The following is a 71859-nucleotide window of genomic DNA, read 5'->3' on the forward strand; positions in this document are numbered from 1 at the left end:
CACTCGTAGTGCAGTATTATTCTCCCTATGGCATGATAGATTAGGTCACCTTAGTCTTAGAATGATGACGAACGTAATTACTAACTCACAAGGTTATGGCATAAGTGTGAATAATTTCCCAAATCATAAAGATTTGTATGCCCTGCATGTGCTACCAGAAAATTAATAATAATACCATCTACCTTGAAGGTATAAGATGAAATCCCTGAATTCCTGGATCGAATCCAGGGGGTACTTGTGGTCCTATTTAGCCATTTTCTGGCCTATTTTGGTACTTTACGGTATTAATAGATGTATCCTCGAAGCGGTTGCATTTATGTCAATTATCTACCTACAACCACGCCTTTGCAAAGTTGATCTCGCAGATCATGCAAATCAGGAATAATTTTCTAGATCATCATGTGAAATCTATCAGAATGGACAATGCTAGAGAATTTACTTCTAAAGCATTCAATAATTATTGCACTGGTATGGGAATTAAAGTTGAACATTCTGTACCGCATGTCCACACTCAGAATAGACTAGCCAAAGCGTTCATAAAGAGAATAAAGTTCATTGCATGTCCACACTGTAATTTGCCTACTACATATTGGGGACATGCAATCTTACATACAACAGCCGTCATTAATTATAAACCATTCTCCTACAACATTCATTCACCTATGCACCTAGTGCAATGGATAATTTCAAAAATTTCCCATTTATACAAACCTGAATGAATGGTTTATGTGTCGATACCGCCGCCACAATGAACCGCTATGGGACCTTTGTGGAAAGTTAAAATATATATCGGTTTTGAGACTGCATCCATAATCCGATATTTAGAACCAACTGGAAATCTGCATACAACCCTCTTCGCTGACTGTATTTTTTATGAAAATAATTTTCCATCATTAAGAGAGGAAATAAACCCTTGGATGAAAAATATCAGGAAATTATATAGCGGGCTCAAGGAATTGTGGCACATGATCTTCGCACTAGTGAAGCAAATGATAAAGTACAGAAAATTATCGATTTGCAAAAACTAGAAAACGATCTATCTAATTATTTTTGTGATTTGAAGAATGTGACTAAGTCACATGTGCCTGCACGAAATGCACCAGAGAGGATGAAAGTACTAAAAGAAGGTACTCCTTATCTTATCCTAGGAGCTTCAAAAAATAATAAAAGGACAAGAAAATTCGATTTCTCGAGTCTCAAATAGCCAGAGACGTCTGGCGAAAGTGGAAAATGAGAACTTACCATAACCGGTCATACAATGCCCCAAAGGAAAACGAAGGGGGGACAGTTGAGACCTGGTGATGGTATGGAACCTTAGGAAGTAGTCATACTGGATTTGAATCTTTCTAGGCAAGAAGACATCGGTGAAAATGCGCGCGCTAAAATTGAAATTGATGCTGGTAAACTAAAGTGCTTTGCTCTAATAGTAAGAAATAATGAAGAAACACCTGAAAGTGCACCTGAAAGAAATTATGAAAAGCAAGATATAGAAGCACCTGAAAGTACAACCTATGATGAAATAGCAATAAACTATATGAATTCAAGTGAATCTTGGAATAAAGCAACCACAATAGTCGACACATACTTTGCATATAAAATTGCCACAGTCATATATCGTGACCCTGAGCCTACATCGCTCACTAAATGTAGAATGAGGTCAGATTGGGAAGACTGACAGAAGACAATAACGACTCTGTTATCCCTGAACAAAAGAGAGATTTTTGGGTCAGTATGCCGCACACCTCGCCACATCAAACCAGTAGGATACAAATGGGTTTTTTTTCATAAGAGGAATGGAAGGAATGAAATTGTGAGGTACAAAGCACGACTAGTAGCACAATGTTTCACTCAACGACCAGACGTTGATTATGAATAAACATATTCTCCGGTGATGGGTGGCATTACCTTTTGATATTTAATCTCAATGGTACTGGAGTTGAAAACAAAATTGATGGATGTTCTAACCGCATATTTTTATGGGAGCCTTGATTCAGATATTTATATGAAGGTACTGAAGAAATACAATTTCCAAATCAGAATAGAAGAAATAGACATCTTTATAGCGTATAATTGAAGAAGTCGTTATATAGGTTGAAACAGAGAGAGATCGGGATGGATTTGTGCATATGAAGATGATCTGAATATCATCGGTACAGAAGAAGAAATAGAAGAAGCAAGCTTGTACTTGATGTATGAATTTGAAATGAAAGATTTGGGTAAAATCAAGTTTTTCTTAGGCCTATAGCTAGAGTATGTGACAGATGGAATTTTAGTACATCAGTTAAACTACATTCAGAATGTGTTAGAGCGGTTTGGTTTTTGAAAAAATAATTTCCCGCTAAAACCCCCATGGTCGAAAGATCATTAGAAGCATATCAAGATCCCTATAGACCTAGAGAAGAGAGGGAGAAAGTATTAGGACTGGAATTCCCAATACAACGTAGAGCCCACTAAAAGATATTGGAAGAGCTTGAAGGATATTCTTTGCTACTTGCAAGGTAGCAAAGATCTGAGTTTGTTCTACAGAAAGAATTAGAACCTAAGTTTGGTTGGATATGCAAATGTTTAGTACATGTCAGACCCGTATACAGTGAAATCACAGGCTGACTATGTTTTTCTATGTGGTGGAATCGCAATATCCTGGAAATCGTCGAAGCAAAATCTTGTATCTACTTCGACAAACCACTCGGAAATAATAGCTTTATATGAAGCCGCACGGAAATACACACGGCTTAGAAGAGTAATCAATCATATCCAGTAGTCATGTGGTTTGAACACTACTAACACCTCTACCATAATCTATGAACATAATGTTGCATGTGTTGTACAAATGCAATCAGGATATGTGAAAAGCAACTTAACGAAACATATCAACTCCAAATTCTTTTATGCTCATGAATTGCATAAGATGAACGAAATAAAGGTAATGCATATCAAGTCTTGTGAAAATCTTGTAGATTTATTCACTAAGTCTTTCCCTGCATCTACTTTTGAAAAGATGTGTTCATTGTATTGGGATGATAGGACTTAGAGAGTTGTACATTTCAGATGGAGAATTTTCACACAATATCGATATAAAGAATTAAATCTTAGTCAAGAAGATTAAGTGTCCAAAGTTAATCATGAAGATTATTTGAAGCATTTAGGGTGAATTGTACTCTTTTTCTCTTATTTGAGTTTTCCTAAAGTTTCTCATATTAAGGTTTTAATGAGGTAATTCGTGTGATCAAGTCACGAGCTATGTACTCTTTCTCTCAATTTCTTTCACTAGGTTTTTGGGGAATTTTGATGAGATATATGCATTTTACGAGATGTGACTAAGTGGGAGTGTTAGAAAATCTAGATTTTTATAACAGAATTTGAGCTCATCTTGATCTCTTAAGATTTAGTCTTTTTAAAATAAATCTTTATCTATTGAAGATTGATTTTATCTCTCAATAGTTTTTAGCGCTATATATATATATATATATATATATATATATATATATGATAGCACTATTTGTTATAAACACAGATAAATAAAGAATAAATAAGTTTTTTCTTATATTATATCTCCTTTTATATTATTTTTTGGAAAAATCACTGAACTATACCAATAATAACGGTTTCTCAACACACCCTCTACCCACCGAGAGCAACCCCATTTAAAGCCTAAGCATGACCGGCAGAATAGGGCACAGTCCTAACCAACCGCCAAGTGGCCTACAAGCTGGCCGAAAAAAGAAACGGAACCAGACCCAATTATGCCTCGACAGCGGCCCGCCCCTTCCAAGATCGAGGAGCGGCCGACGAAGCGGAAGGGAGGTGGCCAGGTGGGGGTGGCACGAGCACGACACAGATGCGACGCGCGCCGTGTGGGCGCAGGTTCCGTGCCAGCCTCCCGCTGCTTCCCAACAGAAATGGAGCAAGCTAGCTACCACAAGCACACGCTCCGAAGAAAGGCGGTGCACTGAACTCCGTGCGTCCTCTGTAACTTCGCGCGCTACAGGAAAATGTAACTATATATATCTTGATCATTTATATCTCTCACCCGATGCTTATGCATCTATTGATTTTCGTATTTAGATCTGTTTATTTCAGTTTATAGATTATATATTACGATCACAATCTATAAATTAAAATAAATATATTAGATGATAAAAACTACATTATATAATTCAGTCTTCAAATTATAATAATTCAACAATCCACCTTACAACAACTTCTACATATTATACAAATTTAGTTTTCATGATCTAATTTTTGTAATCCATAATCTATAACTTTTTTCAGAATCTAAAGCTGAAATAAACGGACCTTATATTATAATATTTTTAACTATTTTTTCAATATAAATCTGAATAGAAATAAATTGTCCTAAAGTCAAACTTGCATATGCTATTGTGGAAATTTCCTCAACCACGCTGCAGTGCTTTCAAAGTACTAGTTGTACTACACAGTTAGCGGTTAGCGCTGTGGTTCAGAGCAAGAAAAATGTATATCGGAAAATGTTTTCGCAGGACTCAGTTTGTTCAGGTTTTACGAATACATTACGGTAGAAATCGATAGTCAACAGTCGTGTTTTTTTCTTTTTCTGATAACAAAGCCATGTTATTGTAAGATCGCATCACAACCGCCATTTTGATCAGGCAATTCTACACTCTACCTTTTACCACCGACGGACGTTGAAAAATCTCTGTCCGACCGAACGTGTATCACAGCGGTAAGTTCTTTGGTGATGATGATTACTCTGAAGAAGATCCGAACTCGATAGGTTCGGGACTGCATCACCACACCGGTGCCGCTAATGATCTCTGTCGGTTGACAAGGTTACGGACGAACGATGCCCTGTTAGGGCATCTCGGTGGCGATGTGATGTGATCCGCCCCGACAGCGAAGTGGTAGATACTCCAAATCCAACAACCAGCAATCATGGAGCTGCGCCTGTTCCCTCACAGCTTCCCTCCCTCCATCAAAAGACGTCTCTCTCTCTCTCTCTCTCTCTCTCTCTCTCTCTCTCTCTCATGTAGCAGCAGCAAATCAAGATGATTTAGTGGATACGCAAGCTTCAACAGTTCAACTACACCCCGTTCTGAAATTTGGCCACCGTGCCGTTGCCATCAATAAGTGCTGTGAGCCCGGTGGCAGACACCGACCGTCGGTGCCATTTTGTGCAGTGTGAATGTGAGCTGCTATGGATTGTTGCAGAGGGCTCACGACAATGCAAGAGGATTTTTTCTCCTTGAATTTTTGGCCAATGAGCTTTTCTGTCATCATACTCTCTAAGTGAGGGGACTCGAATCCAGGCTAGCTAGTTACACCGCGAGAATCCCAATCCCCTAGCGAGCCGAGCACCCGTGCCGATCTCAAGGATGGAACCCGGGTGGGCAATGCAGAGGATGAAACTGCATGAGTGTGGCAAACTGGCAATGCAAAAACCAGAAATGCAACCCCGACCAGCAACACTGTGGTACAAGCAGATTAGTCGTCTCGCTATCATTAAAGAGTGCTTAATTTTCTTGCAGCTGATTCCTGTGTTTCTGGCATGCTGTCAAAGCAAAGGTTACTTGATTTAGTTTGCTTGGAGGAATCTTTTAGAGCTTGGACAAAGGTACATCCTGACCAGTTTCAAGATAGTGACAGCACTTGCAGCTACAGGTTCTCTCTCTTTCTTCAGGCTGAAAAGATGTCCGGGATGTCTCTTCGGTTTAATTCTGCATGGACTAATCTGGATTATCTTGCAAGAAAGATGATAAGGCACTACTCCATCTGAATACACGTATTGCACCTATTAATCCAAGACCCTTCCAAGATACATTCTAACATCATAATTGGTAGCGGATGGTACCCTGAGAAGTATCATTTGCACTAAATTTTTTTACAGTTTTACCTCAGCTACAAACTCAACCGACGTTTGGTCTTTTTGTTCAGAGACGAAGTTGCAATGCAGAAAAAAGTTCAGGTGTCGCCGATATATGCACGTATTTTTAAGCAATATGTACCGACATTTCAAACCCCTAATGAAACTAGACTGAACGATAACAGGACAGCAGGCCAACTCCAACCAATTCTGCAAATCCGCTTTTTCCAGTGCTACAGTATTTTTCGGCGATACTGAAGCAGCTGCGGCAAGCTCCAACGGAGTCGGCATCCGGTGGTACAAGAATGCGGTGGCGGCAAAAGAGGAGAGAGGGGTGGCTTCTTTGCGGAAGAAATGTTGGAGCCGCATCACTGTGCTGCGTTGCCGGTGGCACGGTCGACGAGGCTATCAGCTCCTTGGCATCGCTCCTCCTCCGCTGCTCCTTAGTTCTTCGCCGAGGAGGAGGACGAGTACACCGACGGTGTCGCGCCCTCTCCAGCCCGCCTGCTGGGCGAGACCGAGCGCCAGCGGGTGCGCTCCGTGCGTGGCTGGGCGAGACCGAGGGCGTGTCGACGTCGGTGGGAAGGAAGGGGACGGTTGGTGGATGGAGTGGTTGATGAGGGAGAGGTGTGAACGGTTAAAAAAAATGTAGGAGAGAAGATAAAGTTAATATATAAGTATCTGTTGAACATAGTTGAAAAAATAATTTTGTAATAGTGATAGTAGATACTATAATGATGTTATAGAATACGAAATTTTAAGGTTGCTGTTAGAGTTGGCTAATTCTGCACAAAGAAAATCACAGTTCTCTGCTAAGTTGAACTGAAGATCAAATATATATTGCAAATGCTCCTTTCATTTTTTTTTCCCCCTTCAAATTTCACAGCGGCAAATGCTTTCGGGAGCAATGCCATGCCACACTGCCACGTAAAAAATGCAGCAGGATTCCAGCCGAGCTAAAGCAAGAAGAGAAAGAGGCCTACATGTCCTTACTCCACGGGCCCACGGTCACCAGCTCAGCCCAGCGCCGACGGCTTCTGCGGCGCCTGCTTGAACGCGACTGTGGGCGCGATCCGGGAGCCTCTGCTGCGGTGCTCGGCGATGAGCTCGCCCGCGAACCAGTCCAGCTTCTCCGCGTTCGTCTGCTCCCCGACACGCCTCCCCTCGAAGAGCACCGACTCGACGTTCCGCTGCTTCAGCATCTCGTCCGCTGCCGCGAGCAGCGCGCGCACGTTCGCCGGGGTCGGGTCGTACTCCCCGTCCGGACCGCACGGCGGCATGCTCTCCCGCTTCGCCTGATCACGCAGCGGGTTATCGGAGTTAATACAGAGGACGACATGAAACAAGAAAGCGATATGTATTGCAAGAATTTGCTCACCTGAATGCGCAGGTAGTTGGACGAGCGGCATTGCCCGAAGGCGCGCGCCACGGCGTGGTCGACAAGGTCGGCAGCGCCGTCGGCGGCAATGCGGGCGATGGGGCGCGCCCACTCCTTGGGACCCCACCGACGCATGCGCCGGAGGTCCGCATCGGCAGCAGCCCCGGGGCCTCCGCCGGAGCAGCCGCCAATAGAGAGCACGAGGAGGTCCTCGACGCCGCGCACGAATGGGAACTCGTGCTTGTTGTGGAGCACGTGCGTGATAGCGGCGGCCGCAGGGCTGCCCATGGTGGGCCCGCCGTCCACGGCGGCGCAGGACGTGGCGCCGTCCACCGACGCCACCTCGGCAGGCTCGAAGCGGCCAGCCTCCGACCACGCAGCGCGGCCGACCTCACAGAGGCGGAAGTCGTAGCTCTCGTTCTCCAGGGCGTCGGCACGCGAGAACAGCAGCGGTGCGGACGTCTTGAGGTCGTAGCAGGAGATGAGCACGGGCTTGATGGTGTCCCGAAGGGTAAGCTCCTCGCCGAACGCCGCCTTCATGGCCACCTCCAGCGCCGCCGTAGGCGCGGCCAGGGGCCGCTTCTTGCCGCGGCAGAACAGGGACGTGGAGCTCGCGGGCCTGCGGAACAGACGCGGCGCGTGGTCCGCCACGAGCCGCCACGTGTCTTCGGCGTGGAACAGCGGCGCGCTGCGTGAGTGCGTCGAGAACAGCATTGCCGCGAACACGCCGCCAGCGCCGGTCCCAGCGACGAGGTCGAAGTAGTCCGCGACGCGGGCCTCAGGGTCCCCCGACGCGCGCCGGAGCGCGGACTCCAGGTGCGCCAGCGTGCGGCCGGCCAGAAGCGCCCGCAGCCCGCCCCCACCGCCGTCCACGCACAGCACGCACACCTTCCCCCGCTGCGCCGCCTTCCCGGGTACCGCCGGCGCAGCCGAGGCCTGTGCCGGCGCCTTGGGCAGCCAGAGCTGGTGCGGGTCGGTGTACCCGAACAAGAACTTGCTCTCCAGAATCGAGAATATCTCGTAGCTGAGCTTGTCCGTGTCGGCACCCCCCGCCTCCGCCTCATCGTGCAGCCTCTCCACCTGCATCTCCTCCGCCTCGTCCATGCCCCAAGACCAACCCCTCCCTTTGCACTCAAATTCTTGGCAAATCAAACCACTTCCCCTGCGCAGGAAAGCAACAAGGAAAAGACAGAATCTCGCACGGATTCGCAAAGATTGCCGCCAAGACTGGGTCGGCTTCTTATCCTTCGCTCTCTTTTGAGATCACAGCGGCCGGTCGGTTACATGCCACTCGCCTCTAGTGGTGCCTTTTGATTCTCGCCCGCGCCAGAGCACGCGAAGAAAGAAACGAGCACAGAAAGGTGCGCGCGGAAACGAGAGAGAGAGAGAGAGAGAGAGAGAGAGAATCGAACGCGATGCGAGAGGAGAGAGGAAGCCAAAGGGCAGGACGAGGCGGCGAAGAGAAAGAAGGGAACAAAGGTGGGCGAGCGAGCGAGCGGGTCGTCGTCTTCTTTCTCCTCTCTCTACTCTGATCGATCGTGTCGTGCTGCTGCACCGTAACCGATGGAGCGCCTCCCTTCCAGAAGCGCGTGGACTCCCCGCACCCGGTGCAGGAGCGTGGACCATCTCCCTGCCGTCCGTCTCCGCCTCGCGATCCGCGGCCAGGCGCGGCAGCCGTGGAGCGAGTCCGCGGAGGTTGGCATCACTGCGCGGTCGTCAACTGGTCTCCTGCTGGATTAAACAAACGGAGGAGGAAGCGTTTAATTATCCCAAGGGTGGGGCCGGAAAAGGCCAAAGGAGGGAGTAATTAACTAGGATTAATGACGTGGGTTAAGCGAAGGGCAACGTTAACAATGATTCCGCGGCCTCTGTAGACTCTGGATTAGCACGGCACGTTCGAGGGAGGCGCGGCGCCTGCGTGGACCCGGTCCACTGCTGCGACTCCGAGGAGCGCAACTTTAGACCCTCACCAAGTGCTATTTCTTTTCTAAACGAATTTTCATTTCTTTTGACCACTCTAACGATTTTTTTTACAATTATCTTTAGCAAAGGATTTATATGATCATTTCTTTTGTCCTAGCATTATTTCTTATTTTCTTTCACAAATCTTCCAAAAAAAAGCTATTAGAGATAACGAAAAATAAAAAAGAATAAAAACAGGAGGAGAACAAAATGAAGATAAAATGATTGGAGATGATATTTGACCATCTCCAATGTATTCTCTTCGTGAGTCATATTTCTTTTCACAAAGACATTTTCATTCTATTCAACATCGCAAGTTTCTTTTTATGGTTATTTTTACGAAAGGATTCTTAAAATTATTCTCTCCATCTCGAGATTTTATCTTATTTTTCTTTATAAATTCGTTCGAAGAGTTGTTAAGATAAAAAAAAATAAAAGAAATAAGAATAGAGAGGAGAAGTAGCAAGAAAATGAAATTAAGTAAAAATAGTTAAAGACGTGGCTGCGCAGCACTTTTGCTTGTCGTGCTTCTGTTTTTTTTTCGTTTAGTACTGCTCCTCCGTACACCACTACTAGTACTTTTTTGAGAAGTGGGGGTGGGGGGGGCAGTGTCTCTGGAAAGAGCTGTTATCACGTCCATTTTTACAAACTTAAGGCTGCAAAGCTTGGGATGTCGGATCCATCGATGATTTGCCACCGCTAGCCTTCGTTCATTCGCTAATCCACGGTTTATTCAATATATTACTGATACGAGTGATATTATAATTAAAAGGGATAAATTTTTAAGCGGCAGATTATCAATTTATCTGGGATGTTTACATGTCCAGTTGTAGCCTACGGTTCATCTGTCTGTTCAGTCAGGTGCACCACGAGAGCCTACGGATCAACATATTTCATAGCGGGGCATGCAAATCAGCGCCGTTTCAGAGCGGCGGCATTCGTCAGAATCAGAAAGAAAGAAAAGAACGAGAACCGCATGTAGTGGTTAGTGGCCTACAGGACGCTGTCCACCTGGTGATTTGCAGCGCAGACAAAGAGTCGCCATGGGCCAAAACCCTCGTAAACCTCGAGCAGCAACGATACGCGCCAGGGTCCACGGGGCGCTTTCTTTTCCCTCACTGGTCAAACGTGAGTGGAGGTGGAGCTGGGCGGCGCGTCGGGGGCACTACTGGCCTAGCCGCACCGCAGCAGAGCCACTGCCGGATCAGCACGCAGCAGCAGCCATTTCCGGCATCCGGGAGCGAGAGAGAGGAGGGCCTGACGACGACGGATCGAGGAAACTTCCGCTCCCCTATAAAATTCAAAAAGAATTGACAAAATTTTAATCCTTTCACTGCCATGCGAACGAACGCGCCGAGCGGAGCGATCCTTTTGTCCCCCACTATGCTAGTCTGGTGGTCAGTAGGAGGGAGAAAGAAATTTTATAAGATCCGTAATTTTAAAAGATCTATAAATCTCGAGTGACATGTGTTTTTTCTTCTCTTTCACTTGCACATGCAGTCATTAAATCAGAACAGAAAAAACGTGAATCAAGATCCTACGAAATTTTTTCACCAAAAGCCTTATAAAATTCCCTTAGGTAGGAGGGAGTCAGTGCAGAGCCCGCTCCGGCGCCTCGTCGGTTATTCCGCGCCGCTTCTGGGACTTCAGCGCATCCACCGTCTGCCTGCGCGGGGGCGGCGAGGCTCACGTGTGCCGCAAACATTGGGAAGGAAACAAGCGAGCATTCACTGTTGCGGCCGCGCCGCGGGACGGCATCGGCACGACGCCGTCGTTTAGCTTGTGCCGTAGGCTGCTCAGCTCAGCCTGTGCTCTCTCCTCTCCCCGTTGTCGATGGGTCAATGCGCAGAAAACCGATGGACAGAACCATGCGTGGCAGCTCTGTGGCCATTGAGAAGCTGAAGGGAACTGATGGCCAGTTGACCAGCGGCTCCCTGCGGACTGAACTTGAGTTCTGGCCAGGCGAAAGCTTTACTTGTCGAGTTGATTGTACCTGTACAGTTTTCTTTTGACAGAGCTTTTTGTGCATTTTGGAGTACGTTGGAGAAGGCTTCGATCGTTAACACGAACGATTGTATATACCACGTCGATGCTTGCTTGACGTCAAAGTAGATTACGTGATATCCTTGCACAAGTAGACAGAGACAGGTAGCGCGTTACGTATACACAACTGCCATCATTTGCAACGTTCAAATGTTCCACGTGGTACCGACGTTCACAAACCAGAACACTATAATACTTTTTTCCCGTCATGTTTACCAAGTATCTTCTTTTCTGAAAAGAGTCGTATTCTTCCCACACACAAAAAATAAAGAAAAGAAAATTCAGTGTCTTTAGGCTCGGCCGACGTGCTGGATCACGCACGTACGCCAACCAGCTCAAGTTTGGTTTTTATTATGGATTTTGATTAGGTCGGGTGTCACGTTTGTATTATGGATTATGGATTTTTGTATTATGGACGTCACCTTTTCTCCCCTCCTGTTGTTCTTTACTGAACACTGAACAGAGAGAGAGAGATTTCACGGGCGGATTGCAGCGTGATACGTACAAGGACGCACTCCTCTCGTCGACACGATTGCAAGTGACGACGACCTCCATCTCATTCTAATAGGTAGGCAAAGGCAGAAAGGAAGTAGGAACCGTGCTTATCTTTGTAGACTCGCGCGTGCATCACCCCTACTTTTCTTCGCGAGCCGTTGACGAACGGACCCTCCCGCCGCCAATGAACTCATAGGATGCATTCTCATGTGCGTTCGACGTGTAATTCTCCTGACGGTGCGCAATTTGACAAGTCTGGAGTGCGTTTTGCACGGCAAAAATCCCAAAAAAAAAAGACAACATATGGCATTATATTTATCAAAATAGACAATATATTAATGTATTTATAAATTTAGTTTGTGTATTCGGTATCACCGAAAACCCGATTTCATTACATGAGATATGAAAAAGGATGAGCACAATAGTTTTCGACATATAAAACACCGAATACAGCCCTATACATTGTATTTAGCACCAAAGTTGCCAAATACGCATGGGCTGTAGCAACGGGACGTACCGAAGAAAGATTGAAGAAAGCAAGTGGTGTTGTAATTTGTACGTGTGTGTTTCTATTTTTATTTTATTTAGAGTACAAAAATAGTTTAAAAATTCTAAATATTTTTATAAGCAAACTAGACTTCACTAACAATCTGTTTTAATTAGTTTGATCTAAAAAATTTGAGCCAACATTTAATTAAAATCCTCTAAATAAGTCTAATTTTATAAATTGTAGCAATTTTTAATGCCTCAGATAAATTCTCAAAAATCTAAAAAAATTCACTAATATTCTTCTCATGTGATGTACTAATTTATAAAAATATTTTCAAACCTAGGTTATTTGATGAAAAAATAAGTTCCTTTGTAATGTTTCATTTATATGCATTTTTTATTATTTCATGTGACTCTTTTTAATTGAATTTGAATAAAAATAAAAAATTAAGGTCATCAGTTATGCGACGGTGCAAAAGGGATCGCCGATGCATCCTGATAATATTGTACTCTTGTTGCCTTCCGGAAGATTGTCATTAAGGGACAAGATTAGCTCTGTATTTTATTGGAAGATCCTTCTCATAGCCTTTTAATAAAGGATTCATTCTGAGAAATCTTCACCTACAGTCCTTGTTCTTATGCATTCATGTCTGCTCGCTTCAGGACTTTGGAGTCCTTCTAGTCTACATGCTTGCCAAAAACAAAGCTGCTGAAAGTGACTCTTTTAAAACCAGTAGCTCAAATTTAAAGTTAGCGCACACAACCTTTGGAACAATGCTTAGCTCCCGAATTTAGAATATAATTTTAGAGATGAATGTCCTTGCTGAAGTTCAGAGTTCACTGAACAATGCAAAGTGCTCTTCTTCATATCTACCCACAAATGCATCTCCTCATTCTCTGTCACTAACCTCCCGATAATGCATATTGTCAATCTGCATCACCATCTACACAGATTGGTGATGTAAACATGAAAATTTTCGAATTTTCATTGGAATTGTGGTATATACAATCATTTTTTTTTCAGATTTTACTATGTTGTCGTGTTAAATTACTGATTCTGTTGAATAAGCATCTGGTGTAGTTGTGCTGCCACCACTACTACTACATCAAGTATTCTTCGGTTAGTACAAGCTTGAAAGAGAAAGGACACACAGTATGTCCAATGAATATTAAATTGGAAGGGCGCATATCAATTGGGAATTTTTTAATAATATTTTTTTATTGGAAAATTATAAAAATAATAGCTAAAAAACAAAATTACAATAATAGTTACATAACAACATACGGAGTACTGACAATAGACCTCTCGGTGCTCTGCATGCCGACAGGTGACCTGTCGGCACGCGAAATGCGTAGAAAAGGTTTGTCGGTATTTCACATGCCGACAGACCCTCGGGTAGACACCGATATGAGTGTCGGTCCAGTTGACAGCCGACAAAGCTGTCAGCACGTGTAATGTTGACAGGTCTATCGGTAATTGGAATATTGGCAAGTCTGTCAGTATTTCATATGCCGACAATTTACTTCATTTTTTTTAATAAAAAATTGGAAAATATTAATGAGACACAGACTAACTCGGTGTACATCCTATACAAGATTGGGTTTTCGGTAAACGAATGCCAAATACACATGCTAAATTTGCAAATACATTAACATATTATCTATTTTGACAAATCCGGTACCATATATTATCTATTTTAGATTTTTGCCGTTTTGCAGTATTGTTCCCCCTAAATGTATATGCCCTCGTATGCACTGCCATTGGATTTCCTATACACGGGGGGAAAAAACAAGTACGGAGTACTATATAAAAATTCGGTGCACGTACACGAGTCATGAAGAGATAGGAGGAAAGAGCAGTGATCGCATCTTCCACAACAGTACTAAAGCATGGTGCCGTGGTCGGTATGAGCTAGTAGATCAATACATACGTCAACGGCGGATTTCGCGTCATATCCTGTTGTTAAGTCGCCAATCGATCGGTTGGCCGTACATCGTAGTCTGTATACAAGTGGTGCAGATGGTCCTGGATTTTATTCATAAATTAACAACCTGCAATACCTCAGGATTGTTTAATTATAGGGTATGAATGTACGTATCACGCATGTCTAAAAACGATGCTGAGAGTTTGTGTGATCAGTCAGGTTAATAAAGAAAACGGACTGTCTTTGGCTCGCGGGAGGTGTCGACAGAGGTCCACTCATCTGCACGGACACCACTAATATATACTTAGGTTAATTAGCACGTCTATGTCACGTCCGTTTATTTCATAAGCATAACAAAAGAAGATTAAAAAATTTAAGTTCAAATTTTTTGAACATCTCAGTATTTATTTATAAATTTATTAATATTTACCGTATTCACTTAATTATAAGGAAAATAGTAGTACTTTCGTATAATTTTAACATATAGACGATAGTAATATGAACATAACAAAATTTTATATTTCTTTGAGTTTTAGATATTTTTTGTATTTTAGATTATTTCGGCTCATTTATCAATATAACTAATATTCCTTTTGATATTTTTCTCAAATTTCTCAAAAATGAAAATTATATTGTATGTGCAAGTATACATATATATATGTATATATGAATTTGTATAGGTATATATGCATATACATATGTGTGTATATACACACACATGAACAGGACCACTACTACTGTAACTACAGGAACTAGAGATGTCAATGGAGAATTTACTGTTAGGGAATGGCTCTCCATCCCGTCTCTGAACAAAGGAAAGATCCCCATCCCTGTTCTCACTCACGGGGACTATTTTCTACCCATCCTCATCTCTACGCGGGAAATGGGAATCTGTTCTGACTAAAAATTGAGCAGACAAAGAGTGGCACCTGTTGGTCTTAGTGTGGGTTGGTTGGGAGTGTTAAGTTAGTGAGTGGTGGACCGATGAGCTTAAATATTTAGCTCACAAACAGATGGACTTATGGGTTGTTTTAACCTGGGATAGTCATATGGTTGGACTAGAAGTTGGGGGTGGACGATTATAACTGTAAAGCTCATATATTTGAGGCCTCGCGGTGAAACGGGGATAGGATGGGGAACCATCCCCGTCCCTGCCCCTGCCGTACCCGAGGAGGGTTCTCCCATTAAATCCCTCACGAAAAAAAATTGATCTCATTCTTATCCTCTAATAGAGGAATTCTCAGCTAGGGAATGGGAATCAGAGTCCGTTGACATCCTGACACTAATCATACCCCTGAGAGACTACGAATTATTAGCCCTTTAATATATATATATATATATATATTACAAATAGGTTTTTAATAGTATATAGGTATAACTTTCAGCATCTGTACCAATAAAACATTAAAAATATATAAGATGTAGATAATTATTTTTGTCAAAATGGACACTTAAATTATCATTGAAGAGGACTCAGATATCTAGACGTACTCGACACTCTTAGCCAACTAAGCTCTCGGCTTAGTTCCTTTACAACAAATAGGTATGTCTCCTTTTTAAATTTCAAGGCCCGAGTTCGGTGACCTGACCTTGCATACACAAAACAAAAGGGTAAGTATTCGGAAAATGAATGATTAATTGGATGAGGACAACAAAGAGATGTAGCAAACAAATTTTGAGATAGGTGCAAGTGGTCTGACAAATATCAGCTGAAGCAGTGCGAGAGAGGAGCATCATTCCTCAAGGTACGTAAACAAGGCAATCTGAGATCCGGGAATGTAAATTCTTGATCAAAATGCAAAAAAAAAGTATTATGTGTCAAGGATTTAATACTCGGTCATAAGTTATTTTATGATGTGAAAAATAGAGATACTTGCAAGTCGTTGAATTATATCGCATAGAGAGGCATTGTTTATATATGTTGAAGCCCTCAAGTTGTGTAATAGCCATACATCCTATTTTTAGTTTGATTATTCTTATATCACATAGTACATGATGAAATATAAGATATCCAATCATAAGAAGTAGATGAATTTGGCTGTGTCTAGGGCTCAAAACCTAATCGACCAGGGGATCATTTTTGTCATGGATCTGTAATGGTGTTGGCCTTCTAATAGACTAGTCTGGAAAGGCTTTACGACTTCGGAGATCGGAAGGCGTGACTTGCTTGTGTTTCGATTGGCCCAATGTGAGAATAGATGGTTTGATCGCTTGATGCTTGGAACATACCCCTCTCCCACCTTATATACTTAGGAGAACTTAAGGTGTGATCCTACTCAAATACCTCAGACGTATTTGACTCGGATTGTCGAACTCCTAAATATCTAGGATTCTTTGCTGACCAAGAAATGGTTTTGTAATTCTAAATCATCAGTTTCGTTATATTCTATCTCCATATCTTACTCCATGGCTGCTACGATCACCCTATATCGAGTAAGATACAGACGATCCTTGCATACCCCCTTTCAGAGATACACGAAATATATAGGATAATTATATACCCCTTTCCGATATCGAAACAAACATATGCATGCTTAGGAAATTTGTGCCTCAAAAAATAAGTAGTGTGCTCCATCAAAGAAAATAAATGCTTTTTTCTCAAAAGAAAAAAGAATAATGTGAAATTTTAGCAGAAAGAGTTACTCCCTTCACTCATAAAAGAGTGTCATTTTAAACATCAACACAACCACTGATAAAGATATATAATTATTTATTATATATTCTATAAATATGGTATATTTGCAAGTTATACCTATTTTGCATGTGCCCTTTATTCATTCCGATATGGCTCATAACTGTCATGTAGTATCTGAGACATGCAAAATAAAAAAGGGGTTGGTAATCATATCTGATGAGAAAATTATCTCTAAGATCGATAGGACTCTCCTAAATATCCAAAGAATCTACAATACTATGAAGGTACACTCAAAAGGAGTGGAGTAGATTGTAGTGTAGAGTGTACCTCCTTTTATAGTCGGAGGGGAGTGAGGTACGTCCAAAACAATGAAAAACAGAAAACAACAACAAAACAAGCTTGCAAGCCTTTCGACAGAAAAGCAGCACGTGCCTTCAATATCTCTGAAGTCACAAGTTTACAGATCAAACCTAGTATGATAGATATCATATACCTAACGAAGATTCACGGTAGACAACCTCTTCATCCGACTAGAGCTTACAACCAAGAACATGTCATAGTTTACATGTACTCTTAGGGCTAGATACACACATCCTAGTGTTGTTGTAATATATGTTTATGAGACAATCAAGTTAAGACTTGACATATGATTGTTATCCTTCAAGAGACCTAAACATGTACTCTTTCACAATACTTCTTATACACGGTGGTCATTCACACATGGTTGAAAAACACCAATACGCTACTTTAACCTATAGTTACTAGTAAAAATTAATGTAAAATAAAGCGAAATTGTAATATTTTGAAACTATTATTCAAGACAAAACTAGGTACAAAATATAGGGAAGTTGCAATATTTTGATACTAAATCTAGCTATCATGTTTTCGAAAGTTGAATCAAAATGTTCGAAAAAATACTGATGGTCTGTTTAATCGTATTGACTGTACCTGACACAAAACAACGTTTTTTTATGGCCAGAGGGGGGCTAGCAGTGGCATTTAAACTACGCACACGTCCGTTTGCTATTTGCACCGACGACCGACGACGGACAGAAAAGAAGAGGAGACAAACACCGTATGGTCCCGCCGTGGCGCCATATAGTGATACAGACATCAAGCTCAGTCGTTAGTGTGATCGATGACAAAAGAAAAGTACGCACACTCACGAGTGTGTGGATAAACGTGGCGTATGCTAATTCATACAATGTGTGGTGCACAGAGTAATGAGAATATTACAATTTACAGGATCCATGGCGGCAATCCAGTTTGGTTTGTATGTGTGGATGGTTGATGCAGGTCGGGCCAAAACTTGCGATGGCCGATGCTGGTTAGTAGGAGGCACATATTCATCCCTGGACCCTGATTGCCTAGTGCTATAGCACTCAGCTGTTGTTAGCATGCAGCAATCACTCATTTCTTCTAAAAAAATGTATAAAATCAATCAGGTCGGTGGCAATAAACAGAGACTGGAGAGCGTCACTGCTCTTAGTTATTTTCTCTTGGGGCCATGAACCGCAGCGCAATCCGATCGAGCCCAAAAGGAGTCTCTCATGTAGCCGGGCACCACCACAGCCCAGCACACTACTACGACCTTGCGTCGCCACAGGCTTTTGCTGAGCACGAGCCACGAGACAACTGGGCCGGCCTGGCTGCCTGCCTATTTGCAAACCATTGCGCCGAGGCCTCTCGCCTAGCACCACCAACTGCTCCGCGCTCCCCGGTAGACTTCGTAACCTTGCTCTGCGTAGCGTCTTCTCAAACTTAAGTTTAATAAAAACTCGAATCGAGCTGACCGAGCTTACAAGCAGATTTAAATTTGGTTTGTTAGGGTGTCAAGTCGAGTTAAGTTTGAGTAACTCGTGAATTAGGTCACGTGGTTTTAAGTTTAGATGATTGAATTTTGAGTTGGACAGTGAGGCTAAAAAAATAAATTTTAGCTATAGATATCGGTTTTACCTCGACACAAAGTAGTTGAAGTTAGCCGAGCTTTTGATGAGCTATGTGAAACTCACGAGCTTGTGGCTTAACTTATTAGAGTTTTAAGCCGAGTTCAAATTCAATCTATAGCAATTCGAGTTCGAGTAGTTTACCAGCCTCAAGTTTTTTTTTTTTTTTTTTTTTGACAGATGTGGACTCACGCTGTCGCACCACCACCGTGCGCTGCCGCTGCAGAGGACACCGGAGGAGTTGCCGTCGTGCGCTCTCTTCTTCTACATGCGAGACACCTGAAGGGCCTCTCAATGCCTGAAGCCCTGAACTGCCTCGGTGCCTTACTGCTCTACCGTACTATTTTGCAGTTCCAAGATCAGCTGGTCCGTCCCATTGTTTTCTGCCATGCCAGTTCAACCAGTCCTCTCACGGAGCCGATCTACAGTAACATATATACAGCACGTTTCAGCTTCATGTATTATTGCGTATGCACACGGCGAGCCTAACAATCTTTCCCTTGCTTCATCGACCCATGGTTAATGCAAATTCAACGTTGTTTTTCTGCTCCAGTCTATGAGGCGAGAGAGGCGTTGAAACTGGCCAGGTCTTGAAAGATTTGCACAAAAGACCATAAGGACGGAGAACACCCCCATCCCAACCAGGACAGGCTTCGCACTAGCCAAGCCCACTTTGGCGTCGTCGTCTTTAGTTCGCTCGGCTTGCACGGCTCCAGCGCTTGGGTCGGACAGTTCGGAGCCGATTGCCCAGGCCATCAGTGGAGGGAGAACACCATACGAGATGGTCATGCAGTAGCCGCCCTGAACATTAGTTAGGAGTTTAGGACACCAGGCCATCAACAAAGAATTATGCCAAGAATACTACAGTGTTTGCTTAATTTTGGCTGAGGAGTTTGAGGGTGACACATGTTGTGATGTACACTTACTGCGATGTCAGTGGCAATGGAGAATGAGTTGGGGACGGTAGATGCAACCACAGCCCCGGTAGCAATGCAGCTGGTGAGCCTGTTGTTCTCCAGAATCGTTTCCACACCAAGATGCCTGGTTCCATCTTCCTCAGGAGATACAACAATTCCTTTGCTGACCTTTTCCTGAACTCACCACACGTTCGGTCAGAACAGTTTTAACGAACAAGGAAGCAGTTTGGTTGGTTTTAGGTGAACCATACATGTCCTTGGGCTGAAGAGACTAGACTGTTCGTCTGCTCGATGAAGAACTGGGAAGCTCCAAGCAGGGTCCCGATGAGCAACGTCCCGACAGCGAGGAGGGAGAAAGTCTCCGCCACCGTGTAGCTCCATCTACAAATTCAGAGTAAGGGGTCGAATGCCTCAATCTCCGACGCTAAACAGCGAGGCACGCGTGTTCGTAGCACAGTAGTGACATTACTCTGTCTTTAGCATGTTCAGAATGTCAAACCCACTAAGATCCGTGGAGAGGACGAGCGCGATGTCGTCCCACACGAGTAAGGACAGCAGCGGCACCAGGCTCCCGACCAGTATCGAGAGCCGAATCCTCGCGAGATCCCCTCCGAGGTACGCGCATATCACTGCGAAATCAGCAACGTTCAGTACCTCTCGAGTCATAACAAACTCTGAACTGCGTGTCGCGTAGAAAGTCGATACGATGTGGTGATTCACTGAATTGGAGTACCTGGTGCGATGCCATGGAGTGAATTGGTGATTCACTGAATTGGAGTACCAGGCGTGAAGATGATCACGGGCAGCGTCGCGGGGACCTGCTCCCAGGTGGTGTTTGCTGGCAAGCTCAGGCCACCGCCAAATGCCACTGCTGAGACCTCAATCGTCAGCAGCAAACCTGCTGTGGTAGACAGATCACGGTCACATGAGCGCTTTTTTAGCGGTCACGAATTCATGAGCATAGAACACAGGTAGCAGAACAGGTCGATCGGATCACGTTATTGATTACAGCATGATTAATAGATATGACCCGAAACGAAGCTGAAATGTGACTTAGATTTATTTATGATAATTAATTGATATTGATATTTATTTGGTTTGATGATTTTCGATTATACATTAGTTTTGATGTGGTTTAAATTGATTTAGGATTTTATTTAAGCATATTGATTATGGACTAACTGTAATTAGAGTTGAAGATATGTGTTTGCTTGTTTCATTGTGTGTAGGTGATGATGTAACTTGACGGTTGAAGACGGGATGATCAGGACCAAGTGGAGTGCTTGGTGACTGACGATTAAGGAGGCCGGACGGAGTCAAGAGTGATCCTAGCTGAACACGTGTAGGTCAAGTAAAGCATAGAAGACGGATGGAGACGATGTGTTGATAAAGTCAAGTGAGAGGGATACCGGTGCAAGTGACAAGCCGACCCGAGGGTTCAGGAGCGGAAGAGACTTGCCAGCGATCAAGATCACAAGACGGAGTACACGCGTCGACATCGAAACGTTTGCTTAAGGTGTAAGCAAGTGGTAAATCACACTTTGAGAAGTGTGCTAGGATTCGCGATTTGATCTAAAAATCGTGGGAGGATTGGATAAGTATGTGGTAACATCGCGAAGCTTACGTCGAGACGAAGCTAAATCGTGAAAACGTCGTAGCCATCTGATGAATTGAGAAGAAAAGAGATCAAAACACTCTCATAGGTAGGTAAGAGTGTACTACAAGAGATAGGTATTTTGTGAAAACACCAGGAAATTTAGGGATAATTTACTAGGCTTATAAATAAAGAGATATGACTATAGAATAAGATGAACCAGCTATTTTAAGTCCATTGTGTCATCCATATGGGAGTTTTGTGCTATAGTTTCAGAGGAGAAAAAGACGAGTGCTTAGTTTATGTATTAGTTGAGAGCTTTGTAAAGAAAAATCTTTGTAATCTATCTAAAATGAGGTTAACCTTTGCTATAATAAAGTTTTTTTTTCATATTATTGTGCTCACCTTCTTCTAGTTTCCCTCTATTGGTTCTTTTGCAAGTTTTTTAATTTTCAGATTTGATTTTCGTTTTGATTTTTGGGCTGAAATTTTTGCACCTTGTGAGGTCAATTTTTTTAATTGTTAGAGACATAAAATTCATATACACACTTATGTAATGGATTATTGAATTCTCTTATCTCTAGACAGTAAACTTGGAGAGTTTCATTACTCGGTGTTCATCATTTTTTGTTTTTTTAAGTTACGATCTTTCGAGTGCTAAGACACATGAAATGATCTTAAATAAAACATATGATTCATATATCATCCATAAAGTCGTGTTGTCTCGATTTTCTGTTGTTAAAATTTCTTTCTATTTTTACTTTTGTTTAAGTTTTAAGTACGTTAGGTGATCTAAATAGTACAATACTATCGATTTCATAAAAAAATTATTAAGACATATTCACCTCTCTAGTAGCATGAACATGGCAAGGTGTATATGCAAGTCTTCTTTTACTTCAGAACAGCATTGCCAGTACATCACTTTGGATTTGGGAGTCCTCTGTTCGGACGATTTTGTATATGAGTCATATGGGCAAACGGCATAGGTGGTATACTATGCAGACGTGTTTACGTGTCTGGAAATGTCGAGACATCAGAATAAACAGCGGGACCTCAAAGCAAGATTCGTTCCCCAATGTGTGTCAATGCAGATCTAGACGATGCATCGATGCATGCATGATCAGCTGTTGTCAGTGTGAAGTTCGTCTCAGCAATGGTAGCTCATCGATGGAATGCACATCTGGACAGGCGTGAGCAAGCAGGACCTATCATGACGAAAGTGAGCAGCTGGTTCACTCGGTCGGTGACGCCCGTGCCGCCGCCGGCGATGAGCAGCGCGAGCTCGGCGGTGAAGGCGCCGCCGGAGACGGGATCGGGCACGTCGGCCAGGCGGGAGAGAGCACCTCGCCGGACTTGGACGTGTAGGCGACCATGGACGTGTAGGACAGGAACAGGTAGGTGGCCGCCACCAGGAACACCCAGCATGTGATCATGCACGCAGCGCTTGGAATGAATCCTTGCCAGATTGCCAAAAATTAACGATCTAGATTCTTCAAAAAACGCTTCGTTCTACATTCCTTTAGCTAACTGTCCGGTTCAATTTCTTCGAGTAGAAGATGATGTAAAGAATAGTACCAAAGGATGAGCATAAGTCTTATCCCATATAATACATATGATATCGAGTAAGATAGCAATTCATACACAATGAAAAGCTACTGATAAAGGTAAAAATAATTGCAGTAAACATCTCACTCTGGTGTAAAAGCTGGATACCAAAATAAGGCATATGAGAGTGAAACCCTACAAGTAATTGCTGCATAGAAGTGAAATAGATAGTATTGCTATCAGATTTATGCAACAATTGGCCCCAAGACTTTGAAGTCTTGCTCCCAAATTGTTCTTCTAATATTATCATAGATTGGGCTATTAATAAGATTTCAACTAGCCAAAGAACTTGGACAACTAAATTAAAAAGGTTCTGAACAATGACTGGTCTGAATTGATGGACATGATTCACTAGCCAAATAGAACTATTTAGCCACCCAGAAATATGAAAACACACAGGGGGTGACAGATCCAGACTATTCAGAACAGAGTTGCTCACTGCACCGACAGAAATGCAAAATATATATGCGCATCAGAATGTATTCAGTATACAACCGTGTCCATTCACATGTGTCCAGCTACGTTCATTTCAGGGAACAACAGAATCATGTCCAAAGGTTTGCAATAGCAGAAACACCAGATCAATATCCAGATCACAAGTTTTCCAGCTATTGTACTCATCTAATAGCCCAATCTAAAACCATTCATCATCACAGAGCATGCTATCAGAGAAGTGGAGGAATACTCACAGCAAAATATTGATTGAAATCAAAATGAAGGGAGGCTAGGCACGGCTTGGAAGCCACTGACCCAGAAAACCTATCGACCATCGTCGCCGGCAGTGAGAGGAGATCGGAGATACAAAGCCCTTCACCGTACAGCCACTGCAGTACGGTCGAGCCTCGGCGCTGCAGCTCCGGCCACCAACCCTTTCTCTCCCAGATACCACACCAGAGATATCACCCGAGTAGCTCGGGTTCTGATCTTCAGAGACAAAAACCAGAGAGAGTTCACCGGGGAAAAGGAAAATTTCAGACTCGTTTTTGCACACAGAGAGGGGAAGGGAAAATATAGCTGCCTTATCTTCAGTGCGAAGGGCCGAAGCATAACTCCTCGGCGAGATACTTGCGGCCGCCCAACAAACCGAGATCCCCGGCGCTCCTGAAGACCAGCCGAGCCACCAGAGAACTCGGCAGGGGATTGCTCTCGCCGTCGCCGGCCTCTCCGCCCTCGCATACATCGCAGCCAGCTAACCCCTTCCCTTTTCCAACCCTAGACGTTGCTTATATCTCACCCACGGTGGGCCTGGGCTAAAACCCCGACCAGGGCTCAAAGTAGGCAGCCCAGGATCGGCCCAAGAGCATAAAACATTAAAACTTTTCACAAATTTCAACAGAAGATAGAGTGCAATAGATCATTTTGCTCTTTGATTATATGCTATTTTTTTGGTTTTTATTTGAATTTTTTAACACAAATATTATTTATTTATTTATTTTCTTAAAATTAATATCACGAGCAATCTCTCCACTAGCCTCTCCACCCTGATCCGTCTCTGTACCTCTATATAGATTATAAGAAAATTTGTAACTTAAACTAATTAAATTTTAGACAAGATCTAACCTACACGGACATAGCTTGCACCCAGCTCGGACTCCCTGAAATCCCTGCGTCGGCCACTGTCTCGCTCCCTTATCCATTCGACCAGGCAAAGCAGCCGGGCAGACAGCGCCGCGAGGTAGGCATACTGGGCAGAGAATTGGCTGAAACGCCTCCCAGCGTGCCAAACACGTCGTAGGAACTGTTTCTTGATGAGATAAGCATTGGATGCTGATGTTCCTTCAGTTCAGGAACTGTTTGCGGAACAGACCCAACTTGGGACAATTAAACATGCAGGTTGACCCTGCCAACCAAAAACGAACGAACCATATACCACCGATTGAATGCTCACAGAGAATTAATTGGTCATCAAATCTGCCCACACTACTCCTATCTTGCAACAGTACTGTACTACCCTCACTGTTACTGTGGCGATTCATTGTTGGGAGTTGGGACAGGGAGATAGCTGGCCCATCGTGAATTACTGATATGTACTGGCAGCACCGTCGACTATTTGAGGAAAACATTGTCCTGATAGCATCTTTCCGCGGGTTCGTTTTAGGTGGAAAGTGCGGGAATTAATTTCAGCTGTTTCTGCATTAGTGCTTCGCCACACCCACCCAGTTAATTTTGGACGTTTTACTTACCGATCATGCCGCTGCTGAAGGCCTGAAGTTGATCGCGAGGGCTGGGCAAGCAAGGAGAACTCGCCGCGGGCGCGGCGCGCCGCGGCACGGCGAGGATGCCGGACCCGATCAGCGCGACGGCGCCAGCCACGCTCCCTCTCTTCGCCGCGACGACGACGACCGTCCGGCCGCGGGCCTCCCTTCACCATCCAGACCCTGGGTCGGCGCGCGCGCGCCACCGCGGCGACGGCCCACGCCCTCTGGCCCGTGGCAGCCGCCTGGTGGATCCGCCCTGACCGTTGGAGTGGCTGCAGCTGAACCTAATTAATCTATTGCGGCTTTGTGGTGCACAGCGCGGGATCAGGCACGGTGCGTCGAGCTCGGATCTGCGTGTCCTGCTAGGACGAAAACGATGAATGCTGTATGCAGGTCCGGACGTGCTCTGTTATTACAATAGCCAACTAACGTTTTTGCTCGAAAAAACAGCCAATTGATATTTTCCAAGCTGTGTTTGACTAAAATACTCGCTCTAGTAAAAAGAAGTGTTATTTTCAATATCGACATAATCTTCAAGCGCACCTTTATCCATTATTTTTACTAAATACATATAATCTAGGTTTGAAAATAATTTGATAAATTAGTCCATAATACAAGAAAAATATTAGTGTTTTTTCAGATTTTTGGAATTTTATTTTAGGCCTTAAAATTATTATGAGTTATAAAAATAGTCTTTTTGAAGAATTTTAGTTTCAATTATACACATAATTTTTAGTGGATCTAATTAAAATGGGTTACACATAGATTACAAAATACGTACAAAAAGTTATAGAATTTTTAATGAAACATAAAACTATTTTTAAAATGAATTCATTTAAAATCGGATTTTATGTAAAATTGGTACACAATATTGTAGTTTTACGTTACTAGTCACATGTAGTTTTGTGTTATAAATAGCATAATATTTATAGTTTTATGTAATTCACTCAAATTTTAACGTGACTCTGTTTCCATATCACATTGGGTTTTGATTTTTAGATCTAGTTTTATATCAGGTACGCAATAACACAATGTTATTTTTTAACACTCAAATACAGCTCTAAATATCTAGTTTTAATTTTTAAATCTAGTTGAGATCTATACCGTTATTACTTGGGTCCACAACAATCAACGGTCTGGATCTTTATCTTTTTCCACCGATTAACGTGGTAACTTCTAAGTTTTGAAAACAAATGTGAAGACTCCTTTTAACACTCAAATATTAAGATAATAGATCAATGCTACAAGATACTCCTATATATAGTGGGGTTTTATCTTTATCGCAAGAAGTTATTATTAGCGAACCCATGTAGACTAAACATGAGCTGTACATCCAACGCTGGCCTTCCGTAGATTGCAATAACTTCAGAGTCTTCTAGTTCGATTCACTTGCTAAACTCATGCATTTCCTACTTTTGATTTGTTGGCACCGTCCACCTCAGGGAAATATTCATTTCCATTTCAGAAGTCCGAGACAAATAAATTCGCATTGTTTTCATATACTTGATGAAAACATTCATAGATATATTTAGGGACGAGGGCTCCAGCCCCATACTACTTCATAGGCAATGAAAGTCCTCTGAGCCCTGGACAATTTTTTGTCACGTATGAGAGAGAGGAAGAAGAAAAGGGGAGATAAAGGTGGATGCGTCCTCTTACCTGACTCTCTATATCTGTAACTAGATATATTGGCGGTTAAGTTTAACTACACATATTCAAATAACGTCTTTTTTTTAAAAGTGAGATCAATTCTACATTTTTTGTTTAGATCTCTAATGTTAGCACATGATTAGTTAGTTTTTATTAGAAATATGCGTAGTATTAACAAAATAGATAACATATGGAACCTATATTGTAAAAATAGATAATATGTTGCTATATTTGCAAATATAGTATGTGTATTAAGCACATCATTCACCGAAAATGTGTTTCGGTACACCTTGCATCGAAAAAGGGGACCCCGGATGTTTTCGGCACCTCATGTGCTGAGTACCGTGTACAATGCTATATTTGACATATGAGGTGTCGAAAACACCCAGACCTGCATGCTGCATTGTCTTGTCGCGTGTCCTATCGCGTGCAGTGTTCGGTGTCGTGTGCTCCTATTACTTTCGACATTCTGTTCAGCTTGCTATTGCTTTCCCTGCTATAAAATGAGAGATGACTTCAGTTGGGGAGCAGCAGTGCGAGGAGAGAAGGAGGAGCAGTGCGAGGAGAGGAGCATTAGCACAAGGCGAGGAACAATAGTGTAAGGAGAGGAGAAGCAGCAGCACGAGGAGAGTATGAGCAGCAAGAGAGGAATGTAGGACTTCAAGTGCGCTCACTTCAGTTATAGTAATTACTTAAACTACATATTTAATTAATACTTAGATTAATAGTAATAATTAGATTGTTTAATCCGTTCGATTACATTTGTTTAATTATATTAAGTTGATAAATTAGAGTACTTAGATTATTTGCTTAGTTTGGTTATATAAATTTGATTAGTTTAATTAGATTATTCTCTTAGTATAATTATATGAATATCATTAACCAGTATAATTAGAGTATTTATTTAATTTAATCAAAGTTACTAAGTTACATGATTAATTAAATTAATTAGTTTAATTTAACTAATTTGATTAAATAGCTTAATCACTTAGGTTAAGTAGAATAATATGATTAATCTTGTTATTTAAATAGGGTACTGTGAATTTATTTAATGGTCATCAAATATTATAACACGTAACTTGAAATATTAATTATGATTTTTAGTAGATGTTTATTATTTATTAATTATTCCTGGATTCCTGCTATTTAATGTTTAGTAATAGTTATTCAGTAAATATGTATCATTACTTTTAATATTTATTAAATATTTAATCACAATATTTGTATATTAATATTAGTTAATTTTTATTAAATATTTTTAATTCATTTTAAATATTAATTATTTCATTTGAATTCAATATGGTATTAGATGCGTCCACACTTCTATATGAGGATCCATCATCATGTTACATGCAAGGCTAAATTAGCGGGTCTGGATACACATTCTGTGTACGATGATGATGATGAGTAAGAGCACGTGGCAGGGGCAGCGCAGGCCGCTGGGATGAGGGCCACACACCCTTCAGATGTTTACACTCTTAGGGATTACATGTGTCATCGTTGTTGAGTAGCCAGTGCAGTTGTTCGATGCACTTGTACTTATTCATGACACATGTATTATTCACTTTATTATCGTAGTCATATTTATTTATGTCTTATTCATTTTATTGCTAATATAATTACTTTTAATTTATTTAATATTTATCAAATAATTATAGCACATAAATTTATTTATCAGTTATTTATTAACCATTGTTACATATTAATTATGATATTTAATACTTGTTTAATATTTCTTAAATGATCAGGGATCCGTACTTTGATATCGAGCCAGAACGTTGCAGTTAAGGATCAATAAATCTATGATGAGATCTTTTAGTACAAGCTTTCTATGGACGCCTACAACGATCGATACCACATTTAATACCTGCTTGCAGGTTGTGCGTAAAGGGAAGGATGATCCCTCTAAGGAGAATAACCTAATCCAAGTTGTGTCCAAATTACATGCAAGATTCTTCTGTTATATATTAATTGCTCTACTCCAATATGTAACCACCAACGAACTTAGGGTTCTCTGCTCGTTATTTTCTATTTGGTCACCCTACTTACCTTTTTACATTGATTTGAATGCTCATCTTTTATATTAAGCATTCCCGGAAGATGTAGAGTTAATCAACAAATACATCACAAACTTCTTGATGATGTAAATACTATTTGGCAGGGATGTGATGCCTGGTTCACGTAGAAAACAACGAAGATTAGCAAACCTAAAGGGTACATAAACACTCTCTACTATTCAACTAGAAAATGACGAGGACAATGAGGATAATGATTTTATGCCACCAATGCCTCGACATTCTAGTAGCAATATATGAGAATGTTCAATGAACAGTGCAAGAGGATGTTCACGCACCATATCAAGATGGCGTATAACCAACAAGAAAATAGGACGTGCACCTACCATGATAGCTCGAGATGACAACGATTTCATGCCATAACGATCCCTTCATCTAAGGTCTCCATCTTCGGAGGACACTAATGACCCTGAAGATGATGGCGGATTTGCTTATACCCATTCTTACTTTCTATCACCATCTCGGAGGTGACAACCATCTTACCCTAATAGTATTGACTGAAACAACTCGTATTCTTCCGCTAATTTATGTCGTCACTTTCCACCACCATCTTGAGATGATCTAGGTATTCAATAGCTATACACTGTACACATGATGGTATTATTTGTGACTTAAGCAATCTCTTGCTATTTTTCTCCTTTAACATCAACTTTAGATAAAGACACAATCACAACGCGATGCAATTAGATCATGAGACAAGGAGCATGTCGTTTTCACGTGTTTGACACACGATGTGCCGAATACAGGATATCTAGACGTGTTTGACACACAATCACACTATGTGCCAAGTACATGGCATCTAGACGTGTTTGACACATGATGTGCCGAATACGCTTAAGGTTCCACATATTCGATACACCATATACCGAATACTATTTATCTTATATGCTTTTAGTATATCATGTGTCGAAAACTTGATTTCAACACAACATATACCAAATAACTTTGTTATATTTGTAAATACAATATTTTATATTATCTATTTTTTCAAAACGATTCAATATATTATCTATTTTTAGATTTTTATCTAAAACTATAGCATACTCGGATACTCCACCATGTTCATGCCCTCTACTTGCGTGCCTTAAAAAACCATACCGACCGATGTGAGAACCAGTGGTTGTTGCACGCAATTTGGGTGACGTACCCTTCTCTTCGAAACAGCAAATTAACAAGTGCGCCTGCCCTTTGTCTTCCCCGCACTAAGGTCATCTCCAACAGCTACCTTAAATTTTTATCCTAAAAATACTATTACAGCATCCCCTATCACTATTACAGTATTCCTTATTTTTTTCATCTCCAACAGCTACCTTATTTCTTACCTTCTACTACTCTTTTCCTCCCTCCAGACCCACTATCACCCTCTATCTACAGTACTGCTACATTTTACTTCTCCGGATCCACTGTCGGTCCCTATAAACAGTACCACTACAGTGTTACGGTTGCTACAGCAACTCCGCAATTTGCACCTCCGATACTTTCCAGAGCTACAGTACCAGATACTGTAGCACTGGATTCTGCGAATTTGCAAATTTAAAGCCACTGCTGGAGTTAGCCTTAGAGAGAAACGCAGCTGCGCAGCGCTTCATGGCGTGAATGAATGCGGCAGGTGCGGCTGCCAAACTGCATGGCCACCCACGCCCAGCCAAGCTTGGATGGATCTCCGACTCCAAGCTCCTAATCCACCTAGCTCCACTCCACTCCACTCCTCATCCACGCTCCGGCACCGGCAGGCGTCCAACTGATACCGCTCACGCATTCATTGCGCATTAACTCCCCGCTCGCCAGTCGCCACCCCACCTACTCACTCAGTCACTCCTCCCTCCTCTTAAAACCAGCCGCGTCTCGGTGCCTCTCACTGCCCACGCGCACGCCACCGCTGCCTCCTTAGCTCCGCCGCCGCGCCACTGTTCCACGCACGAAAGATCGAACCGCACCGCCGAACGATCTTGGTTTGGTTGCATTGCAGATCAGCGGAGATGGAGCTGCAGCTGGCGGCCGTGCTCGCCTCACTCGCCCTCGGCGGTGCGCTGCTGGTGTTATTCTTCGGCAAGTGGTGGCAGCCGCTGGCCGACGCCGACAGGAACGTCAAGGAGCTGGCCGACGCGGTGGAGGCCCTGCTGCGGCTGCGGGCAGAGCTGCTGAGGAACGACCCGGCGCCGGCGTCGGATCCCGTGCGCGCGTGGCTGCGGCGGGTGCAGGAGGCGCAGGACGAGTTGGCGTCCATCAAGGCGCGGCACGACGGCGGGCAGCTGTACGTGGTCCGCCTCCTGCAGTACTTTTTCCTTTCCACGGGCCCCGTCGGGGGGCTGGCCGAGCAGCAGCTCAAGGCGGTGCTGGCGCTCCGGGAGCAGGGCGCGGCGCTCCTCGAGGCCGCGCTGGCCACGCCGCAGGCGCCGCCGCCCCTGCTCTGCCAGCCGGAGGACCTGGACCTCCCCTCGGAGTCGACGGGACCCGCGAGGGCCCACCTCAACGAGGCGCTCCGTTTCCTCGGCGACTGCGACGCCGCGCTCGGCGTCTGGGGCGCCGGCGGCGTGGGCAAGACCACGGTGCTGAAGCTTGTGCGCGAGGTGTGCGGCCGCGTCGCGCGCTTCGACCACGTCCTGCTCGTGGCGGTCTCCAGGGGTTGCACAGTGGCCAAGCTCCAGAGGGAGGTCGTGGCCGTGCTCGGGCTGCGGGACGCGCCGACGGAGCAGGCGCAGGCCGCCGGGATCCTGAGCTTCCTGAGGGGCAAGAGCTTCCTCCTCCTGCTGGACGGCGTGTGGGAGCGCCTGGACCTGGAGAGGGTCGGCATCCCGCAGCCCCTCGGCATGGTGGCCGGCAAGGTGAGGAAGGTCATAGTGGCGTCGAGGAGCGAGGCAGTGTGCGCCGACATGGGCTGCAGCAAGAAGATCAGGATGGAGTGCTTCAACGAGGAGGATGCGTGGATCCTATTTCAAACCAATGTTGTCGGGGACACCATCCATCGCCACTCTCAAATTCTCACACTAGCGAGACAGGTAATCAGTTGATCTATCTAATTTAAGCTCAGAAAACCTCTGATCTGTTCAAATCATACGTTGCACTTTCAGGGTTTTGCAACTCATTGCTCATCGCCCTAAAATATTTTTGGAAAAACATATTTCAACAAATTCCGATCTGATCGGCAATGACGTTTGTGAGATGTGTATAGTGACAGGCCTAGTATTTTAATAATATGGTACATAGTAAAAAAAGCTATCGAGAGCTAATTAGGTTTTGAGATGTCAGGTGCGATAGTGACTATTGAGAAGAGTACGAATGATCTATTGAGTTAAAATATAGTATATGTAATACTGAAATTTTAATAACTACTAATGTCTATATATCTGTTGAGTTACAACTATTACATATGATATGTGATCAATTTTTTTGCAAAAAATTAGGTATATATATGTGCACCTCCTAATGTAGGCCTGTCATGGGATGTGTATACAGTCAATAAGGACAAAGCTACGTACCTTTTTTTAAGGAAAAGTTCCTACAAAATATCTTTGAGATAGTATTTCAATTCAAATGATCTCTGTAGGATATTTTCCCCTTTGGATTGAAATGCTCCAAAATTCCTTATTTTTCTGCATTCCGTTTATTAGTTGGCATAAATGTCTAGATCGACAATCACAGATTTTCAATTTCATATGTTTGATTTATTCAGCCTCTCTGCACTAACTTGCTCTGCCATCAAACAGGTGGCTACAGAATGCAAAGGATTGCCTTTGGCCCTCGTCACCATCGGCCGCGCCATGTCAAATAAGCGCACACCAGAGGAGTGGGCTGAGGCACTCGACACGCTCAAGGCGTCGCAGCTCTCGACTACGCCCGGCTCAGACAAGAGCACGCACACTCTAGTGAAGTTCTGCTACGACAATGTGGAGAGCGACGTGGTGAGGGAATGCTTCCTGACCAGCGTGCTCTGGCCCGAGGACCACAACATCTCAAAGGACGAGCTCGTGCAGTGCTGGATCGGGCTCGGCCTGCTCCCCGAGCTCGCCGACATCGACGAGGCGCACCGGTTCGGGCACTCGGTGATCGCAATCCTAGAGGACGCGCGCCTGCTGGAGAAGGGGGACAACCACCGGTACAACATGTTCCCGTCCGACACGCACGTCAAGGTCCACGACGTCGTCCGCGACGCGGCGCTCCGGTTCGCGCCCGGCAAGTGGCTGGTCCGCGCGGGCGCCGGGCTCAGGGAGCCCCCGCGCGAGGAGGCTCTGTGGCGCGACGCGCGGCGCGTGTCCCTGATGCACAACAGCATCGAGGACGCGCCGGCGAAGGCGGGCGGCGCCCTCTCGAACGCGCAGCCGTCGTCGCTGATGCTCCAGTACAACCGCGCCCTGCCGAGGAGGATGCTTCAAGCGATCCAACATTTCACCAAGCTCACGTACCTGGACCTCGAGGACACCGGGATTTCGGACGCCTTCCCCATGGAGATCTGCTGCTTGGTCAACTTGGAGTACCTCAACCTATCTAAGAACCGGATCCTGTCTCTGCCGATGGAGCTGAGCAACCTGAGCCAGCTCAAGTACTTCTACCTGCGCGACAACTACTACATCCAGATCACCATACCTCCGGGGCTCATCTCGCGGCTCGGGAAGCTGCGGGTCCTGGAGGTGTTCACCGCGAGCATCGTCTCCGTCGCGGACGACTATGTAGCGCCGGTCATCGACGACCTCGAGAGCACCGGCGCGCGCATGGCGTCGCTCGGCATCTGGCTAGACAACACCCGTGACGTGGAGAGGCTCTCGAGGCTGGCGCCGGGCGTGCGCGCCCGGTCGCTCCACCTGCGCAAGCTGGACGGCGCGCGCGCCCTGCCGCTGCTGTCCGCGCAGCACGCGCCGGAGCTCGGCGGCGTGCAAGAGAGCCTGAGGGAGCTTGTGGTCTACGCGTCCGACATCGAGGAGCTCGTGGCCGACGCGCACGCGCCGAGGCTGGAGGTCGTCAAGTTCGGATTCCTGACGAAGCTGCGCGTCATGGCGTGGTCCCACAGCGCGTCGTCCAACCTCCGTGAGGTCGCCCTCGGCGCGTGCCACTCGCTGACGCACCTGACGTGGGTACAGCACCTGCCGTGCCTCGAGACGCTCAACCTCAGCGGGTGCAACGGGCTGACGAGGCTTCTGGGCGGCGCCGGGGACGGTGGCAGTGCCGCGGAGGAGGTTGTCGCGTTCCCGCGGTTGAGGCTGCTGGCGCTGCTGGGGCTGCCCAAGCTGGAAGCCGTCCGCGTCGAGGGGGAGTGCGCGTTCCCGGAGCTGCGGCGCCTGCAGATGAGGGGGTGCCCGCGGCTGAAGAGCATACCGATGCGGCCGGCGCGCGGGCAGTGCCAGGTCCGGATCGAGTGCGACAAGCACTGGTGGGACGCGCTGAAGTGGGCGGGCGAGGACGTCAAGTCCTGCTTCGTCCCCGTGCTCTAAGGCCTTCGCAGCGCTCCGAGACCAGCTCCCAGCTAGACCAGCTCCTAAAAAAGATCAGTCGGTACTTCGCCAAATGACAGTACGATAGTATGCAGTTTTTAGTTATTGGAATGATTTACTAAAATGAAGATGTTAGAAGTTGAGAAAAGATAATTTCTCTGATTTATTTCCTTCGTAAAATTTGTCATAGAAAATCATTTTCAATTACATAATTATTTTTATAGAAAAATTAAATTATAAGAGCTCTATTAAACATTTTCAATTACATAATCATTTTTTATAGAAAATTTAAACTATAAGAGCTCTATTAAACACGTCCTAAATTCACAGTAGCACTTGAAGCTGCAATTTTGGCGCCAGTTGATTTGTTTGACGATTGAGTCCATGCTGTTTGGCAAGGAAACAGATGATGAGGGGAGATTCAGGGAGTATATTTGAGACAGTATTAAGGGTTATTTTTTGTATTTTTTTCGTTTTTATTTGAACACTTCGATTATTGGTCCAGTTCACTGCATTTTGGCAGTTGGTTCATGTTTGATGTATAATTCAACCAGGATATACTGTATTTTTGCTCAAAGTTGATGGTAAGGCCTAAGGCCCATTTGTGTCGGGAAATGTTTCTGATTTTGAGCTGGAAATGAATTGGTTTATTTCAAATCCATACAAAATGCATGTAAAATACCCACACTTGGTTTAAAACCATTGGAAGCCTGGAAGGCTGATGCACGACGCAGAATTTTGGGCCCCGTTTGGTTTTGAAGCCTGAACAAAGTATGGATACCTACTATTAGTACCGAGTGAAAATCCAAAAGTAGATAACATACATGATCTTATTTAATAAGATCAAAATAGGTAATATATCGTCATATTAGCATGAGTATTTGATATCTTATTTATCGAAAACCGATTTTTGGTACATTGTACATCGAAAACTATGTTGCCCTCACCATTTCGACGCATAAGGTGACGAATATGGCAATATAGACTATATTTGGCACCTTATATACCAAAAATCAAGTGTATTTGGCATATGAGGTGTCCAATATGATCTATAGTGCCATATTTGGTACCTCGTGTGTCGAATATGATTGGAATTGGTTGCATTGCATCACCTCGTTATTGTGTCACGTCACGTCGGTGGGTTACTTTGATGATGTCGGTGCTTTCGATGTTGCCGGTTTTGGTGGTGCTGGATTTTTATGCTATGCTGCCTGCTATAAAGTGAGGAGTGAGGAGGAGGAGCAGAGACGAGCAGCGAAGCTCAAGAGAGGAGTAGCAGCGCAACGCAAGGTGAGGAGCAATAGCGCAAGAAGAGGAGGAGCAACAACGTGAGGAGAGGAGGAGCAAAAGTACGATATCAGTTATAATAAATACTTAGATTGCGTAGATAATTAGTACTTAGATTAGTAATATTAATTAGAGTAAGTATATTATTTAATCCATTCAATTACATTTGATAAATTATATCAAGATGATAAATTAGATTACGTAAATTATGTATGTAATTAATACCTAGATTAGTAATAGTAATTAGAGTAAGTAGATTGTTTAATCTGTTCAATTACATTTAATAAATCATATTAAATTGATAAATTATAGTACTTGGATTATATATGTAATTAATACTTAGAGTAAGTAATTGTGTATCGTATATACATATAAGTAGTTATTTTATTACATATACATTTGTTTAGCAGATACGCTAATACTATCTATATTTATTATGGAGAATGTCCCGTTGTTTTGCATTTGAGTCTCATATCAATTCAGATTGTCAGCACATTGTCGAGGGTGAATCTCTGACAGTGATTCCAGGGTATGCTAGACAGTGGGTGCATAAACAGTATTTCAGTAAATGGGTGTGTGTGTTCGATGGACTAAGGGACACAAGGAGTTATACAGGTTCGAATCTCACAGAGGATAATAGACATACAACCTATGTATGTTATGAAGGATCTCGGTGGATTACAGATTATGCTTTTGTTCTAGTCTCTTGCCATCCTATTTGGAACGAGGCCCTCATCTCTTTATATAGCAGGAAGGTGGAGTATTTACATGTGAGTCTGAACAGAGAAACCTCTACTCATCATAATATCTAATCTAGACCATCATTATGAAGGACCAGATGTGCCCACTTGCTCTGAGGGCACCATGCGTCTAATGCCACGGGACGAGATAAGGTCCTTTTGTGCTGACTTCATCCACTTGCTTGGTCGGGCTGCTGATGACGTCCCGTCCGTTGTGTGTCACCGTGCCAGTCCTGTAAAGTTATATCCCACAACATTTAATGCTACGGGACAGGACAGGGCCCTTTGGTGCCGACCCCGTCCACTTGCCTGGTCGGGCTACTAACAACGTCACATCCATCGTGCGTTGTCATGCTGGCCTGCAAAGTTCTATCCAACAGCATTTAATGCTATAGGATGGGACAGGGCTCTTCGACGCTGACCTCGTCCACTTGCCTGGTTGGGCTACTAACAACGTCTCATCCGCCGTGCTACTGTATTTAATGCTACGGGATGGGACAATGCCCAACTGCGCCGTCTATGACTTCGTCATCTGGTGCTGGTGCCTGGGGAAAGAGAAAACACTTGAGTGTATATTAGCGACTGTACTCTGGATAGGCTGCGTCAAATCTGACCCTGCGACCAGTGGGGCTAGTCGTGAGTGTAAGTGGTGGTATATGGAGACTGGTCGGGCAGGCGTTTAGACCGGTCGCTGTGGTCGCACAATTGACCATATCTTGGGGAGTATGCGGTTCTAGTTGTTAGGCCCCCTGTGAGACCCGTTTAGTCAGGGTACCCCTTTACTTAATACACTAACACACATAGAGAGTATGGTTGAGCTCTCTATTGATATAGATGGCTTGAAATCACATGTTATGAGTATTTTACGTATGAATCGGCAGTCTTATAATATTGTCTTAGAGGGTGTGCGGCTATGACTTGTTCCAAACAGCTCGGTCATTGTCTATACGTTGTTCGAGATGAGAAGAAACAACATGTGGGCTTTGTACTAACGTAAGATATTAGAAGAGAACTTTGAAATGGAGCTATACGTAAACATAGTGTCACGACTGGTGCAAAATGATGCAGTGACTAGTGTGGAACGATCAGACCATCATGTGATGCATGAAGAGGAGGGATGACATGTCACGGAGGGCAGTTCCGATAGAGAGAGAGGTAGAGTGGACCCTTCTGATGTAGATGCAGGATGCATGGATGATGAAGCCGGTTGTAACAGGGATGAAGAAGTTGCTAACAACAATGACTTGGTGCTGATGATTCAGTACTTTCGTAGTGCTGGCCTGCTGAATTATGTCGTCATTAAGTATAACATCCTATCTAACTAGGGATATTAGAATAGCGACATCCAGGTCGGACAACAATTTCGTAACAAGGAAGAGATCATTCACTTTATTAGCAACTATGATGTAATCAAAAGAATGGACCATAAGTGCACACAGTCTAACCCTTTGGAGTATGAGGTCAAGTATATCAAGCACACGAATTGTTCTTACTTCGTACGAGCAGATAAGCTAAAATATGAGAACTATTTTGTGCTCAGTTGACACACCACATATACATGCAGCAAAGATACTATTAGAAATGTGAGCCACGCCGTTGATACGAGGTTCATAGCCTAACTATTCATCACCCTTGTTGGCACGAATATGTGTTTGTCGCCAAAATCCATTATGTAGGAGGTGCAGACTAAGACGAGTATGCTGATCAATTACCACACCATGTGACGAGCGAAGAAGAAGGCATTGAATATGCTGTTTGGAAGCTTCGAAGAGTCTTACAACTATGCTACGGGGTTGCTGCAGAAGATTGCAACGACGAATCTAGAAACTCAGTGGGCCATGGTGGATGAGCTGATCAGGCTAGAGGATAGGTCATATAGCACCACTGTCTGATACCTCGTTAGGTTTTTTGTTCCTTTGGACAATGCATCGAAGTTTTTAGATATTGCAAGCCGGTTGTATATATGAATGCCACATTTCTTAGCTGCAAGTACCATGGTAACCTTATGAGAGATCAAATTAAAATGTGCATTGGTTTACTTGTGATGAGTGATTGATATTTGTATTTATTTGGTTTGATGATCTTTGATGTGATAGTTGATGGATGCAACTTAGCGGTTGATGGAGGGATGATCGGGGCCAAGCAGAATGCTTAGTGTCGGACGATTAAGGAGGCCGAGCGGAGTAAAGGGTGATCCTAGCTAAACACGTTGAGATCAAGCAAAGCATGGAAGGCGGATGAAGACAGCGTATTGACAAAATTAAGTAAAGGGATGAGGTCACACACCCATCAGACGCTTACACTATTGGGGATTGCGTGCAGCGTCATCGTCATCGAATAGGTAGTGCACTTGTACTTGTTTATAATACATGTATTATTCACTTTATTATCGTAGTTATCTCTATTATATCTTACTCAATGTATTGTTAATGCAATTATTTTTAAGTTATTTAATGTTTATCAAATAATTATGGCACATAACTTTATTTATTAAGCATTGTTACATATTAATTATGATATTTATTAATTGCTTAATGTTTCTTAAATAATGAGAGATTCGTGCTTTGGTGCAGAAACAGAACGTTGCAGTCAAGGAGTAATAAATCTATAGTTGAATATTCTAGTACAAGCTTTCTATGGACACATACAACGATCGATATAATATTAAATGCCTCATTGCAGGTTGTGTGTGAGGATAGAATGATGATCCATTCAAGGAGAACAATCTAGTCCAAGCCGTGTCCAAATTGCATGCAAGATCTTTCTGTTCTGTGTTAACCGCTGATGACCTTAGGACCCTCTTGCACTAGCGACGTCAAATGTATCTCAGGGTGTGCGAACTAGCCGACCATTCTTCTATGCTAGGTTTACCTATGAGGTAAATAATGATGACGATGTTGCCCCACTAGTATGCATTCAACATCTAGGTTCGTCATTTTCTATTTGGTCACTCTATTTATCTTATTTTCATTAATTCGAATGCTACTCATTTGCTTTAGGCATTTCTAGAAGATGCAGAATTGATCAATAAAGAAATCCCAAACTTTTTGATGATGTATATGCTCTTTGGCGGGGTGTGATGTCTGATTCCTATAGAAGACGATGAGGCCAATGAGGATTATAATTTCATACCACCAATACCTCGGCGTTCCAGCAGCAATACAAGAGAATGTTCAATGAACATTGGAAGAGGACGTTCACGCACCACATCTACATGACGTACGACCAATAAGGAAATATGATGTGCTCCTACCGTGATAGTTTAAGATGACGATGAGGACAACGATTTCATACCACAACGACCCCTCTCTTCGAGGTCTCTATCTTCGGAGGACGCTGATGACCCTGAAGATGATGGTAGATTTGCTTCTACACATCCTCACAACTTCCAATCACCATCTCAGAGACAACAACCATCTTACCCTGATAGCATGGACTGACATAACTGATATTCTTCACTAGTTTATGTCGTCACTTTCCACCGCCATCTTGAGATGATCTAGGTAATCAATAACTATGCACTATACATCTTGAGATCAATGATACAAGAGGAGATACTGCCACTACTACATTTTAAATTATTCATGTTCAAACATGGCTAAGTGTTAAGGTTGTGCACAGCCTTTGAGACTACATGGTGAATTAGGAATTTTAAAATGTGCATTTAAATTAGCAAATAATTTTCAATTTTGTAAAAAGTTGGCAATTGCTAACATTAGACTCAAACCATGACATATGTTCAAACCTATGCTTTGATTTGACCTTTAGACAAGAAGTGACAACATGACAGAGCTTTAAGCATAAAATAACAACACATCCTGACTCTATATTTAGACACGAAGTGAAAACATGATAGAGTTTCAAAAATGAAATGACAACACACCTTTTTCTTTCTGTGTCGATGGATGTTACATGATGCAGCTGATCCCGACATAAAATGACAAACACGAAGTATTACATGACACATTCGTTCCCGGCATAAAATAACAGCATCAAAGTGACCGCAGCCGGTCCCAACCATACACTATAGACCATATTTGACACCTCATATGCCGAATACACTTGATTTTCAGCATATGAGGTGTAGAATATGGTCCACAATACCATATTTGGTACTCTTGTGTCGAAAATAGTGGGACCAACATAATTTTTGAGGTACAATGTACCAAAAATCAGTTTTTGATAAATAAAATGCCAAATATGCATGCTAAAATTATAAATACAGTAACATATTATATATTTCGATAAATACAGTCATGTATATTATCTACTTTTGGATTGCCCCTAGTACTGTACTAGGTCACAAGATTATCCGGTTTTGTTTTCAAACCATATTCAACTTTTTTTTAGATAATTTATTTATCGACCTTTGATATGTTTGGCTGCTGTATTGTGCCGTATTGGAAGCCTCAAATTACTTCGTACTGTAGTATCTCACCGGTGTAACGGGCAATTCACCTCCAACGGGAATCGAACTCCGGTAGTTAGCAATCATAGTTTAGTACATGTGTGTTATAACAAAAATATAATTATTAAATATGATAAAATTAATTATAAATTTAAGTATAAAGACGTGGTTGGACTACGAGAGTATCGTCGAACGAATATATTAGTAACAGTATAGTAGTTTGATTTTAGATGAAATCCGAAAAAAGATAATAAGATTATCGTTAATTCTTCTCATAATTTTTTATTTATTTTAATTAGTAAAACATGTCTCTTATCTAAGAGTCGGTGAGAGATGAAAGGACGAGGAAGAACGATAAAAACAAATAAATTATTTATATTTTAAAAAAATTATTCGATGAGTGAAGAATAGGGTACATGTGACATCAGAATCATATCGTGTTTACACAGTAGAAAATAGAGGCGGTTGTATCTGTGCTTATTATCGCTCAAAACTCCGACCCGACCCGACCAGACCGGTTGCCGCGGAGCACCGCAGTCGCTCCAAAAATAAAAAGTCCAAACGCCACCCAAGCTACGCTCCCTCGCCTCCTCTGGTCCTCCACCGTCCACCCCTCCCCAAGTAGGCAAGTATACTCCGTATAAACAAAAAACACACCCATGGCCTCCCGGATCACGAGGCTGCTGCTCCACCACCACCAGCACCGTCGCCTCCTCGCCACCGCCGCGGAGGCCTCCGCCCTCCACGCGCCGCGCGCTCCCTGCGCCGGCGCCACCCTCGCCAAGGTAACCCGACGGAATAACCCTAAACCCCTCCTCTAAACCCCTACGATCCCTCGAGGGTGTTCGACGGAATGCCGACGCTGATCTCGGCATCGACGCCATCGTCCTTGCTGCCTGCCGTCACAGTGTGATGGCTGGTTAGGTTTCTGAAGGAAACGTAAGGGGTGTTCCGTGTCATATTATACTGAAGCAACAGTTGTTGCCGGTGTTTTGCTTGCTACCGTGTATTCAACCGTAGTGTTCTGCAACGCCAGCCTATTCTGCTCATCATGTTCTAGATACCTGGTTAGAGCAAGCAATGCATGTGTTGGTACCCTATATGGAAAGTAGGAAAACTGTACCTTTAAGTGTTTCTGATCTGTGAGTGCATAGATCCTTTTGGGGCTTATGAAAATTCTTCGCACCGTGATAAATATTCATGAAATAGGATTTGTAGTTTCTGTTCTGACAGTATATACTTGGAGGCCTGATTTTCTTAACACTTTCCTCTGTTTTACTGCAGGATGTTGCAAAGGCTGAAGGTCAACTCCCATCTCTGATCAAAAGATCTGAATTTTGTTGATCAAGTTGCAAATTTATGAGAGCATCGATTTTGTTTGTCTTTTGGTTATTCTTGCGTTTGCAAATCCACACCTATTTCTGGTGCTGGACGATACTACATCTACTACAATTTATCTAGTAGGATGCCCATTTAGCTTTTAATTGAGTTGCTTTAGACATCATTTGACAATGCAAATCAGAATAAAGTGTTTATAGGGAATACACTGAGGATCAATAGATTGGAGAAGTACATCAGGAAAGTCAATGATCCAAGCAGCATATTCCATAAGACCATAAATTATCTTGTTCCTCTCAATGGTACCTAGCATTGGTTCTAGCAAAACTATCGCTGCAGAAACGTGTAAGATTCAGTTGAGTGAGCAGTTGGCATGGTTATTACCATACTTGCTGGTGAAATTACTCTCTAGATGTCATACGTATGTAACATATACCTATCTAGTGGCTTCCATATTAGTCTGCAGTTCAAGTACTCAACATCTTGTTTACATCTCTTAGCTAGTATTTAAAATAGAATTGCATACTCTGCTGTGGTATCTGTTATTTACATGATATTCATGAATTATTTCTCAATCCTACCACAAATAATAATTTGTAATAGCTCCCACTTACTGGTTTAGTGAACATTCCTTGAGAATGTGCTGCCACTGCAACACTACATAGATTATGATTGTATGAGATACTTCTCCGTACATCGGTCATGCTAGAATGAAATTTCTAGAGGTAAAAACAAAGCTCAATGTAGCATTATTCAGAACTGTTAAAGTCTAAAGGCATTGATGAACTTACGCTGTCGGCTTCTCTAATGAACTAAAAGTATTCTGAATACATGCTTATGATCGTTCTGTGTGCACTTACCCTCAGTTATGGATCAGTCAATGCAAAATTCTCATCTTTTCAATTCGTAAAATTGATCCTAATATGCCTTAAATGAGTTTTTTATTTGCATTCCTTATTACTAGCATATATGGCTATGTGTAAAAGAGTGGTTCCTCAGCTATCTGGTCTCATTGTAATCCCGTCGATTTTCAGACACTTGAAAACTATCTGGCTTTTGTGTTTTTGTTGTTGGATTTCGACCAACAAGTCTTGGCACTATTTGCCCACGCTAGGATTAGTATAATGCTGATGGAATTTTCTTTTGGCGAACCTTCAGCTTCATCTTTAAAAAATTCAAGGTGGTACATGATCAGGTCAAACCCTTCAGGTTTTCTGACTACGCATCATGAGTGCCTTAGAGTATTTCCTTCTGCGATAAGGCCGTGTGCATCTTACTCTACAAAAGCTTCAGACCAGAATCCAAAAGAGGTATGTGTTATTTAGTTCTGTTTTCTGATTAAATTATTCAATGTCATGTTGCTGTATATTTTCCTGCTTGTTTGTGACCTTTGCTGGAATAAATTTTCTTAAATGTTGTCCATCTCTTGGACATGCTACTATGGGTGGTTGAAATGTGATATAGAAAATTAGTTATAGCGTTATCTTGTGATCACTGATCATCTGAATTACTGAACACTTGAAGATACATCATACATAAATGAGCTTGAATAGTTTTCTTTTCATTTTCATAAGATCAACTTCTGTTGGAAAGCTTGCATCAGGCAACTGCTGGATCACATCTTGATGAATTATATACATTAATCCTTGTAATGTGGTTTTGAACAATAGTTTGTTTAGAAAAGAATTGTTAAAGAACTTTTTCCAAATGGTGCAACCCTGCATATGTTGAAAAGATTTTGTTTTCACTGGTTATATCAGTAGAGCCGTAGAGGTAATTGCTAGGCAGTAGGCACTCTATCTTGTAGTGACCTGGCCCCAAAATGTCTAGTTTTATAGGTTCATATTCTCGGTGTCGGTGGCCTCATTTGAGATAACCCAATTATGCTATTCATTTAACCTAAGCCCGAAGTAATTGTTGTAGTGCTATGGTGCTATCTTCTGTGATAAGGCATCTCCATCATATGTTAGAAAGCGCAAATTAAGCCACCTCTTTTACTTCGAATTTAGGAGAGTTAGTCTTTCTGTCTTCCGGTTTTCCATTCACAGCATTTTGCTGGAAGAGTTCAAGCCTTTGTTTAATTGTAGTGCCCCTCAACAAATTTAATTGCCTAACACTGCTGCTTTCAGTTTTAGATCCCTGGATCATGTACATGTTGACCAAGCTGTTTGTTCTTAGGCAACTTATCTAACTGGTTTTGTTAGTTTTTTTTTCTGTTTCCTAATACATGAATATTTCTTCATTACTTTGCAAGCATAGTAGCGATGCTGTATCACGCTTTTATGATGTTCTATTACTTACAAAGGACTGGCCTCTTTGTTCTCAGCAGAGAAAAGACTTGTCAACTGTAGAAGAGCCCTTTGATGCCCCTACCTATCATATACCTGAGAAGCCAGTGACATTTGCTGAAGGTGCTTCTTACAGTCTTGTTATACTTGCTGGACTTGGAATTGCAGCAGTGGCTGGATACGCTGTTTTCAAAGAGCTTATATTTGAACCAAAAGAGTAAGTTGCCTGGATTTGTTATTAAATCTTCTGCTTGAACTTTGCAGGATCTAAATGACACAATTATGTGGCTAATTGAATTCTGATATTACGAAATGTATTAATAAATAATAATTTATTACCATAATCTGATAAGTACTAACTAATGTGATATTTTTTACCGTATTATGTAGCAGTTGTAAGACCTTGAACCTGGGATCTACTACCTCTCATGTATCGGTTCCTGGATCAAGTAGCTGATACGCATAGTATAATAATTATGGCATCGTAGTTAAACTTCGTACATAAGGGATTAAGGTTCAGAGTACAAAAATATTTACAAATCATATGGTATGTTACAAACTTTGCCTAACAGCCAACAAAAGCACATCTGAAAGAACTACCTAAGGCACAAGCAACTAGGATGCGAACGTGACTTCTAACTTACTCTTCATCCGTGCCTCCATCCTCGACGTAGTCGACAGTGGCTTTTTCATCTGAATGATAGCAAAAGTGAGTACGGAAGTTACTCATTAAGTCCTATACTACTTCAAATGGTTGATAGATGCATAAAGGGTATTTTAAGGATAAAACTTTACGGTTTAGTTTTAAGCATCAAGCAGTTTTATGCAGTCATTCAGTTGTATTCTTTATCGATAGCTTTAAAACAGTTTGAAGTAGTTCAAAACCAGGAAACAAGTCATATCTGGGGGGTTTTGGTCCTGCAATGGGCTACACCTCACTCCGCAATTCCTATCATCATATCTTTGTACTTTTAGTACAACATAGATCCTGGTGGATTGAGTCAACAATCTCATCATACGGACATCTAGTCCACACATTCACCCATCAAGATACGCACCTAGAGTCTAATCAAGCGTGACCCTACCTTCGCATGTCCATGAACGTGGACACGACTATTCGAATAGTTTAATACTCTGCAGAGGTTGTACGCTGTACCCACGCGATATGCACACGATATGCTCAACCTCCATCTGTTGCGAGCGGAGAAGCGAATCATACTGAGACACTTCAATCACCTTTCCTACCGGGTTTTTACACGAGATTTACCCCTAAATACTAGAAGTCTTGTACTAAATGTCAGGTTCCATTTTTAAGCACTTGCCAATCTCTGCACATTCAAAAAGAGGGCCAGATAGTCACTTGACTGCTTGTGGCTCTCAGCCTCGTAGTATGATGTCCAACCCAGTCCGGTGAAAGAAAAGTCAAGCCCTGCCTATACAGACCGTATGGTTGCACGGGGATGGCTCAGCATGACGATGCAAGATTCGGTGTTTAAACGCCCAGAGTAGGTATCTTCTAGCAATGAATACCACAAAAGCAACTCAAGCCCCTAAGAGCATCCTCGATTGAAGGAGCACTCTACCTGCCCCAGCTAAAACAGTTTTCGCCCATTTTTACACATCTTTCATCATATCCCACACGACATCAAGGATTTTACAACCATCACGGGATTCACAAACATCAAGGATCCATGATACATGGGCTAATTTGATAGATAGTGAATTGATATCTCCGAAGAGATGCATTCAAGGTGACGGCTCTGAGAAGAAGTATTCAATCCTAAGCATTCTAGATATCAAGATGTCGTTTGACGTTAATATAGATAACGACAAATAATTCCTAGGGTTATATGTATTCTGGACAATAATGTTTTAGGTATGACAATTGTTTGATAGGATTAACTACTACAAACAGTTTGAAAAAGCGCAATTCATAGCACATACGATAATAAGTTCAGTTTTAATTGATCATGTAGATTATTTGAAATCATAGGTTTAATATGATCAAGGAGGTAGGATTTGCCTTCTTCGATGTTCTCTTCTAAACCTTGATCGAAATCTAGATCTTCCTCGCTCATGACGTTTCCCACCCAGCACTCACAAAACTCTGTTGGTTCTGCAAACGCGACTACGATCAATAATGAATTATACTAGAGAAGAACAAATAACACCAAATGAAAGCCAAAAGAGTGCTGATGGATACCATAATGGGATAGATAGGTAGATCTTAAATTTAGATGAATTTTGGCAAAAGAATCGCCGAAATCGGCGTCAGAACGAAGAAAATATGAAATGACACTATTCATGGGTGGGACCCATGACAGGGGCCCGCACAAGCGGTGGAGCATGTGGTTTAATTCGATGCAGCAGGCTGCGGGCGGTGGACTGTAAATCCTCTTTTGCTTGGCCCTTTGTTTCGATTACTGAACATTAGCTTGGGTCCACATGAACAGTAACATGTGGGACCCATTGCGTAGTACCACGGGTTGGGCCGAAATGGGCTTGGACTGCATAGTGGTCAGCCCACTGGGGCGAGGCATGTGGCTGCTGGCCTGGCCTGGCAGGCTAGCGGCGTGTGGGCTGAGCCGCGGCCCACTTGGCTAGGCTAAACCAATGGCCTGTGGTCGGTCCACGCGTGTGCGGGTGAGCGGAGCGGCAAAAGGGATCGGTCGGCGACAAGAAATCGCGACGGAGCCGTGTCGGCAAGCTCGCTAGAATCATGCTCCCGCCAAGGGTCCTCGAAGGCAAATGGTCGCCGGGCCTCTACACGCGACGGCTAACCCGTCTGGGGCTTATCGATGGCAAGCCGTGGCCGGAGCAGGTCTAAGCGGCGGTGCAAAAATCGGGCAACACCTCCCCTCTTCTAGTGTGCCCCGGGCCACCCGCAAGCCTACGGCTAAGTCTATGTGGCTAACACGACACGAAGGCTAGCTCAGGAGAGGGCTAGGGGTCACCAGCAGCGAGCAATGGCGACGGTAACGGGGAAAAACTCACGACTGCACAGTGCTAGGCGATGGGAAGGCACGGGAATGGTGACATGCTAGTTAGGAGGTTGTGCGAGGGGAAGAGGATGCTCATCGAGCGCAAGAACGGTGATGAGCAGGACGGTGGCCGGCGATGTGTCGAAGCGGCAGCGGTGGTGCTGCTCGGTCCCCAGCTCGGGCGGGCTTTCGTCGGGCTTCTAGTCGACGGAGAGCGGCACAGGGACTGTGGTGAGCTTGTGGGGCTTCTCGGCAGCTCGTTGGAGGAGAAACAGTTGCGGCGGAGAGCAATGATGTGGCGGCGGTGAAAGGAGAAAAGGGGGAGGAGAGAGGCTGGGGCTACACCTTTTATAGCCGTACGGCTCGGCTTGAGGCGGTGCTAGGCTCGTGACGTCATGCAGTCGTCGGCGAGCAGCGCGGCGGTGAGGTGGCGTGGGGCGCCTACCTTAATCCTCGCGGCATGGCCACCCTGCGCCATCCATGCACGTGCGCAGGCGCGGAAGTCGCACGGCTATAGGCGCATGGGTAGGGTGCTGTGAGGGTAAAGAGAGAAGAGAGAGCGAGAGAGCGGAGGGCTTCGCTGTGCATTCAATGTGCCGGTCGCGATATTTCCCGGGTGGGAGAGCGGCAGTCGCGGTGGTGGTGCGCGGATAGCTTGGCACGATGATGCGCTGGAGGAGGGAGACGGCGCGAGCGGCGAGCGGATGGGCGATACGTGGACGACCGGGCTCACTTGTGCGCGCGGGCAAGCAGGCGACGCGTGTGGAAGCTGGCCAACAGCGCGGCTACGGCCTAGGCGCGACAGAAGGAAGGGGGAAAGGAGCTGGGCCAGTTGGGCTGGCTGGATGGGCTGCGTCGAGAGGGGAAAAAGGAAAGGCAACTCGAGAAGAGAAAGAGATTAGGCCCGTGGTGAAATAGAGAAAAGGAAAAATGTTTTTGGGATAAATTCAAATGAGGGGTTTGAATTTGGATTTGGGAGTAAAACTTCGAGATTTGAAAGATGATTTGAATAAAAACGATTTGAATTCGAGTTGGAGTTGAGCTGAACAAAAAATAAGAGTAGATTTGAATTTGAGAGACATTCAAATTCTAGTCAGGGGTTTATTTAGAAATTAAGGTGCATTTCAGAGTACTTAGCCAACCTAATATATATGAATATATACATATTGGTGTATATATATTCATATACACTTTTACTTGATGTTTATTTGGTTTAATTAATTAAAAAAATTAATTTGAAGTGAATTTTACAATTAACTAATATGCTAAAACTCAGGACATTATAACAGTCATTCTTTGTATTAAAATAATAACAATATCTTTGTGTGAATTGTACAAATTTACTAGAGTTAATATTATGTGCAGTATATAACTTCTTTTTCTCTTTTTACTACAAGTATCGTGAATTGCACAAAACTACAAGTATTATGGATAGTAATATAAAACTACAAATATTGTGCACTAATTTTACATAAAATTTGATTTTAATTAGATTCACTAAAAAAATGGTCTTATGTTTCTCTAAAAATCAACATTTTGTACATGTTCTATAATCAATGTGCAACCTATTTTAATTCGACTCACCTAAAAAGGTTGTGTAGAATTTAAACTAAAATTCTTAAAAAATGCTACTTTTATAACTCCTAACAATTGTCAGGGTCTCAAATAAAATCCCCAAAATATAGGAAAATTCACTAATATTCTTCTTATATGATGGAATAATTTCTAAAATTATTTCCAGCCCTAGGTTGTATTCTCCAAAACGTAAGTTCTGAACTCACTTTTTGGAGAATATAATGTTCTAGGAACACGTACAAAATGTTTTAGGATTTTTGGAGAAACATAACATCATTTTTTTTATGAATCTAATTAAAATCAGGTTTTGTGTGAAATTAGCGCACAATACTTGTAGTTTTTTTGTTACTATTCACAATACTTGTAGTTTTGTGCATACACTTTTTCCATTTCTTAATCTGTGTGCTTCATGGACTATATATGACCACACGTCTATGCTTCTCATTTCCTTGGCCTTGTGCCACTCCCCATCACTTGGCTAAGCCATAATGCACCAAAGTTGCAGAAAATTACGTGCTCTTCCATCAGCGGGCTACAAACCTTTCCTTGTATATACCCTATAATGTCATCGGCAGCTTTGTTGTTTGCAACTCGTGCCATGCTTACTAAGTACTAACCTTTTTTGCTACTATGCATGGCACTTATGTTTCCCTTAAAGCTGAACAAGCAATATAATTCATGTATGTTATAACTTGGTTGTTGAGTTTTTGTCTGGCATGTCAACAGCCTTTGCAGGTGTCTTGACTATCCTGCCTGATTCATTAATTTTCCTGTACACCAAATGTGAAGTTTTATCTGTTGGAACACCTGAATCTCTTTTCAACATCACATGTTGCTCTTGTTGCTTTTTGATTAAAGTTCTCTGTGTGGTTTATCGTATCCTTTTTCTCTGGAACAATGTCTGTGTTATAAATATGCAATCTCAAAGGGAGATGAGTTAATGCTTGTGTGTTCTTACCATCCTACAGATACAAGATATTTGGGAAAGCTCTAGCAAGAGTTCAGAGTGATAGCCAGGTTTTTGGGTGATAATGTTGTTTATGTTCCTTTTTTCATGTAGATAGTTGTAGTTTTCCTCTCTTAGTAGTTTCGTATGTTTTGTCAGGTTACATCAAGAATTGGCCACCCTATTACTGGATATGGTCATGAAACTAGAAACCGTGCAGCTCGGCAACGAATTCCAAATAAGGTTTGGACAGATGAGGATGGTGTTGAACATGTGGAGGTAGCATAAATTCTTGTCTCTTCTGCGTGTCTTCTTCAATTGTGATGTTTTACTTGCACCACGGGTCTAGTGTAGCAAAGTTAATAACAAAGGGACAACTTCACAATTGTGTTGTCTGTTGTGCAGCAATTGGTGGGCAATTTCTCTTTGCGAGTTCATTAGCGCCTTAGTAGCATATGACAATGGGCCAATGACTTTCCATTGACCAACAGCAAGCAGCATAGAAAGAGCTTAATTGCGAATCAGAACATAGTAATAACATAGGGAGAGGTAATAGGATGAGAATAAATTGGTTTTGTTGCTAATACTTGAGTCAGTGCTGATAGTAATACACACTAGAGAACCTCATCTACTTACCCTTCACAAGGTTATGTGCTTGCAGGTATTGCTTTGCTAATTAGAAAAGAGGGCGTTAGGTCGCATTTGATATGAAGTCATATAGTTTCCATGGTTCTTTTGCACATTTTTCACATACATCTTTTCAGGTAAACTTTCTCATCCGTGGGCCACATGGAGCTGGAAAGGTGTATTCGGAGATGTTCAAAGATAATTCTGACAGGACATGGAAGTTCACATACCTTGTTGTCGATATTGTGTCACCACATCGTGCACAACTGATGTTAGAATCTTATATACCAGCCTGAGGATGCAAGAAACAGAAGCAGTTGGCAATGACACAATGTTGTAAGGTCCATTCCCCTTATTTTTGTATCTATGTGTAGATGATATTTATATTCGCCCTTGATGTTTACATTATTTCAAGTTTAGCATAATCCTTTGATCATAAAGTTTTGAATTTGATCTTCACCATAAGAATAAATATTAAATAGAAGGATGAAATATGAGAGCTCCCAATTTTTTCTATTATCGTACACGTTAGTTTGTTTAGCTGAAAGCCATATGAACACATCCGCACGGCACTTTTCAATTTTCATAGTAACTTGCTGAAATACTCAGACATGGAGGAAGGATCACTGGTCCTCCTTTATATTTTTTCAGTCCATTTGTTGAGGTTTGATGTTCCTCTGTTTTCGATGGATATATACCCAGCAGCCTGATTATATAGGAGTAAGTAGATTTTGCAATTATAAAGGCTTTTCTTCTGAATGTCAGTAGTTCGTATCTGATTACCTTTGAAAAGACTTCCATTTCTTTTAATCCAGAAGTTCCAAGCCATATACCGATACACATGAAGTCATAAAGTGATCTCGCTATCCAAGTTTAGTTGAATCTTTAGTTGATTATGAGCAGAACCCATGATTCTTGTTTTTTAGCATCATTTAGATACATCTGTTTAGTTTTTGCTTTGGAGGAGATATAACCATTCAGTTAACTATCAATCTTTACTGGATTTTTTCCCCAACCAGTTTGGCAAAATTGGGAAGATCCGAAACAAGTTCTCGCAAAACTGGGAAGGTTAGGAACAGGTTTTGGCGTATTTGGAAATTTTGGGACAAGCTTTCAGAATGTACAGGCATCTAACCTGTATTGTGGAAGAATAACCGGTTCTTTCATCGTTTGAAGGCGGAGTGGTTTCAGACCGTTGACATCTAGAAATGTTTCAATGTTTTTTTAAAGTTCTCGGTGCCCCAAATTTATCGGGGAAAACCCCTGCATGCCTGGATGTTTTTGAGAATAATTTTGATATGTTGATCTCAAAAATATTTTATATCGTACAGACATTTGTCCTAACCGGTAAGTCATCTATGTAAAATCATAGCACATGATATCAGTACTCTAATTATCACTAGGCCATTTGTGGTATTAGTTTATTTTCAACTACTCGTTTCAGGGCATGAATCTAATATGACTATTTAAAAGCATTTCCTTTTCTGGGGAACAGTTTCCTTTTCTTGAGGAAAAAAATACAACTAGTTTGTGACACGAAATAACTATTGCCATGCTGTTTCGATATATGCTTTTCTCTTAGTTCCAGTACATGTCTCAGCATTACAGTAAAAAACTGATATCAGTATTTGTGTCCCTACAAGAGCATCAACTTGAACGAGCAGTGAGGGACAAGCCCCCGCGCCCCTCATAAGGAGGGGCAACTCGGGTGGCCTCCAAACTCGTCGCGCCGTCAGCTCTCCCTTGGCATCCTTGCCTTGCCGCCACCTAAGCATGCCGCTATAAGTTCGTGTGGCCACAACGATGGTGGTGACGGGGCTATCTCTTATTTGCGTCGCGGGATTGCTCCTCTTGGTGGTTGGATCTATGTGATTAATCCCTTCTTTGTGCGGCTGAAGGAGGCAACGACGCAAGGGATTGAGAGGCATCTGCTAGGGTGACGGGCAACATCACATCCTTGACGACGGCGACTTGGATCTAGCGGTGGCAGCCTAGATCCAAGCGTCGGCGGCTTGCCTCATGTGGTGGTGGCTCGAATCAGTGCTGGGCTGGGCTAGGTGTCGGTGTGTGGAGCTTGGCGGGTGTGGCGGCGGCCCGGTCTTGGTGCAGTCGGTCCCTTTTGCGCGTCCGATGGATCTTCTCTCGATGTCGGTCCTGTAGCAGCGGGGCGCGGCGTGCAGGCATGGCGGTCGATAGCGTACGGTCAGGGCCTGGTCTTGCAATGCTGCTATGGAGCCACTTGTTTGGCGCTCTGTGTGCCCGGTCATTTTTTGCGGCCTTGGATCCGCGTTGTGTGCGTGGCCAACGCCCGGGGGTGGTCCTCTTGCCAGCGGCTTCCAGCTATAGGTTCTGTGGTTGGCGGTGCGCAGTGGCTCCCAGCGGCTGGCTCGTCATGCTGGGGGCATCAACGCCTGGAGGTGAGTCTCGTGCTGGCTGCCGGTGGTGACGCCCAGTGGCTCTCGGATCACACGGTGATGGAGCATGGAGGTCCTAGTGGCCACATTTTTGCTCCAGCTGGCCCGTTGGTGCGCAGTGGTGGCAGTGGCGAGGCCGCATGTGAGTTGTCGGCGACAGTGTGGGCCTCTCGTTCGTGGTGGGTGATGGGCCTGCGGCGGTAGGCCGCAGATCTTCGTGGTAGGGGGGATGGGGAGGCTTTGGGTGAAAGCCTCGCTTGGGAATTCGTCGGTGCTGACTGCGGCGATGCTCTCGGGCAACACTCTCCCTCTTGGGGGCGCAATCGTGGTGCCTCCCCAGCTCTTCTTGTGGGACTCTCCAAGTGAAAACCCTATCTAAATTCCTGGACGGGCGACGACGACATCTCCGGTATCGCTTCCTTCTTGAAGGCGTCGCCTTGGAGGTCTCACACTGCTTTGGTGCTCGGTCAATCGCAGTGCTGGGACGTTCGGCAAGGCATCTACCCCCTTCGTTCTGTCTCTTGCTTCACGGTGGTCGGCAGGCATGCGTTGGGGGAGTTTATTGTGTGAAGTCGGAGCTGGTTCATCGTGAGGTACTATGAATCTTGGCAACGATGACATACGGTAGGCTCTCTCGCTAATGCGGCCAGGACACCCCGTCGCTGCACCTAGACAACTACCAAGACATCAGTGAGAGAGAGCCCACCGCATGGCCGTCCTGGCCATTTCTTGTCGTTGTCAGTGTTTTCACCACTTTTTCCTCAAATAAATCGTGTGGTTGTAATGTTTTCAGACCCGTTTTTCTTCATAAACTAGGTCAACTTTTTTTTTCTTTAGTGAACTGCACAAACTTCCTATCCTTTTCGAAGGTTCTTTGGGAAAAAAAGCATCAACTTTGGGGAGACTTTCTGATACCTGTGAACCTTTGCATGATCATGTCTGTTACTCTACCCCAATGATAGGTCCACTTCTGGACCTTAATATCAGGGCACTTTCCATTTCTTTTCTCTCATCTGTCATCTACATTGTGATCACAAATCCTTCTGCAGATTCTCCCTTTAGACTTTCTGCTGCAGGTTGATGCAGATCTAGAGGTTCAGTCACTTCGTTGATTCACCATGCATGGACCAGAACTATTCACAAATACTAGCACACACACCACAAGCTTCCTACCGATCAACCCTTCCGCTGTCAAGCCTCTACCTGCTTCAACCTTTGCTACATCAGCATGCATACCTGATTGGAGCAAAGCTACAACTAGGAGGCCTTTAGATCTACCTGCTCCCATAACAGATCAGCTGAGTGAGTGGATGTATCTTTCAGGGCTCAATTCTTGCCTGCGGCTGCATCGTGTTGTCAATTCCCAATTTCGCATAGCTCCAGGCATCTCACGTCCAGAACGTGGAAAAAAAAAAGGATTGGGTGTCTTGGAAATGTCCGTTTGGGTTAAGTTTAGTCCTAAATCCTGATACATGCAGGTTAGTCCACCGTAGGATTCCATTCCTCATTTTTCTTTTGTCGCTGAGGCCACCGCCAGAAATGGCATGATAAATGATCAACTTATTCATTGCTCAAACCAAAACAACAAGAACCCATTCGTCGAATCGAGCAATTTACAATCGGATTCCTGCGAATTCTACGGGTCAACATACTGAAGAGAGTGCGACACTGACCCCATATATATATAATATACCCTCTGAATCACTCCGAATTCCATGTTCTACTTCTATTTCACTGAACTCTGAATTGCCAATTCCCGTGACTTACCAAAGAAGCACGGCACAACCATAAAGCGGCGATTTCAATTCTCAAATGGGTTAGTGTTTCAGCAATCAGCATTGATCGACAAGGGCGTTTTCTGATGCCAGTTTTTTTACCTGTGAAGGTTGCATCTGAAAACTAGACGTATTGACGTGTGCTTAACGTGAAATAATTGCCTGTCACTGCATCATGATGCAGGCAGAGACTTGGAACAACGAGTGATGAACCAGAATCAGCCGATATTATATGCTTGGCCAACGATTGATATCGAAATATTCTCAATCTAGTGGGTCCGATGTAAGTAAGCAACAGGTTTCACGATATAGATGCAGTCGTTTTCAAATACATGTTCATATCTTGTGGCATGCCAGAGGCCACAAGTTAAATCTCACTGTCCCTTCCATCTGAATTTACAATTTGCTTGAAGTTTGCTCAAATTATATCGTACATTTAAAGAAGTAGATCAGTTGCTTACATGCCTGCAAAATCCGTCTGGATAAAGCTCGCCCAATATCTGCAGCAGCTGCCTTGTAAGTTGCAGCTTCCAAGTTACAGCCAATCTTTATCCATCTCCTCGTGTGTCAGCACATGTTTGACAAGAAGATGAGCAAAAGAACAGAACAGATCAGCAAACCTCATGGCAACAATAAAAAAACAAGTAAGGCCACTTACCTACATGATGCATGCCCATATCCATTTCATATCGAAATATCAAATTGAGCAGTTGGGTCACCTCACCTATGCAAAATATAATATTATCTTAAGCACTCCCCAAGAAGATTCAAAGCTGGGTGGATTATATATAAAAAGATCGAAGACGTATTGTGCTGTAGAAACATCCGGCCACCAATCTCAGAGACACACATGCTTGAGACTGGGATTATATACCACGGGCACGGCTTTTCTTCGTTCCTCTAGGATCATGGCCTACCTGGCTTTGTGCCACCTACCAAAATAATTGCCCAGAGAAAGAGTCGTAGACAAAGAAACCATCATCCTCAATTCCTCATGGTGAATAAAAGTTGGAGTATCCTATTGCCCTGGAATCCAAATGATAGCACCATCATGCCTCTACCAGTCTAAATCCTTTTGGAAACTGTAAATAAAACAGAAATTGACAGAAACATGCAAGATCAGCTTAGCTATATTTTAATCATGCAAGTCCAATCATTGACAAAAACAAAGGGCTGAATCAGTCTCTCTAACTCTTTTCTCACCAAATACCCCAACAAACCACTCTGGAGAAATACAATTCTCCAACAACCTTTTAACTAACATCTAGGTACATGTAAACAAATGTTCTGCTCTTCTCTAAATTCTCTACCAATGCATGACAAACAAACAAAGTCAGACAATACCTCGGCCTCCCCTCTCCTCACCCAACCACCATGACAGCAAACCATGAACACCATATGCCTAAAACACCCCTACGCCCCCAATTAATCCTTTCCAATACCATCACTTATCCAAGTCATCTTCCTATGTAATCCTATGATGAGTGCACATTGTTTGAAAAATTCAAGTTAAAGGGCATGCTTGGCAAGTTCCCTAAAAGTAGCTAGTTAAACCTTCCCTATCCAGTTCCAAACTTCCAACACCCTCCCTCCTTCTACAAGCAACAGCACCAGCTTCCAAGAAGAGGAAGGAGGAGGAAGAGGGTGAGGAGTTGCCTCTGAAAGCAAGCCATCATTAGCTACCAAATGCAGGCATGCATATAGCTAACAGGACAAGAAGAAGAAGAAGAAGAAGCTACAAGACAGCAAGAATCAGCTGCTGGTGGCATCATGTCCTATGACCAGATGCTCTCGCCGCTTCTTGGTGCCGGGCGATCGGCGTGGAGAGCAGCTCAGCAGGGCGGCGGCGACGCCGTGACGAGGCAGATACTCAAGTGCACAAGGTGGCAGCTCGAGGAGACCACCGACTTCGTGACCTGCCCCTACCACTACTACTGCGACAGCTCCTACCCGGGCGACTACCCCGCCGCCGTCGGCGTCCTCGTCGCCGCCTTCGCCGCGTACTGCTTCCTCTCCACGCTCGTGTTCACGGTCCTCGACCTCGTGCGGGGCAACGCGACGGCCAGCGTCAGGGGAATCAAGAGGAAGTACCTGCTCCCCTCGGGCCCGTTCCTGCTTCCCCTGGTGCTGCTCGCGCTCGCCAAGGGGCAGCGGGTCAACGCCGTGTTCCCGCTCGCGCAGCTCGGCCCAGCATTGCTTCTGCTGCTGCAGGCCTCGGCGCTTGCGTTCCGGAACGAGGCCGACGGCGACATCCGGTACGCGGTGCTGGAGGCGTCCACCGTGTCCGGCGTGCTGCACGCGAGCCTGTACCTGGACGCCGTCGTCCTGCCGTACTACACGGGGCTGGAAGCGCTCCGGTGGTCCAGGTTCTCCGGGGAGTGCGCGTCGTGCCTCTGCCGGATGGAGCCCCTGGTGGTCGGCGGCACCGCGGTGCAGTACCGAGGCCTGTCCAAAACGGCGCTGGCGATCATCTTCGCGCTGTGCTCGCGGATGGTGTGCCGCATCTACGGCGAGGAGCGGCTCAGCGCGTGGACGCGGTCGGCGCTGGAGGGCGTGGGCTGGGTGTTCGTGGCGACTGACGCGGTCTACCTCGTCGGGTGGGTCGCCGCGGAGGGCGGCGCCGTCGGCGTGGCCGCGTACAGCCTGGTCGCCGGGCTGGTGTTCTTGAGCATCTTCGGCAAGGTGTACCGGTTCTTGGCGTGGGTAGAGACGAGGCAGTCGCGGTGGAAATCCAGCCTCTGCCACAGCGTTGTTTGATTGATCAACCCGTCAGAATTAATTCTCGCACAAAACCTGTAAAAAGAAAGAAAGGAACTATTTCTTTGTTCATCTTTTGCTTGCTGTACAATTTACACACTGGTAAAAGGGTGCGATTTTTTTGTTCATGTTCAATTAGCTTATTTTTTCTGAAGTTATTCAGATTTTTGTTGATGAAACTTCAGAGCTTCTTCTCTCTTCTTCTTCGTTGAAGCTTTTTATATGGTTTCGATGACACCTTCGTAATCCTGCTGACCACAATGCACATTCTGATGCTAGGCTTTGAATCAGACAACTGTAATATAGTTGGTTTGTGTTTTTCTAATCCTCATGATTATATGAAGGTTATAGTTCCAGCGATTGGTAGATGAGACTGGTCTCAGAAAAGTGAATGGGACGAACCGTCAACAAGAATGTGGTGGTTCACGACTTGTTTTGTGATCAAGCAAGAACCTAACCACTGGCGGCTTCTTGAAGCCAGTTCTTGGAGGCTTCCTCTCAGAGAGTTGTTTTGTTCTGTTCTTCCTTGTCCTCATCAGTTAGTCGTCCCTGGTTTGAGGAGAAGCGGTTGGATCATCCACCTGGTGTCTCGGCCGATTTGGAACCGATGGAACATAGACTGCATATTTGCACTCTTACTTCACTGCAGTCACTTTTCGCCGCCCCCAAAGAATCTGCTTTCCGAACATGTGTGAAAAATCATAGGATTAATATATGTACTTGTCACATAGTATTTGACCCTACACTTGATTTCCATGAAGCAAAAGTGTTTAACATTTTTTTTGAGATGTAGAAGTGTTTGACTTGGTTAGCCAGGATCCCAGCCATCTTTCAGGAACAGAGTTCTTTTGACTCGGGCATGAGTGTTGCCACCCGGGTTTGATCCTGAGAGGGAACTCGGGTTTCACTAGCAGGTTTATTTCCTAGCTGCTTTTGGGATATATCTCATGTGTAAATTAAGTACACACGTGCACGTTAAGTAACTCAGTTGATAAAGTCTGCATAAGAGCAGCCGGCCTGCAAAGAAAGCCTGCCGGTGCTCGAATCCTGGCACTCACAAATAGCCTCCAAAGAAAGCCAAGTAAAAAAATATCCTTTGTTTTAAAAAAAAGTAGGTTGTACGTTTTTACACATTGAGGATCTAGAGCTCTCTAATATGTCTTTTGTGTATAATTATGACGCACACATGTATACATGAGTATGAGATGAGTATAGTGTGTATAAATTGTATACCTCATCGGTTGTACCTTAAATAAAAAAAAAGTCAGGTGCATGCAGCCTTCCCTCCTTCGGTCCTGAGAATGATTAGGTTGATTAGGTAGGCTGACTGACGAGGCCAGCGAGCAAACTGGAATGGGTCATCGTGAAGTTGTTGCACAAATCAATGAGCCCGTCGTGCATTAGAAGCAAGCTTGAGGATCGATAGCTTCTTGTCACTTTCAGAACTAGAGCGAGCGTGTAGGACGGCTTCATGTCATGTGTGTTACATCCTTGTCTCCCAACGCCCACTAGGTTTCATCAGTTATCACCATGTGCATCTGAACTGAGTGCTGATATTGCTTTGTGATTTCAGAGTAAGCGAAGGTGCATAATGCTGGTTTTAAACGAAAACATCATTCCCTGGTTTTGCATCTTTCCAGGGGGGCTTTCACTGGATGAGTTTTAATCAGGGAAAAAAGGGCTTCGCTGATGCTGCTGTCAATTCATACTAGATGTTAAGAGTAATATGTGACAAGGATTTTCCATTCTTTAGAGATGCTGATGTGTGTTAGTACAAAAATATAGATACTCGTACTAATACACGAGCACCTTGTGTGCAATCTGTAGCGGCACGTATAGCACGTATAATAGCGGTGATAACTATTACGTTTTTGCGGCAACGAGCGACCGATTTACGAGCAAACCAGTAAAAGATAACTAATTCGGTGAGCAGCACCTAGGAGGCCCAATATGGCACTGTGGCAACGGATCTTCGTCAACAAATCGCACCCGGGAGGGATCCCGTCACGGCACGGTTAGTCGGAGGTTTGTCCTTGATCGTCGAGATCAAGAACGAATAGCAGCAAGAGGAGGAGGAAGGAGGGACGGGAAAAAAAAGGCTTTGCTGATGTTGTTGTCAATTCATACTAGATGTTAAGAGTAATATGTGACGAGGATTTTCCATTCTTCAGAGTTGTTGATGTGTATTGGCATGAAAATATGAACCATTGTGCCAACACACGAGCACCTCGTGTGCAATCCGCAGCGGCACGTACGGGGCATACAACAGCGATGATAACTATTGCGCTTTCGTGGCAACGAGCGACCGATTTACGAGCAAACTGGTAAAGGATAACTAAATCGGTGAGAAGCACCTGGGAAGCTCAGTCTGACACTGTGGCGATGGATCTTCATCAGCAAATCGCACCCGGGAGGGACCTCGTTAGGGTATGGTTAGCCGACGGCTTGTACTTAGTCGTCGAGATTAAGAACGAATAATAGCAGGAGAAGGAAGAAGGGACGGGACTACAGGAGCTAGGGTTGATTATTTCAATCGTCATGGCCCTCTTATATTTAAAGGGTAGCATGTCTTAGCCCTAAGAGATCAGAGCTCCTAATTTAAATCGAACAAGATTTACAGATATGATTCAGATATGCCTTTTGATCTCTAAACTTTCTACATACCCTTCCTAATCGATCACATAAACTCTCATATATCTACTCGAGTATCTTTTATTGCAGCTCGGCCTTCTTAAATTTGACTACATGCTTGACATATCCATGTACTTGAATCAGATCAGCTCTTCCACCTATCCAGAGATCAACTGCTGAAACAAACCGTGGTCACTGATCGCCTCCCTGTTCGTGATCACTGATCGTAGTCACTGGTCGTGGTCATGAAGTATTGTTCACTGGTTAGAATTACTATTCATCTGGTCGGAAGTATTGTAGATCTAGTCGAGTGCTGTTCAGTGTGGTTGGAGTACTATTTATCATGGTATGAACACTGTTCATTATGGTCGGGGCACTGTTTATAGTAGTCAGAGCACTATTTATAGTGATCCGAGCATTGTTCGTCAGTGAATATACTGATCGCTGATCGCTCATTAAATCAGTCATTGCTGCAATAACCACTATAAATAACAAATCTTATCATCAATAATGTGCTGTCTTGGACGTCCCTGAACTTTGATAATTTATAAGCCTGGACAAAAGTGTTTGTAAATTGGGAAAAAAGGGGGGCCTCCGTGTCGCTTGTCTAGGCGACTCGGGGGCGACAAAGTCCTGCTCGCCCAACCTCCCTGTCGAGTGGCCTGGCGCGGCGGCCGCCACCACTGCTGGTCGACAATGGTGGCAGTGGCCAATGACGAAGCCAAGCGGCTTTCGTCGTGGTTGTTTTCCTTTCCACGCCCTCCTCTTCCTCTCCCCGTTTTGTCTCAGGTGGTGGCAGCCGGTGTTGGTCTCCTTCTTCCTCACGTGCCTGTTAGTCTCCCTCTTCCTCACGAGATCTGCTCTACTACACCTCAGAGGCTTGGTCTGGCGCGTCGACGGTCGGTTTCTGGGTTGTCCCGGGAGTGGGCGACCAGATCTTGTTGGGCGGTGGCCGGATATGCCAATCCGCTAGTCTCCTCACGGGTTCTACACTCGGATCTGTGTTGGGCTAGGCCATGCGATGGTATCTGTGGCTCGGCGGTTCCAGCGCTTGGTTTCTATGCTGGGCGGGGCCAGGTGACGATGTCTGTGGCTCGGTGGTGCTCCATGTTCGACAATGTTCACTACTGTAGGCATGTGGCCTGTCTCTTCACCCGTGGTGCTCTGCCCTACGCGAGGGGATGTTGCCATGTCACCACTTGTTTTGTGTCCTACGCTCCCGGTTGACTCGACGGCCTTGGATCCATGTGCTTCCGTGCGTGACGCCCCAGGATCCGCATGTTCCATGTGTGCCCCTGCGTGTGGCGTCTTGGTTCTATGGGTTCCTCCGCCTCCCGGGTTGGTAGCGACCGTGCGCCTCCGGTGTCGTGGCCTACAACGCGGCTGGCTTTGGTGGCTCGGTGGCAGTCACCATCAGCATGGTTGCATGCTTCAGCCAGATTCGCGCTGTTGTTCACTGGTTCTTCCTCTTCTTGGCCGGATCCATGTGGTGGCTTGCCGGTAGGTTTGATCACCTCTTGCCCGCCTGTGTGCTGTCCCCGTGGCTCCAGTGGTGGGATAGGGGCTTGCAGGCTTTTGCGTGGCTCTTCGGTTACTGGTGGTGGGCTGAGGGTGTGGGCTGTTGCCCGACTGGTTGTCGTCCTACCCGACTCTGTCGGAGGGTGGGCTGCTGCTACATGGCGGTCCCAGTCGGGCCATCGGCCGGCCTTAGCGCACCATGCAGGTGGCGGTTGGCCTTTGGCCGGTTGCTTTTTGGTCGGGTGCTACCACCTTGTGTCCCCGCTCGGTTCTAGTCTCAGCGGTCTGGGGTCATCCCCATGGACGTCGTTCAGGGACGTATCATCAGGGGGGCTTTCCACCCCTTTGTGCTCACCGCCTAGCCCCTTATCGTTGTTTGTGCTCCTTCCCTTGCTAGATCTATCTTCTCTCCTTCAGATCTGGCCCGCGGGGAGCTCGACGGCATGTGATGGCTCGAGATGGCACGCTTGTGGATGGAATGGCTTCATTTGTTGATCCTTTTGTGTATGTTTCTAGGGCTAGGAGATGCGAGCGAAAGCTCTGCACGACTTGCTGGTGCTAATGTCGTTGATACCCTTGGGCGCCATTATCTCCCTGGAGGCAACATTATCGCATCTCATCCGCCCTAGATGCTTCTCCGGGTGAAAACCCTATCCAGGTGTTCGGATGAGCGACAGCGGCACTGACGTCGTTACCTTCCTGAAGGTGTCGCTTCGAGAAACCGTGCTCTCTTTGGCTTCTTCTTTAGCTCCACCCCTACGTCCTCGATTCGCAACAGCTCTTCACTGGTTTTGGCACTTCTTAACAGCGATTTGTTTCAATACGTGCTTCTCCGAAGCGACGCGCTACCAACTTGTGTGACAAAGAGGTGTGGCGTGAGAGCAAAGCTCTGCTGACCGAGTTGTTTGTGATGGCGTGGGAGCAGTGCTCCACCGACTGAGTTATGGTGGCGTGAGAGTAGGGTTCCGCCGATTGAGTTGTGAGGGGGTCAGTCGTCTAGTTTGCTAGCATATAAGTTGAGTTGGGTTGGTCATGTCTGTTTGTCTGGTTATGACTTTTGGTATAGACGTCTGTTTTCGAGTTGATATCATATTATTGTCTTGAGGTTGTCTATCAGTTTTTTTATAAACCATGCAGTTGTGGAATTTTTAGATCCGATTCTTTTTATCAATTAGACCAATTCTTTTTTCTATAAAAATATTAATAACACTCGTGCCATCCTTTGAAAAAAAGTGTCGGTAAACTCGGTCCGTGCTGTGTACTGGTTACTGAAGCAAGAGGAGCTACAGAACCTGCCGCTTGATTATGGCTTGAGTACACGCCATAGGTTATCTCTGTAGCAGTAATCCTTTGCCATCATGTTCCTATTGCGTACACACAACTTCAATCCCCCGGCACATCGCATTCAGCAGCCTCCTCCAGGTCCCGGGTAGTCTAGCTTTACCAGCAGCCACGGGCCGTCCAGCTTCCGTTCGTGGGCCACCGCCAGCGACAAGGCCTAAATACTTCGCGTGAGATGGGCCGGTCCAGATCGTGGTCTCGCGCGGGCGGACGCCGTGTCCGACTAGACCACGGACTTGTCCACGACTAAATGCAACTCCTTACGAACTCGTGGACATGATATATCTCGTCGTCCATTTCATCTATTTAATATACTTTTATTTGTTCATTTTTTATCTATCTCATATATTTTTATCTATTTTTTTAAATCTTAATATAAATGAAGAGGCATGCATCCGCTAATTCCATTCATATTATATATATTTATTAGTTGATTCACTTATCTATTTATAATTTTTTATTTTTTATTTTAGTATGAATCTTAATATAAGTGAGACGTGGGTACGTGTCATCGTAAATTTCATATGCCACTGCACCCTTCCTCCTCCACCATCCGACACGCCTTACCTCCGATCGCCATAGCCCTCCGTCGTCGTTGCCATGGAGAAGGAAAAAAAGTTGTCCTTCTCCATTTGCTCCAAACCCCACCAGCCCGCATGAGTGCAAAATACTGAGATTATGATTGGTTGTCCACATGAGTAGAGTATGATGACTCTGCACAGTGGTGTGCTTACCCTTCTTAAGCTGAGTTTGCTAGTATTGAATTTGGTTAAGTCCTAAAGTTGTTGTACGTAGGTTGTATAGGTTAAATTTGTATAAGTTTGAATTTGACTTAAATTTTTGAAAATTTTGAAGCGTTGTTCAAGTGATGTACTTGAATGAGGTAAGTTTGGCCTAAGTGTTATAGGTTATATGTGCTTGGGTCGAATTTTGCTAAGTCCTTGAATGTGGTCATGGTGGATTGTTAGTATAGCTGTAGGTCAAATTTGGCTAAGTCCTCGAAGATGAGCATATTTGACAAAGCAAAATTGTGCCAAAGAACTGTACTATGAGGAGTCCACTTTGACAAAGCAAAATTTGTGCCGCTGCTTATTTGGCTAATGCATCACTTCATCAGTTGCAAAAACATAAGAACAAATTCCAGTACGAGCTACGAGTAGCATATCAGTTCGGTATAATAAAATGGAGGATGAAGAATAAGAGGAAAACAAACTCTAGCAAAACATCAATTGCCAGGTCTATGGCCATATTTGTTCTACAGCACAAGGTCAATTGCTAGAACAATTTGTCAATTGAAAAAAAATGCAAAATACCTCTTTGAAATCTAAACCAATTGCCAGAACCATTTTGGTACACCTAGAATTAGGTTACTTCCGCAACATGGAGATTCAACAGTGACAAATGAAATCATCTTAAGAGTTGTCCATCAGATTATCAGTCGAAGTTGGGTTGACCCCGCAATTGTTATTGTTTGTTGAGGGTTGACTCCCACGATTTAGCACCAGGTCCAAAAAGCTTATGCTCGTACTCCAGAAGCTCATGCTGAGAAGCTGCACAAAATAAACAGGTTATTGTAAGCTTATGATAATACAAGATTTCTTGGAAGTAACGATTAATTGTTTTTAAACCCTTTCTAAAATTAAGCTCTATCAATCTAAACCTACAATTATGACCAACCACTTGCAGGAACATGACAACTTGTTCCTCAACCGAGCTATTAATTGTGTCCTTAAGCAAGTGTCTTGTCCTAAGCAATGTGCATAAGTGAAAAAAAAAGACGCTCTCCTCACGCGAATCTATTCTACACAGTGTTGATCATCATTGTGGAAAATGAACCTAAGATTTTCCATTATAATCTTATCTCTTTCAACTAAGGGACCATAGCTGACAGGTGGTGTACGGCCTGCATGCCTATACACAAACAGCGTGTACTCAGACATTGTAACAACTACTCCAGCAGCCTGAGCAATGATTTTACGCCGCTTGACAGCCAAATCATCCATCTAACCATTTCAACCAAGCATTGCAATCAGATTTTAAAATATACATCAAATTCACATATGAAAAGGAAAACAATTCTATTATATTATACCAGATTAGTACTAAAATTAACTTACTACTGGTGGTAGCATTGGTATCAGGACAATGGGTGACAATTGACATTTCACCAAAAAAACATATGGGATGAAACATTCAAACCTTTGCTTTTCGTACAGTAAAATGTTCTAGCAAATTAAATTTTCTCATAGCACAAACTTATATCCATAAAGAAGAGGTAAGCCAACGCGCAGCCAAGCAAGCTTTACCGCATGCGAGCCAACGCATGATCACACCACGGTCGTAGCTCTCAGCAGCAGCAGGCGGCAGCAGGACACTCAACACAAAGGTATAATCAACCGGGCAGTGATCCCCCCAATACACGCAGATCCATGGGAACCGGGACCGTGTCTCATCACCATCGGCACCAGCACTACCGCCATCAACGCGCCCAGAAGAAAGGGAGGGGAGGATCCAACCGGAAGAGGGGGCGCCCGCCAAAATTCAAGGGGGATTCAGCCGGAGGAGGGGGCACTGCTCGTGTACTCACCGGAGCCGACGGATCTCACCGGAGGTGGTCGATCCGTCGGAGGGATTGGAGACGCTCCGGAGGGATCCGGCCAGAGGAGGAGGAGGCAGTGGAGGCTCACAGGTGCAAGCGCGAGTGGAGGCTCACGGTTGGAGGTAACCCTTACCACCGATTGGGGAGGAGTTGTGGCAAAACAGTGGAGACGCGATGCATCCGTCCAGCCAGGCTGAGGATATGATAAGTTAATTGGTGTATTTTAAATATTGATGATCCAAAGGCTCTGACTAGAACAGATAAAAAATTCTTGTAACCACTACATCACTACTTTATGGTTATCAACCGTGACAAAACGCGATTAACCTTATTAAGAATGCTTTTTCTGTAAATGAATCAAGAACCCAAGCAATAACAGTTAGATGCAATCTGAATATTATGAATTACTAATGAAACACTCAAGTTAGAGTTTCACAAACTAAACAAGCGGCGAAACTATCTAAAACATAATGTAAAACCTGACTCTAAAGCCCCATTTAGTTGCAAGAAACGTTTCAGATTCTCTGGTGATTCTCTAGAATCCCTGCCAAATGCACAAAAATGTGAAACGTTTCACCTTGAATCATCTGAAACGTTTCTCATTTTTAACACTACGAGGAGAATCACCCAAAATGGTGTTTCACCCGTTTCGAGAATCACTCAGGTCATTTTTCTTCAAAAATCCGAATTCAAAATCCCTGCCAAACGTTTTCAGAAAATTGAGGATGATTCACCAGAGAAACGTTTTCAGGGAGAATCTGAAACCGAAACGTTTCAGGGAGAATCTGGAGCCCTGCCAAACGAGCCCTAAACTACGACAGCTACTGTATATATATATAGGACATACATGAGAAGATCGATCTAGGGTTGTGCAGCCATATAAAGAATAATTTGGACTCCGCCCCTGTCATGCTTACAGGGACCAGATAAGGCCACAATGATGATATAACACCTTATTTTGACGACTCTGATTAATCTCTAAAAAAAAAATCTAAGGGTGATATTAGATCCATTGAAAATATCTCGTCATAAGCTTTTCAGCAAGTTAAAAACATATTAATTGGACTTCGTATGTGAAAATTATATCTGTTTTTATTGACGGATTGTTTTTAGATCTCGAGTTCTACTATACTTCGAGTAAACTTTAAAGTTAGACTAGGACTTGATTTATAGTCCAAGTAGACTTAAACTTATGATGCTTCTTCTATATTTCTAAGCAACAAAATATTATAAAAATTTAATAGTATTTTATTTTTTACTGAGAAAATATGAATAATAAAAAATGAATTCTCGTTATGTGTACATGAAAAAGTAATGTCCTCCGCCGACGAGGCCAGCGAGCAAACTGGAATGGGTCATCGTCAAGTTGTTGCACAAATCAACAGCCCTTCGTGCATCAGAAGCAAGCTTGAGGATCGATGGCTTCTTGTCATGTGTGTTTACACCCTTCAATCCTGTCTCCCAACTCCAACTGGTTCATCGGTTAGCACCATATGCATACCATCTATAACGGTTTATTTTCATAAGTTCCGTTCTCTTTATCTAATTTTTTTTTTTTAGCGGTTTAACGGTTTCATTTTATAAAGATATTCTCTCTTATTTCATCCATTCTAAGAATTTCTCTTCACAAATCCCTTTCGAAAAGAAAATGTTAAAGATAAAACAAATAAAAAATACGAGAACGAGAAAAAAAAATAAAAAAGTAACAAAATGAAGTGAATATAATTGACGGTGATCTAAAACGCTAATGCTGCTGTGTGTTTCAGTGTAACTGAAGGTGCATGATGCTGATTAAAGGGGGAAAAAGAAGACGGATTCCCTTAGTTTTGCGTGTGTCCTATGAGACTTTTAGTGATTGGGTTTTAATCAGGGAGAAAGGTTTCGTTGATCGATGGTGCTGTAATAGATGTTTTAAGTGAGATGTGACAAGGGCGTTCCATTCTTCAGACTTGAGTGCACGCCGCAGTTTTAGCCTTTGTGACGATCCCGTTCCTGATTGCGTGAACATAGGCTTCTGCTCCCTGCTGATCGCGATCAGCGTTCTCCTTCCGGTCACTGGCAATGGCGGCGCACCACATATCCACAGGCCCCGTCCACCTTCCGTTCCGTTCACGGGATACCGCCAGAAACAAAGGCCTAAAACGGAGATGGGTCAGCCCAGGTCCAGGCCCAGGCCGTTGCCTCCCACGAACACTCACTTCCGATCAGACTTTTTTTTAAATACATTTCGTTTTTGTAAAAGACAAATCTGATACGTAGGTTGATCACTGTTTTTTATTACAATATATTTATAAAATTTATTGAATTTGTAATATTGTAATTTTTTTAATATATATATATATGATTTTAAAGTTTTTAAACTAAATATCTTAGAAGCTATTGTTAGTTAAAGTTTTAAAAATTTGACTGAGCCTTTTCTAAAATAGTATGTATTTATAATCAGAGAATGTATTTTTTATTTTCAAAATTAGTAGAAATAAGCGTGTGTTTAAAAAAATAAAAAATAGACTGCTCTTATCCTGGAACGGCCGCATATTTTGTAATTTTTAGAAACCGGCGTGCATTTCTACTAATTTTAAAAATAAAAAATTCCCTCCGACTAGACCTCCAGTCCAGTCCACGGCCACGAGGTCCTTCCACGACTGTATCTCGCACCGTCGCACGCGCTTCCTCCCGGCTTTGCTATTCCCCGCTCCCCACTCGCGATTCCCCAGATCGCCTCCGCCGCCATGGAGAAGGACAGAAAGCTGTCCTTCTCGCTCCCCTCCAAGCCCCGCCCGCCCAAGCCACCCTCCAGCCCTGCCACCGCCGACGAAGACGCGGGCCCCCGCGCCGCGGCTGCCCCGCAGTTCGTCACCGAGTTCGACCCCTCCCAAACCCTAACCCGCGCCGCGGCGCCCGCCGTCATCGCGCCGCTTCCCAACTCCGGCAACTTCCTCACCCACCGCCCCCGCAAGCCCTCCTCGCTCCCCACACCCGAGGAGGAGGCCGCCCTCGCCGCCGAATCCGGCGGCGGCAGCCCCTCCTTCGTCCTCGACACCTCCACCGCCCCCGACGACCCCTCTTCCAACATCCCTTACGGCCTCACCTTGCGCAACGCCTCCAATGACGCCGCCGCAGCCGCCAGGGAATCGGAGAATGCACCACTACCACCTCCGCCAGCCGCCGACGATGCCTCCGGCGAGGACCTCATGCTGCGGCGGTACAAGAAGGACATGGCCTCGCTCCCCGACCACCGTGGCATGGACGAGTTTCACGAGGTGCCTGTGGAGGGGTTTGGTGCTGCGCTCCTTGCTGGCTACGGTTGGTCCGAGGGTAAAGGTATTGGTAGGAACAACAAGACGGGGGATGCCAAGGTTGTCAAGTATGACCGCCGTGCTGGTACGCAGGGGTTAGGCTACAACCCCTCGGAGGGCGACCCTAAGAAGACTCGCTCTGGCGACTGGATTGTTGGCGGGAAGAAGGGGACGGAGAATGGGACTGCAAAGAAGAGAGACAGAGACACTGCCGACAAAACGGAAGAGAGGGATTCTAATGTCCGGTAGAAGAGGTCTGGTGAGAAAAGGTCGGAGAGGGTCGGAGAGGGAAGCTCGTGAAAAGGAGATAAATGGCCGGGATAACCGAGAAGGCAAGATTAGCAGTGGCAGTAATGGTAACAAGGTCCGGTGGTTACAGAGCCATATTAGGGTTCTTGTTGTTAGTGAGAAGTTGAGCAGAAGGCTGTACTTGATGAAAGGGAATGTTGTCGATGTGGTGGGACAACAACATGCGACATAGTGATGGATGATGGATTGGAGCTGGTGCAGGGGGTGGAGCAGGATATGCTGGAAACAGTCCTGCCACGGACGAATGGGCAGGTGCTTGTGCTCTATGGGAAGCACAAGGGGGTGTATGGGCACCTGATAGAGAAGAACTCCGAGGATGAGACTGGAGTGGTGGAGGACGCAGATACAAAGGATATGATACGTGTGAGATATGACCAAGTCGCTGAGTATGTTGGTGACGCTGAGTTACTCGGTACTGATTCTTTCATTTTTGAGGAGCAGATATTTGCTTACCAGGAGTTATTCTGATGTGCTAGGTAATGTAAGTTTCTTTTTAATGACGAACTATCAGTTATTGCTTGGGTGTAAAATGTTGAACGAACTGTTACATTTATTGTTTGTGTAAGTCTGCTACTTAATTGTCAGCCCCTCACGCGAAGTGATGATTTTTAGGAAGTTCTATGAATAAATGGTGGACTGTTCCTAATTGTCTTCTTATTCAAAATTCTTTTTTTTTCCTTTGTGAAAGAAGCTGTCAGTTTTGTGTTATAGTAACTTATGTGTAGAATTCTGTTATTTCATTCTCCATTCCTTGCTTTTTTTGATAATTTTTTGGAGTTCATCTCACATATTGAAGAGGGCTTCTCTGAATAAACGACAGAGGAATCCTTGGTCATCTTGATTTCTTTAAATTTGGATTATTATTATGCGAAGTTGATACATGAAGGTTTTTATGTTTGGTTCAATTCGACCATTGTCTTCTGATTACTGCAAACTAAACACGTGATCTGGAATGAAACAACATCCCGTATGTACCTACATTTTTAATTTACTTTCACATCAGAAAATCAGGGATTCTTGTTGGTTATGTCTAGAAATTGTGCGAAGAATTGTGGAGGTGAATGATGTATGCAGTTTAATGTGGCCATCATTGAGTAACCATGAATTCTTTGTTTTATTCGTCCAGACTATTGATTGATATTATTTTGGCACCTACATTCGATAACTGCATCAGTAATTCTGGCAAAATATTTTTAATTTTGTGATACTGTGCAGTTGATCATCCATGTAAATAGTACCCCCTCTAGTTAGAAATATTTGAAAATTTGAACGACGACACAGTCTTCAAAATGTAACTTTGACCACTATTTTCTATTGAAATATTTTTTTAATATTGCAAGCGAGCACGTGGCTCACTGGTAAGGCGCAAGGATGCATCTTGCCAGTCCGGGGTTCAAAGCCCAGGCTTGCACCCCATTAAAAGGCCTCCAATGAAGACCTCGGAAAGGGAATCCAATGCTAAAAAAATATATATGTTTTTAATATTCAATAAAACTATGATATTATGAAAGTGCATTTCAAGATCAAAACTATGATCTCATAATTTTTATGTTTCCAATCTATATATTTTGAAAGATCTTGATAGTCAAAGCTTCAAAAGTTTGACCGGGAGCTTGTCCAAAACATCATGTTTTTATGACTAGAGGGAATAGTAATTTGCATATCATCTTCATATCCATTTTAATTTCCGATTCAGGGAGCTAAATTCAAGTGCTGCAATTTTGTGAATTATAAGGTACTGTGCAGCTAACCTTGGTAGTGGGAGAAGGATGTGAGATATTTGCACATATGGTGGGCTTCTGTCATGGGTTATCAATATCTGTGGAAGGTTGATGACAAAAACATTATTGGAATATTTCTATTAAATAAAGATCAGAACTAAGGGGTTCCCAGTGTTCACTATATATGGCAGTAGAATTTATATTCAGTGGAGTGACATATTTAGGTGTTGTACGTTGCAAGTAGCCATGCATGGGGAGGCAGAAATGTGGATAAGTTTGGAATACCGTGTATCCTCCCCTCATCATATACAATCTCTGCATGGGTGTGATGAGATGGGACTGGAGGACATCAAGACCTAGAGGAGCTAACAAGGGTACATGCCATGGTTAATGCAAGGGACAACCAAGTGTTGCATTAAGATGCCATGTCGCCATGCATTCGCATATGGCACTAGCCCGTAATTTCTATTTGGTAATCAAGGTGCCAAACCCTTGTCTCTTTCTTTTACTAGCTATAAATTGCAATCGGGGGCTTGGTATAAATTCTGTTCTCATCCAACGGCCCACTTTGGGGTAGCCGAGCGGTGGTTCCTTCGATCGGTTCTGATCCCCGGCCCGTGCGTTTCTTTCAGGGCTGGCTGGCTGGGCCGATGCCGCCGCTGGCTAGCGACTAGGGAGGTGTGATTTCGCGCGGGCACGCAAGGATAGAGTTTTTTATTTTTATATTTTTTAACATTAATATTTAAATAAATATACTTTTGATAGAAAAAATTATAAAAATAAACGTCTACTGTCCTCTAATCGAGCGGTTATTCTCTTACCGCACTGTCAGAGAGCGGCTAACAGCCCTCTCTGGGTGTTCCGTTGAAATCACTATTCATAGTAATATTTTTTTCTCTCATTTTCTTTATACAAAATTATAGTCTTTTGTTTCTTCAAAAATTCTAAAACTTTATGTATGTGTTTCATAATTCATGTGTAAACCACTTTAATTGTATTCACCTAAAAAGCATGTGTATACTTTAAACTAAAATTTTCCAAGAAAAACTATTTTTATAACTTTTAACAATTGTTAGGGCCTCAAATAAATTTCCAAAATTTGGGAAAATTTATTAATATTCATCTTATGTG

The 71859-nt window shown here is 43.8% G+C and overlaps 4 protein-coding genes and 2 pseudogenes across 8 annotated transcripts; 4 read left to right on the forward strand and 2 right to left on the reverse strand.

Annotated features, from left to right (window-relative positions):
* Positions 1–6652: 6652 nt before the first annotated feature.
* Positions 6653–8854, reverse strand: LOC133916499 (patatin-like protein 6). The gene is made up of 2 exons (XM_062360185.1): positions 7218–8854; positions 6653–7134 (listed from the first exon to the last, which is right to left on the reverse strand). The coding sequence occupies exons 1-2, from the start codon at positions 8319–8321 to the stop codon at positions 6856–6858; spliced, it is 1383 nt and encodes a 460-aa protein (XP_062216169.1). The 5' UTR covers positions 8322–8854; the 3' UTR covers positions 6653–6855.
* A 10412-nt stretch (positions 8855–19266) lies between these two features.
* Positions 19267–29229, reverse strand: LOC133914798 (uncharacterized; annotated as a pseudogene).
* A 1294-nt stretch (positions 29230–30523) lies between these two features.
* LOC133916500 (disease resistance protein RPS2-like) lies at positions 30524–34798 on the forward strand. Its single transcript, XM_062360186.1, has 2 exons — positions 30524–31750; positions 32459–34798. The coding sequence occupies exons 1-2, from the start codon at positions 30731–30733 to the stop codon at positions 34175–34177; spliced, it is 2739 nt and encodes a 912-aa protein (XP_062216170.1). The 5' UTR covers positions 30524–30730; the 3' UTR covers positions 34178–34798.
* A 6312-nt stretch (positions 34799–41110) lies between these two features.
* On the forward strand, positions 41111–51798 carry LOC133916501 (probable mitochondrial import inner membrane translocase subunit TIM21). 5 transcript variants are annotated; one of them, XM_062360189.1, is made up of 8 exons: positions 41118–41397; positions 41897–41915; positions 43109–43260; positions 44277–44455; positions 49763–49811; positions 49900–50019; positions 50505–50708; positions 51387–51798. In XM_062360189.1, the coding sequence occupies exons 1-7, from the start codon at positions 41272–41274 to the stop codon at positions 50661–50663; spliced, it is 804 nt and encodes a 267-aa protein (XP_062216173.1). In that variant the 5' UTR covers positions 41118–41271; the 3' UTR covers positions 50664–50708; positions 51387–51798. The 5 variants fall into 5 exon arrangements, with proteins under 5 accessions (XP_062216175.1, XP_062216173.1, XP_062216172.1 ...); XM_062360187.1 differs by having other exon boundaries at positions 41120–41397; positions 50505–50703; XM_062360190.1 differs by having other exon boundaries at positions 41122–41397; positions 44280–44455; positions 50505–50703.
* A 4040-nt stretch (positions 51799–55838) lies between these two features.
* Positions 55839–57492, forward strand: LOC133916503 (uncharacterized). Its single transcript, XM_062360192.1, has one exon. It carries the CDS (start codon positions 56327–56329, stop codon positions 57311–57313), a length of 987 nt encoding a protein of 328 aa, XP_062216176.1. The 5' UTR covers positions 55839–56326; the 3' UTR covers positions 57314–57492.
* Positions 57493–68032: 10540 nt separating this feature from the next.
* LOC133916504 (protein MOS2-like) lies at positions 68033–69653 on the forward strand (annotated as a pseudogene).
* Positions 69654–71859: the final 2206 nt, after the last annotated feature.

Source organism: Phragmites australis, chromosome 4, assembly GCF_958298935.1.
Source record: "Phragmites australis chromosome 4, lpPhrAust1.1, whole genome shotgun sequence".
Taxonomy (NCBI): domain Eukaryota; kingdom Viridiplantae; phylum Streptophyta; class Magnoliopsida; order Poales; family Poaceae; genus Phragmites; species Phragmites australis.

What these genes read in the sequence shown, in the direction of transcription:
- LOC133916499 (XM_062360185.1), bottom strand. Translation starts at nt 8,321, where the DNA reads ATGGACGAGGCGGAGGAGATGCAGGTGGAGAGGCTGCACGATGAGGCG. An exon ending in CCAACTACCTGCGCATTCAG is followed by an intron (nt 7,135 to 7,217) that starts GTGAGCAAATTC and finishes CTGCGTGATCAG; the next exon opens with GCGAAGCGGGAGAGCATGCC.
- LOC133916500 (XM_062360186.1), top strand. Translation starts at nt 30,731, where the DNA reads ATGGAGCTGCAGCTGGCGGCCGTGCTCGCCTCACTCGCCCTCGGCGGT. An exon ending in TTCTCACACTAGCGAGACAG is followed by an intron (nt 31,751 to 32,458) that starts GTAATCAGTTGA and finishes GCCATCAAACAG; the next exon opens with GTGGCTACAGAATGCAAAGG.
- LOC133916501 (XM_062360189.1), top strand. Translation starts at nt 41,272, where the DNA reads ATGGCCTCCCGGATCACGAGGCTGCTGCTCCACCACCACCAGCACCGT. An exon ending in GAGTTCAGAGTGATAGCCAG is followed by an intron (nt 49,812 to 49,899) that starts GTTTTTGGGTGA and finishes ATGTTTTGTCAG; the next exon opens with GTTACATCAAGAATTGGCCA. An exon ending in ATGGTGTTGAACATGTGGAG is followed by an intron (nt 50,020 to 50,504) that starts GTAGCATAAATT and finishes ACATCTTTTCAG; the next exon opens with GTAAACTTTCTCATCCGTGG.
- LOC133916503 (XM_062360192.1), top strand. Translation starts at nt 56,327, where the DNA reads ATGTCCTATGACCAGATGCTCTCGCCGCTTCTTGGTGCCGGGCGATCG.